Genomic DNA, 72,089 nt, shown 5'->3' on the forward strand with positions numbered 1-72,089 from the left:
AGTAAGGGGAACACTTAAGTTCATACAGTCTTAGACTTTCTAACTCTTGAATATTTTGACTCTGCAATTTTAAGTTTAATTCATGGTCATTGGTTAGGCTTTCCAAGTCCAATAGCTCAACAAAGGGGAGGCTGCTGCAGCTCTGTGCCCTCAGGTCCAACCAGTAGCGAGGCTGGGCTTGCATTCCCAATAGTCATGCACGCAAAGACCTCTATAGAACCCATGGTTGGCCACGCAGGCCAGCACGGACACGTACTCGGCACTCACAGAAGCAGAAATGGCACCAACGGCCTCATCCTGTTCCCCTCTCTGACTGTTCAGGGTGAAGGTCTGCTAGTGGGAATATATATACATACACACCATGTGGCTCTCTTCAGTGATCAGCTGGGATGAGACACTCAGTCTGCCCAGTAGCAGCTCCCTGCATCCCAGCTGTTGGCAGCTGGGCTTACGAGCCCTGAGGCCGCAGCACCACGCCAACTGCTGACATGTACCACTTACAGACACCAACGCACACGCGGGGACACGCAGTAAAGCTCCCTAGGGACTGTCCTTAGACTCTCAGTCTACCCCGTAGCTGGCCTGGATCCCTGCCTTTCACCACCCGTGGCTCCTCCCTTAAGCATCTCGTGACATGTTTTGTGCAATCCCCAAGTGGTGCCCCCCTGCATCCCCGACTGTGTCCCGTATCCCTAGGCGGTGACACCCCTCAGTCTGTGAGGGGCTCCAGGGAGCTGCTCCCCTAGTCCCATGGTGCTGGGTCTCGTGCCTGGCCCGTGGGGCTGAGGCTCCCCTGTGACAGCCAGGGACAGTCTAGGGAGGGACCTCATTTCTCAGATGGCATTATTGGTGTTCCCCCACCTACCCTTCTGCCCCGGTGCTCCTTCCTGTGTGGGGAGATGGGTCTTTTATGGGCTCATGGCTCCTGTGGTGGCCCCTGGAGTGGCCAGGGCAGAGCACTATTTAGGATCCCTCAGCTGCCGCTGTCTCTCTGCACTCCCTGCATGTATGCAGGCACATATCACGTAAACTTAGGAGTCATATCTGGCAGTCTCACTACTCAGTACTGGTTTCTCTCATATGCCAGAAAGACAGCGTTAGACACGTGCAAAGGATGCACCTGTTGGAGAAATACTGTTCACAAAGAGACTGACTCCTCTGCCCAGCTGCAGATGGTAATGTAGGGAAAAATGTTTCTGCGGCAATACAGTTGGCTTTTGCTGAAGGGAGGGGATTCAAATAGGCAATTTAAAAAAAAAGAAAAAGATAAACTTTTAGGAAATCCTCAGAGTGCACTAGTAAAGTATGTGTTATGGGCCTCACAGGTTCCACAAGGCATTCTGAAATAAACAGAAGACTCTGAGGAGCCATCATAAATTGCCCTGTAACAAATATCTTTTCTAAATCACAGTTTAGTGCCATTTTGGTAGCACTGAAAATAGAGCATTATGTGACACTAAGCAATTGCCACCCATTATTTGCTTAATGAAAGTAAATAATACAATGTTGCAGAATAAAGAGATGACTTTGATTCTTCGAGTGGAAGAACACTAGTGAAATCACTACACAGTGGGCATGGTGATGCCTAGCTTTTTGATTTCTCCATGTGATTTCATTTTGAGAAATAAATTTGTTTCAGAATTAAAAGGAGAGGGAAAATGTTGACTATGTTTTTGAGAATTTTCCGATGTGTGTTTTGACTAATTTTAGAAATAGTTAAAAGCTACAGAATTTAAAATCTGAAAAGCTCTAGTTATTTTCAAATGAGGAAATAGTCTCAATTTGCTCCTGTGTGAAGTGTGAGCTTATGATTCCTTCCATAAACCCATTATCAAAAGGTGGGGGGAAAGTCCAAAAAGTACAAGCAGTAAGCAGCAGTGACTTCAGTCACAGTTATTCATAGGACTTTTCACAGAGATTTTTCAATGTCTCACTTCTCAGAATGGGCCTGACTTGGGAAATTACTGCTCCTTGTGCTAGCCAAGATTAGAGTATCTGTTATTCCAATCTTAAGTTCATGCAACTTAAGAAAAAATATATACTGACTTACTTTAAAAAGCCCCCTAGTGAAAACAGCTTAACCACATGAGCTGAAAGCATCATGTTAAAATTAAATCTGCAAGTTCCCTTTGGTTATCAAAGGTATTTTTTTTTTTTTTGCTGGGGGGAACTGTTGCCCTCTTAAGTTGTAAGAGCAATATTCTGCTACATTTCAGGAAGAGAACTTAAAATCTAATGACTGGCAAGGCTTTGGCAAATTTTCTTTCCTTTTTTGATAGTGACATCCTGATGTTACATGTATTGCAGAAGTTATGCTGCACAAAAAAGGATTGCTGCGTCTTTGTGTTATGATGTTCCTACTTTATGGCCTTTTGCTGCTGTTTGCTCACAAGGGGTGAATATACTGAGACAACATGAAAGTGCTGAAAAAACCGTGCAGCTTAAGCTGATGGATGACAGCACAATGTCAGCAACTTGCTTGAATCAGAGATGTACGCTTTTGCTTCTGGGGAGTTCATCTGCAGCTGAATTATACTTTAAAGGTTAATTAGATTTAAATATTAGGTGTTCAGAATCCTAATGGATCATTCTGGTAATGTCTCCCAGAAAGGGATACATTGTTTTTTATGAACATTCAATGGGAGTTTAATTCTCTGTGTTCTTCTGGAAGGACCTGTGAATGTCTTCAGTGAGCTTCATTGAGTAGGTTAGTGAGTTCAGTCTTTCTTGTCTTCAGTGCCTTTAGATACTCCCTTAGTTTCAACACAGTGTACTTAGGAGTTGAGATTTGCCTTAAATGAACTCAAATATCATCCTGTCATGGACAAAAATATTCAATATCAAGAGGATCTTGGTTAGCAGGATATCAGCATAGTTTAGGCTCTGAAGTTCAAAATTATGAACCTGTCAGTTGTTCCTTAATTCCGGAGAAATCTGAGATCCATAGACACCTAGATTTTCACCTTCAAAGTTGCTGAGAAACTTCTTGCTTACGCTTAGATGAACTTCAGCCTCCACGAAAGAAGAGTGAGGATATTTTTGGTAAGGGAATGTACTTTTAGGAGATTTCTGGGCCTTGGGGAGATTTCTGGTCCTGCTGCAAATATTGTTTATATATTTTGTATTAAATGATAAACAGAATATGTTTCTTTTCAGGGGGAAAAGAAGGTCTTTCTCTATGATCTAATTATTAGATTCTAGATTTATGTGCTTGCTTTCTTCTTCTTCATCCACTGAATCTGGAATTTTCTCCTATTGATCAGACAAGTTCAAGAGGAATAGCAGAGTGCATTCCAGAGGTTTTCACACTGTAGAGGAAGGATTTGAACCCATGTCTGTCATCATCCAGAATTACTAACTGTTGTCTAAAATCAGTCACCTTCAGCTTTATTTTTGAAGACAAAACTGTCCTTTTCTAGGCAGGTGTTGGGAGAAGGATCAAGTGGAGAACAATACCTTTTGTTATCTCTGAGTCATGGAGAAGGGCAGGATGTCACACTCACCTTTGTCCTCGCCATTTCATGTCGGCTAATGTAGGGGGTCACATCTTTGGCAGGCAGAGTTTGGTGGATCTCATTCAGAAGTGCCTAAATCTGCTTGTTTGGTGCACAAGGAAACAAGAACCCTAGACTCCGTGTTTGCGATTCGAAAGCTGGACCAGCTGGTCAGCTAAGGACACAGTGGTCAATGCTGTGATAGTTTAGTTGGTGTTTTAGTTTTATGTATGTGTGAGTCTTGCCTCTAAACCAGTCTTTTTTAATTCAAGTAAGTCCTAAAGACAGTATTTTAAATTGAAACCTTAATCAAGGAGTTATGATCTCTTTTTCTTAGCATCACTGGAAAGGCTAAGAACATGTTTTCCAGAGTTTTGTGGGGAGATATTGCTTGTGTTTTTCAGATAATTATTGATTTTTAAACTCTACGATGATACTTTGCACTCAGATAGCTTCTCATATAAGAAGCCCGTGGTAATACCATATGATCTTTATATATTTGTTCGCACACACCAGCGTTTTATATTGATACCAACAGAAATATGCTTGCTGTTAATGTGAAACATTAAAAATAAACTTCCTAGAAGAAGCTTCTGCCCTTCAGAAAATCTAAAGGAATAATAGTGTTTCAGAGTGTTCCACTGGGAACTGTGTATACTGTATGAAGTTGGAGGAAGATTTCAAATGGCTAATAAAAAATGATATTAAGATAGACTGTAAATTACTATGAAGAGAAGCAGAGAAGAGTTTAATTTCTTGGCTCAGCTTATGGACCTTAAATCCTAGAAAAATATTTTCTAAGAAATGTGATGTTTCTTAACAAAGAGTGATTGTTATGTTTTAGGAATTTTTGGGGGGCTATTATTTTCATCTTTTTTCAGGCTAAGCTGAATGAAATATATTAAGTGGGGATAAAGAGAGAAAACTGTTGATATGCCCTTCAAATACCCTGCTTGCTCCCTCATGAAAGCATAAGCCAGAGCTGAGACACCACTGGAATGAGCCAAATTAAAAATTCAGCACACCTCCTCACAGCCTTTATCTCTCTGTTCTTCTACATGCAGAGGAAGCACACTTCACCACCATATCTACAGTAATTTGTGGGAGGTAATTTTAGAGGCTTATATAAACCATGAAAGCAGTGTCCTCACAACAGTTCTTGCAAAAGGCACCAGTAACAAACCCGACTGGGAGCAATTACCTACAGGCATGCCATGGGCTTTTCTTTTCAAACCTTTCCACAGTAACTGATATTGTAAGGTGAATTAATCTCTCTTCTGTCTTCCCAGTAAGTATCAATTAGTGTAAAAGAAGGCCCTCTGTTTGCCAGCTCATGACAGTAATTGTTATTTCCTGCTCAATTTGTCTGCTGTGGCAATTAATGCTCAAAATACTCCTTGAAACATTTGTGTGCACTCTTGCTGTGGGCAGTGTGCCTTGCTTCTTTCAGAACTGGTCTGGAAGGCTGCCTGTTTGCTGTAACTGAGCACTACGCTTTAAAGCTTGCAGTTAACAGATGTAGACCAGAAGGCAGAAGCAGAGCTAAAGGCTAAGCAAAGATGTAAACAACAGAAAAGAAGAGACACACTGGAAAAGCTTGAATTCCACAAAGAGTCTGATGTCATGCTCTGGCTTCTCATACACACCAGGTGCAGTCCTGAAACCCCTGCAAATAGTGAGGGAGGCTGAACCTCGTTTTGGGTCACTGGGTGGTGGGAACAATCGCCTCGAGATGCAGCACAGCTCAACTTGAGTTCATAAAGGTCAAGTCATCAGTTTAGCCACAAAGGGTCAGACCAAAAGGTTTAGATACGCGACCACCGAATCACAAGCCCTTTCCAAAATGTAAAGTTCCACACTTCTATTTGGCTGCCATTTATGACTAGATGCTAAATATTTTATACTTACAGCGTTCGCTGGAATAGGAACTGGTACTAAGGTTCACCTCAGGAAGGAAAGCTCCTTAACTGCTGAATTGGGAATTATCATTGTCCCTTTGCTCTGGCTAAGTAAAAGGTTAATTATCCACAGCAAAGTGGAGCAGTTTCCAAAAAGAAAGAGCTTTCACTTCCTCTTTTCTCCCAATCTCCCCTAAACTATCATCTGCTGTTTAAGCACTCTGCTAAAAATTGTGCTTAAGTCCTTTTGATCTCATGAGAGATGTGAGCTCAGGCCTTCCAGCTCCTGTGTGGGTGTTCTTGTCCTTGAGGTGCGGGTTAGGATGTATGAGGGATAAAGCATCACAGCAGCAGCAGTGATTTATGAAGTGACATGGAGATGAGCACCCAGCAGTGGATGAAGAAGTTGTGGCTGTGATTTCAAAGCTGAGGGAGGCATCTCCCTGAAATGTCGGGTAAAGGAACTTAAGTCCCAAGAAGAACTGCTGATTTTGGTGCTCAAAATCCCTTTAACATTTGAAAATGCCTGCTATGAGGAAACCCTTGGGTTTAAACTCAAGCCACCCAATCCTCTACAGATGACTGTTGCCAGATAATAACATTGTCTAAATAGAGTACCTTAGGCAGAATGCTAATGTAGTCTCCAGAGCTTCAGTTTAGATTTATGGCAGAAAACACAGCACTTCTCCTTCTGCACTTGCTTACTTGCATTTGTCCATGTCATACCTTTGACAAATGTTCAAGATTGCATCTTACAAGTATTGTGCCTACATAATGCACCAAAGAAAGGCACTTAGACTGCTCCACTTTTCTTGCCTGAGAAAGCAGAACTGTCTTGGGATGATCATTCTTTCACCTGTGGCTTGCCAGTTCATGGGCTGAGGAAAGAGGTGAACTGTTGTAGCCTTGCTCCCACACTAATCTGTTTTAAGTGATGAACCCGGTGAAAGGAGACACTGCAGGAGGACAAAGAGTTTTCCTGGCTAATTTTTGTTGGAGCGGTATACCTGCTCAGCTTACCTCTTTGAAGCAAGTACAAGAGAAAACTTACAAACAGGTAGTAATCTGTCTTGGTGCCACATGGCATAGGATTTCAGTGGAACATGAAGATGCATTCAGAGTGCCATAAGATAGTTGTGTTGTCAATGAGTGCAAGCACGCATAGGCTCTGCTCAGTGAATTATTAACTCTCTTTATCAAATGCATAACAGAGTCAGCAAACTACACAACTTGTCTGAGTCATAGTTTTCACATTTGTATAGGAGGGATAATAGTACTACTTATAACAGAACAAAGGTTGTAAGGATGTCCTGTATTTATTTATGTATTTTTAAGTGACATAAAAACTAAAATTTGAAGGAAACATTTGTTTCTGATTTCTCTATTTTATGTTTTGTCTTTCTTCCTTTTCTATTTTCTGTTTATTTTTAAGTAGCCTGCAGTTACTAAAAAGAGAGCATAGGAGATGACTCATTTCCAAATAACCACAATAGTAGAAAGAAATCAATTTCAAGTGAAGCTTTCACACTTATCTGTATAATAAGCACTTGTAATTTCTCATCAGTTAGTGATTGCAAAAGCTACTTCGCAGTAGGAGATAACATATAGGAAGATGGTATTTAATTTGTCACTAAGACTCTGGATGCTAGCAGCCACTGGCAATAGGAAGGTGTCCTGTTGGGGTACACTGACATTTGAAGTGAAAGAAAAAAAATAGTCTTTTTTTCCCCCCTTTGGATTGTAAAAATGATTGTTTATGGAAAGTTCCATAATTTCAACTGTTTTCAAATATCTTTTCTCTCTTTGATTTCTCCTTTCTATGAAATATCTGTAGTCTATTAAGTTGAGATCTCTTGTAACCTCTGAAGTGTGACTTTGATGTTGTCTTTGCCTGGAAGAATTAATAGAGCGAAGAAGCATGTGCATTTTTGCCTGAGGTAAATGGGAGCACATACGGGGAATGCAATGGAAAGTTGTGTGATGGATGACTAAAAACATGGATGTCATAGTTGCATAATTTTTTTGTTATTAAATGTTTTTATGTATCTGAGGTGCTTGAAATGATAGAATAGTAGTATCTGTGTTAGCCTTATTCTTGCCTGTTTTGGGTATGCTACCCTTATCATCACATTCAAATAGCAGAACTTCTCCTTTTGTGGGTGCCAGTATGTTTATGTACCATAAATAATTTAATCAGAAAGAAAACTATGAGACTAATTTGGCTTTGATATTACTGGAGTAAGTAAGGTATAATTCTGCTGAAATCGGTGAAGCTGCACAGGGCAACAGGAACTTGAGGAAAGACTTGTTGTCAGTTATCGTTACCTGGGGGAACAGATTCTGTCTGGTATATTGATTTACTTAGACTGCAAGGTCTGGTGGGGGGGAAGATCTTCCTTTTGCTATAACTAACTGTGTAGATCACCAGGGCAAAGACTTGTGGCAAACAAGGTCACTAGAGCCTTGGTCCCACGGAGTGGGGATGCCAAGGAGAAAGGAAACAGCAATAGGAGGCCCTTCACCTACCCAGTGGTGCTTGGGGCCACACCACTTCGTGGTGGAGCCATGTCAGGGCCCACAGGTTTGGGAGGTTGTACGATAGCCATAGTTGATGGTATAGCTACCACGCAGTGATAGCAAATGCTGCAGGAAGTGGAGGAGAGAAGCAATGGATGGCATTTTTTGGCAGAATTGTTCCTGCAGCAGTACTTCAGAAGGAGTTTGGGGATGCTTGTATTACTAAAGGATCAGCTGTCCTAACAGGAGAGAAAAATGAATTCCTGACTGATGTGTTCATTAATGTTTCAGTGGATCCGATGCAAAAGGAGGCTTTAGCCTTCTTGAATAAACTGCTACTGAATTCCTTTTGTTTTATTTCAAAGTAATATGCTGTCATTTCTCACTTCCCTTTTGGAGTGTTTGTATACTGTCAGATAATTTCTTGGTTCTCTCTTGGAAGCTAGTACATTTTACTGAGGAGATGAAGCATCCATTACATCTTCTATGTATCTCAGAAGGGTATTACGAAGTTCAATTAACATTTGAGAAGTGTTCTGCAATCCTCAGATGACATGTACAGTGGAAGCACACAAAATGGTTATTATCCATTGAATGCATAATTTTCATGCGTATATATCTTTCATGCAGTTACTCTTGGGTAGAAGTGTTCTTTTCTTGGTTAGAAGGCCACTTGAACTTGTGCAGTGGTACTGGCCAAATATAGCATTAGGGGGTGTGAGATTTTTTTGCTTATTGAATTCACTCACAGTTGAAGGGAGAGTGACAAATAGTTGTTCTAGACTTTATTTATATAAAAATCTTAACAATTCTCAGTCCTGCAACTTGTAAGAACCTATGAAGTCAATGTGAAAATAAGCACAAAGGAAAGGAAGTCTAGAAGGCAGGAACCATGATCCTGCCACTGTGAAGATTTCGCCTGCCATGCATGACTGTCTGTGCAGTCCCCGCACCACTTCTAGGATCAAGTAGAGTTAGCATAGTAGTTAGAACATGAATTTAGAGTTCATATCATCATTGTAAGTTTGCCCTTTGATATGGCAGATTGTGGGAGGATGGAGTGCCAAAACCTTGAAGTTTCATTGGTCCTGGAATGAATCATTTGTGGAGAAGAAAGGCTGCAGTCAGTCTGCCCTCTTTGAATGAATAAAGGTTTTTTGTATACAAGTATGGTGAAGCTGGTTTCAGAGCACCTCATGATTCATGCTTTCAAACAGCCACTTGATCAGTCAGGTGGCCCTTCTGATGGAGCTCTCGAAACGCAAGCACCCAGAGGAGCATTGTACCATCAAATGCTATTTGGGGTTAGAGCATAAGCACAAAATAAAATGTAAGCAAATGCATACGGTCTTTCAGCTGTAATACAGAGGAGTTAATTGCAGCTGAGGATCTGACTATAATAAATAACTCAGCAAGCCAGTGAGTTTATTTCTTCCTTCCCAGCTCCTGCTAGGAAAGTTTTCCTTTGTGCTTGAGTATTGTAAATGTGCAGCAACTTCCAGTATCAGTTTTCTTATGGCACCTGCTATTATTCCAGCCCAGCCATAATGAGAATTCCTTCCTGCCAGGCACTGTAGAAAGAGCCCCAGCTCTGCAGGATGCACAAGAGGGACAGAGCTAATTTATGTCCCAAACAACTCCACAAATGGAGAACACAAGCTGCCATCTCAGTCTGGCCATAATGCTTCTTTCATTTAGAATACCTTCTCCTTATGTTCAAGCAAGGTTTGGATGTAATTTACAAGTCCAGCAGCTAAAGGGCAATTCAATTTTAAATTGCCTGATAATACAAATTTCAGTAATTTACTTTTGCTTGCATCTTTTTGTCTCCTTCTAAAATTTTTTGTACCTGTGTAGATTTCTCAAGTCCATGCAGAATCTCTGAGACACACAGAGCAGAAATTCATTCTCTCAAAGAATTTTACAGTTTTTAAAATTTACTTTAATTTCAGCTATATATGAAACCTGATATTTTAAAATTTGCCAAGAAAGAATTTCCAGAAAAAATAATTTCACACAGAGCAAAGTTTTACTTTCCAAGCATTTTTGTTTTTTTGTTGTTGGTTTTTTTTTTTTGTCTATGATTTATTTTTATTAGTCTCATCTGCTTTAATTGTAATTTTAAAATGAAAAGTTGCAATCCAAATCAGTTTTCACCACAGTCATGGCACTCTGTGGAATGTTTTAGCATTCCCAGAACCTCCCGTTCAGATACCAAGCTCTCTTGTCTCTTTCTATCACTGCATCTCTATGAGGTTCACCGTGTTTCTTCTGTGTGTGGAATGGTTTTCTAACTCCGCACCATTGTGTTACTCAGGGTTGGACTTGCTGTTGTTTCTCCCATTATGTTCAAAGGGTTGGAATTACATTCATTGACCAAATGAACAAAATCTTCAAGTTTCTGACCTTCTCCAGGGCAGGTCCCAGAGCATTCCTTCTCCTCTGGCTTTTAGACCATTAGGACCTTCTCTGTGTCCCAAGGCAGCAGAATATTTAAGTGTGCATTAACAGTTATCTGCCTAAAAGCTTTGTGAAATGTGGGCTGCTGAACTTGAATTAGAGGGCTCGGCCCTGACAGGGTCTTTCTCAGTGGCCAATCCAGACAGGGTATAGTTGAGTTGCTTGAACATAGACATCTGTTCCCATTAAAGGTATCCTATAGAGTGTTCCCCAGCCTCCTGTTGTGTCTTCATGAAGTCTTGTGTCTTTGCAGCCACATGGTGTCCTTAAATAGTAGAAGAATCCAGTCCTTATGGTTTATTTAAAGTGGATCATATCAGCAGTTTCACTGAATACTGTGTAAAGCAGATGCTGAAGTTAACAGATCACCTACTGACATGTTTCTGCAGAACTCAGACCTTTGAAGGATCAAGGCTGTGTTTACTTGGGAAAGCCAGAATACCATTTATGGCTCACAAAACCACATAAAGCGTAAGAACACAAAGATGTTAGCCTGAATCCTGACTCTGATAGTGATCAATAGCTGGTGGTGTTGGGAACAGGGTAGTAGCAGGACAAGCATGTAGCAGTGTTTCCTCAGATTTTCTTCTGGTTTCCCCAGGTTATCACTTGGTGGCTTCCTGAGACAGGGAGGATATCTTTGCATTTGCTAAGACATGACTTATTTTTTTCTTGGAATTCATCCAATCCCCTTTGAGCCTATGTAACCTCTTACCATTCACAGCATTCAGTAGTACATGTTTTAACAATCCGTTATTTGAGAAATATGTCCTTTTGTTCATTTTGAACCAGGTACCTGCTAGTTTCTACTGAGATGTTTCAGAAAGAAATTGTGGGGAATCACTCTCCAGTCACTGTTGCAATGCCATTTATGAATGCTTAGTTTTCTTATTCCTCAATCATCTTTTTCCCCCCCCTTTTTTTCCCTTAGGTGGAAGAGTTTTTATTATAAATATGGTAATAATGAGCTATAATAATCCAGGAGGAACTGTCAGTGAGCCTTCTCTGGCTCCCATTTGCAATCTTGTATTTTTTTTTTCATAGACAACTAAGTATGGTATGTGGTAATGCTATTTTCTACTGTCTGAGTGCAGCCTACACCTATCTTTATCCTTACTTATTAATCAGAAATCCACTGTCAGCTGTAAATAACAACAGAATTGAATTGTAGGCATTTTGTGTAGGCATTTTGTATTTAGCCCTTTCTTGTCTGAAAGACATTAACACCTATCTGTACTTAATGTAATATTTCCAAATGTCAGTGTCTCTTTTTCTACCACTGCATCATGACTGCCAGTAGGCAATACAATTAAGGATGGAGTTCAATGATTTCCAAAGATATAATACTATAATGTTAGGTATACAGACATTTTCTACAACAATTCGTATTTCTTCTTGTATGATATTCTGTTTTTTTTGGCCGCTGTTTGCCATCCACATGCATTCTTAACAGTGACTTGCTGACCTTTAATTGGTTTTCTGATTAATCTGATGTCATGCCACTGTCAATTCTGAATTTAAATAGTTGTCATTGGAATGATGCCAGCGTTTGACTTTCCTGTTTTGGCTCTAGTTTGCACGAGACTAACAGCATCTTTTGTCAAGTCTGTAGCAGCTGGAAAAAGCTTTTTCCAGTACTGCAGGGCAGCACTACAGGGCATTCTTCTTGTAATGAATGAAACAGGGAAGAATCCTTCCCTATTCACTGATTCAGTGCCAGTTATGAATTTATGAATCTCTGTGTATAACTGGGCAGCGCTGCAGATGCAAAGATTATGTATTTGCTTGCATAGTTTTGGCCTTAAAAGTGCTCAGACTAGCCTGTAGAGGCTGGAAAAAGCTCACATTTTTCAGACTGACTCCCAGGTCTCAGACTGGACTGCTGCTGTGTGAGGTCTGCAGGATGGAGGAGTTTCCTGAGTGCTGGCATGCAAACAAGCACCCCGACCATCCGGTTTGCCTCAGCATACTTTACACATACACCTAGTGCCATCTTTGTGAATAGTTCCTGGGGTGGAAATACATTTCTCCTGTTCATAATTTATGCAGTCAGGGAAGTAGTTATGTTTGTTGCTAAAGCTGCACCTACTCTTTGCTCAGCATTGTCCTTCACTATGTCAAAGCTGAATGAATTTGCTAGGTGTGTCCTCATCTGCTGTTCCATTAAGAAAACTACTGGGACAAGGCATGCCAAGCCAGAGAGGCTTGGGGGTCATAAAAAATATTTTTGTCAAAGAAAAAGTGTAAAAATGGAAAAGCAAGCTCTTCTTTTTTTAGGGGGAAAAAAAAAAGAATGCTTCCTTTTTTTTCTTTACCTTTTTCTTTGCCCCTACCTCACAGGTTGAGGAAAACAGGCTTAGACTGTTAGTCTTACCTCAACTGGTTTCTCCTCAGGAAGACAGTGCTGTTTACTGCATAAGCAAAAACCCAGTGATGGATTAATTTTTGGTGTTATTTGAATTGTTCCCATGTTCGGAGGAAAAAATCGAATCTGTAGGCATGCTTTATGAATGTTAAGAAAGCTGTGACCTTAGCATATGAATTCCTGATTTGCAATTCAGCCAGAGAGGTATCTATGCATTCGCCTCCTATTTAAATTACGTGCTTTAGGTTAATTAAATCAGGACTGGATCTAAAAATAGACAAAGAACCAGTTTCTTCAGGTTGTTGTATTCTTTATGCATTTATACCAATTCTTCTAGCAGGCCTAACTGTAGCAGTTACTGTCAGATAATATAGGAAATAATATGTGACAGCTACTGGGGACAGAATAAGATATAAGTAGCAGTGTAGCATTTTTGAGTAACTGTTTCAAGCGGTTCATGTCAGCATAGCTTTGCTTAAGTTGAAAATTAGATGACTGGAAAACTTCACATGAAAAAAAGCAGTGAATTAGGGATTTCCACCAGCAAGAAAGTCATTAGAACTAGTTTGATCACAAAGGATGCAGTGGATGTATATTTTATCTTATTTTGCTAAAATGGTATCCAGCCACTTTATATACATTAAGATGATTTTATATTAGTGATTAAGATAATAACAAAATAGTCCTTCGCCAAGGTGTTGCTCCTCTGGCACTGAATTCATACCCATGCTGAGTTTCCCACATGGTCCAGAAACCTCCTTGAAACTTTCTTCTGATCTTAGGCAAATTTTTTTTACCTTAATGAGTTAGCTGTTAATATGACTCTGACTTCTGACTTGTAATAGTTATTTTTTCTTCTTGCATTTATTTTTGCTTTCAGTTGGTACCCACATAACCAAAAATGATATGCAATTTAAATGCTATTCAATGCATGGTCAAGTAGCTAGAAACAGCTGTAGCGAAGAGATTCCTTTGAAGACTGCAATTACATTAGCCCTTCTTTCTCCCAGATCCGATAGCTACAGAATGTGTCTATGTATTACTCAGTGCCTGAAGTTTATTCAGGTAGGCTTCCAACTTTTAGAGGAAAGGAACATTTTTGGAATTCACTTCTATCACTCAGTCATTTTAATAGCCTGAACAATCAGAATAATTGATATAAAATAATTTTTTGCATTTACTACGGTGAGATTCTTGTTTCAGCCTTCCCTGATCCGTGGGCTCGAGTCAAACACAGGGTGGAAAGGTTAAGGGAGGAGGTTTGGTTTCATTCCAAAGGTGCTATTCATATGTGATGGATTTGTTTTATGTTGTAATAGCTAAGCTCTTTTTTAAGTGCAAAACCTATGAGTAGCTTAGTAGTCAAAGTGTAAACCTGCTTTTTGAGGCACACCGTGGAGCTGAGGCAATATAATGGGCCATTGCTCTGCCTGGTGCTTTGGGGACTGTTGTGTCACAGGCAAGACAGAACTGCTCACTGCCTGGGACAATGCTCTGGCCCTGGGGTGAAGTATCTTCCTTGGGGACAGCTAACCCTTGCCTAGGGAGATCATGGGATCTTCAGCACTGGAGAGTTTTAAAAAAGCTGGAGAGTGGCCCACCTGTCATTCATGACCAACTAATCCTGATTAGGGAGGCATAGAATAGATGACCTTCCATTTTTAGGGTAATTTTTAGTTTAATCATTTTTTGCTCTATTCAGTCATTCTGAGTTGTGTTCTCCATAATTTCTAGTTTAATTTTGTTCAAAACCAGAGGTAAAAGTAGGGTGTCTTGACAGCTTTTGGCTCAAGTTCTTAATTATCACATGGGATGCCTAAAGGTTTTGTTATGTGAAGTCAGAAGTACACAGTTAACAGAAGAATGGAAAGGAAAAGAAAAAGGTGAAGACACAATAGGCAGACTTCTACTGCTGACAGTTCAATCCTTCCAAAGATTTCAGTCCAAGGTTTGTCTGAGAACAGGATGGGCCTGGTTGTGGTACCAGGGGAAGGAATTGCCCCATGGGCAAAAATTTGAGAAGAGTTAAACTGAACATTGTGACACCTGCAATCTGCTCACTGGTACATGAAAGACAAGCACTGATAGCATGCCCCATGCTTTATGAATTTTTAAATGATGAACTAACAATATATGTCATATGTCTGACAGTGTTTAAACAAACATAAGAAATGAATCAGTAAGTAGGCCCAATTTTGCATTTCTTCTGTGCAGGTTAATTCCCTCTGAGGTCAAATTGCTCTCTGCTGTCTAACTGAACTGTATGTAGGTATTGACCACTAATAGATTCTTTCAGGGCTAGTTAGGAATATAATCAGCTTTTTATGGACTTAATTTTTTGTAATGTTTTGGCAAAATTACTCTAAGGGGAGAAGGAGATGCTGACTTTTGGGTAGGTGCAGAGAAAGGTGATGTTTGTGACAAGCAGAAAGTCACAAGTTCAACATTTACAGTTTGTTAATGTAGCATTAATTAAAGAACAAAAGAAGGTAATTTTATGATTAATTTCTGTAAAACCTCTGTACGTTCAATTTTCTTTGGTGGTTGTGATATACTGAAAATGGGAAAAGGGAGAGTTCCAAACCACTATAGTTAGCTGCTGTGCATGATTGAGAGATAATATTGTATGGAGGTATATGCATTACAGAAATGCTAGATTTTGGCAAGATCTGTGAAGGGAATGTAGGCATCTGAACTAAGACTTAATGTTGGACTTTGGCACTGACTTAAAGCTCATTTCAGCTATCCCCAGTGACAGCTACCTGAGAATATTAAATAGAACAACTAGCATCCAGTTGCCACCCCTGAGCTGCTAGCAGCTTTTCTCTCAGCTGAGGCACTGTATCAGATAGTGTGACATTTCCATTTTACTGCAAAATAAAGGAAGTCTGTATGAGATGTCATTGAAGGTGCTCCTCTGCCTGTCTAGACTGAGGGGTTTGATCTTGTGGGCAATTTCAGAGCACACTGCCCAGGTTGCAGGTGACATTGCAGTGACCATTGCTTTCTTTCCAAGCAGGTGTCCCCTTGCTAAGCAAGAGTTCCCTAGTTACAACAGGTATGCAGAGTTCTGCATCTCCTGCCATCACTTTCCATTTCCCCCTGAAAAAAGGAATCCATATTTTTCTTCTCCAAGGATTGTGGGTTTTTTTTTCTGTTACAGTTGCTCATAAAAGCGTAGTTGTGAAAGAAGATGAAAAAAAAAAGTCTGATCTTTAGCTACATGTTTAGGCTGTTCACCTGGGAGATAAATAACTTGGGGCTCCTGTTTCAACAATCACTTGGGTATTTATATCGAGCAGCCCTTGGCTAGAATATGCAAATGGTCTGTAAACCAGGGGTGGGAGCCCAGGACTCCTCACTTTAATCTGAATGCTCAAACTACTAAGCTACCAAGGCACATTCTTGCTAATATTCTATCTTGGCTGCCAATTAATTGTTAATATTCTTTTCCTAGAAGTTACATTCACTAAGCAATTTAGAAACAATAGCAAATCAGATAAAAAGGCAAGAGCTGCCTTCCACAATAATAACAGAACATACAATAAAAAAGACCCAGACTTGCCAATACTATCTAGATAGGATCACTTTCAGAGTGAGAACTTAGTCCATACACTGAGTTTTTTTATTGAGGTACTATGAGAGGAACATAATTATTACCCAAGTAACTGTAGATAAGCTGATACCTGTGATACATTAAAGTGAATCAGAACTTCAGCCTCTCTGAAATAATACAGTATTATATACAGTATTGTACTATAGTCCATGAAAAAAATATTTGCTAACCTTACTCTGTATTAACTGTATGTTAACTGTAGAAAGTATGTTAATACTGTTGGAACTGATGAAATGCTTTCTTTTATCTTTTGGTCTAAAAGTCTCACAAAAGTCTATATTTAAGACATTGTACCAACACGAGGTGAGGAATAGTTGCTGACCGTTAAAACCCATAGGTAAATAGACTGATTAAGATCTGTGAAGAGTGAGAAATGAATACACGGGCGAGTAGATTTACTCCACAGAATCGTAAGGCTGGAAGGAACCTTGGGAACATACTTAGTTCATCCCCAGCCCTAAGACAGAACTAAATATGCAAATACACTTCTGACAAATGTTTGCCTATCCTTTTCTAAAATCTCTGCTGATTGGATGCCTTGCCTGAGGTCACATGGAAGGTCCACAATTGAGCAGATGGTGGATGTAGGCATTTCTAATATTCCAGTCTTCAAACAGATCCACTGTCTTATTTCTCCAAAAAAAGGGTGTTGTATTTTAGATAGCTGTACAGAATAGCAGAACGGGTGAAATTCTCCATAATCATCCATTTTGTACTAGCGGCTATAAATATTTAAAAGCAAGGAGAAGACCTAGATAGAGAGTAAGATTAATTGCAACCTTCTCTAGCTTCAGAGAAGACAAAATGAATCACTCTCATTGATATATCTTCTGGAACTACATTTCAGGTATGGGGAAATGGTGCATGAGAAGTGGAAGGCTACTGAAATGTACTGAAGATACAGAGCTGGGCCCAGCACAAAAAAAAAAAAAAAAGTAGTAGAATATCTTACAGAGGATTTTGGTTGACATTGAAGGTTCTAGTGCTAGAAATAAGGTACAATTTAATTATACAAAATACAGTGTCATGAATTTAGGGACTAATAAAATGATTTTCTATGACAAGCTTGGAATTCATCAGTCGGAAATTACAGAGGAAGAGAAAGACCCAGCTGTACTGCTTGGTCATGGGTTTACTATGAATTGAAAACATCCTGCATTAACAAAACCCAACTGCTGTTCTGTAAAGTCTCAGATTAAGTATTAGCGGGACACATGGGAAATGTTCAGTTCTTTTAAAAGGCACTGTGGAATTTCTGTGGAATACTGTATTCAAATCGGCTGCCCCCTGTTCAGGAAAGAAGACCTCACAAGTCCCTGCTGAGAGGGACTGCTAGGGTGAGGAGGAGGGGAAGAGAAGACACTTTATGAGACAACATTAAAAGAGGTTGGCTCATTTAAACTGGCAGAATGCAAGCTGTGAGAGGGTATGATTGCTGTCTGAAAATGCATGGCAGGGCAAACTGCTGAAGGGGAAATAACTAGGTTAAAGGGAATAGCTAGCAAAGCTAGTGGGCTAATTAACCATTAATTGGCTCAATGCTGGATGGAGGTTTCTGCTCTGAACAACAAGGCTCTGGAAACATTTTCTAAGAGCAGTAAAGGGATTGAAATGCTAACTAATGTCAGGATTGGAGCTCCACCAGTTTGTGAAAGGGATCTGTGGTATAACAGCTGGTGCTAATAGGAGACTGGAACTGATGGCTGGAAAAAGTCTGTATCTGCTCTATATTCTTAGGAGGACCTGAATATTCTGCCAGGAATAATATTTCAGTTGATTCTGGAGAATCAAGGCCAAAACTCTAGCTAACTGTAAATTTGTTTGCAGAGTAGGTGTAAGCAAGATGTTGTAGTGCAAAGCAGCAGGCAGCACACCTGGGCTCAGCCTTAGATGCTCCTGTCCTTAGACAGGGATATAGGGAGGAAAACACACAGAAACACGGAGAAGAGAGACAGGGAGCGGAGGGAGGCAAAGTCTGGGACAGCTGAGCTTCGAAAAAAAGCATTAGCATGATGCCAACTCCCTCCTCCTCCTTCATCTCTGTCCCTCTCCCTCACCAGCAGCCAGCCTTGCTTTCCAGAGCCCTAGCATGGACAAAGGAGGTATTCAAGATACAACCACTGGTTACATCCCCACTCAGTGGGGTGGGGGAGAGAATTGGAAAAAAACACCCAAACTTCAGATAAAGACAGTTTAATAGGACAGAAAGGAAGAAAATACTAGTAATAGTAGTAATAATAATAATAATAGTTAAAAATTTACATTAATAATAATAAAATAATTGGAATATACAAAACAAATGATGCACAATGCAATTGCTCACCACTCACTGACCGATACCCAGTTAGCTCCTGAGCTGTGATCGGTGCCCCCTGGCCAACTCCCCCCAATTTTTATACTTGGCATGACATCCCATGGTATGGAATACCCCTTTGGCCAGTCTGGGTCAGCTGTCCTGGCTGTGTCCCCTCCCAACTTCTTGTGCCCCTCCAGCCTTCTTGCTGGCTGGGCATGAGAAGCTGGAAAATCCTTGACTTAGTCTAAACATGACTTAGCAACAACTGAAAACATCAGTGTGTTATCAACATTCTTCTCATACTGAATCCAAAACATAACAGTATACCAGCTACTAGAAAGAAAATTAACTCCATCGCAGCTGAAACCAGGACAGTCTGATAGGGCTGAAATCTGTTCCTTTTAGCAGTTGTCTACTCATGGTAGATGCTGGTTCTTGTTCAACTTAAACTGCAACCCAGATTTCTTGATATGCCACATCTCCAGATTGGATATTGTCTTACATTTCTCAGGGGTGAAATAAAGATGTTTTCAAAATAAAACTGTCAAAGTAAGCTTTATTAGCGGTAACAAAAATGAAAAGCGAACTGTCTTCAGTGTATGCAAGACATAAAACTCCATGAATGTAGATAAAAGGACAGTTTTTATGCAATGACAGCCCTAGATCAAGAAACTGAAACAGATAAGTGATAAACATACAGAAGACAAATAAATGCACAACAGGCTGCTTGGTAGTAAGACAAGATTAATTTTATCTTTCATAAACCAGCATGACTAAAGAAAGTAAAATATTCAAGAAAGGCTGGTAAATGCTGAAAATAATGTAGGGTAGTAAAATATTTTGTGTAGATTTACTTTGTATTATTCAATTTTTTTACAAAGGCCTGTCTCAGTTTGCATCAAATTCTGTCACCAAGTAAAAGTACTATGAATAAGTTCAAGCTCTTTTGATTCATCCACAGGCAAAAACTCCATTTAGGTAGAGTCCAGGTTGAAAACATATCTCAACAGTTTAAGTTGAAATATGATTAAATATATTTACAGGCTGTTGCAATTAATTAGTCCCAAACCAAAAGTAACAAATTAAGAGAATGTATTATTAGATAGGTGAATCTAAACATCTTAAGGCATAAGAACATGTGTTTGAGTGAGCTGGGAACTGTAATATTCCCTTTCAGAATCTTTCCAAATTCTCACCTGGTTTAAAGACTGCAATCCTGCTCACCAAATAGTTCAGATATTACCTCCACTTTTTCATCATTCATCACTGAAATGACCTCATTTGAAAGAAAACTTGACTTTCCTCATAATGTGCAAAGCCTACAAGATTGCATTTGGGTAATTTTAATGTTTATTGATCTAAATTCATTTACACTATACTAATTTTTAAATCTCATACTGTTTTATCTCCTCACTCCTTGGTGGCCTTGCTGTAAGGGGATATTAAGGCAAGAAATATTGGTAGGGATCTGGGGGAGATGGTGGGAAAAGATTTGGTTTGTACCCCCATCTTATTTTGTGGACATGTTCTCCCAGTTTGCAAAGAGAGGTTTGAGCACTGTATTCAAGGCAGGAAGGATGAGAACTGTAAGTTGCAATGGAAAGCCAAAGTGTGTTTATACCCTGTGGTGGGGTGCCAGCTGAGACAACTCGTCACATTTGCTTTAAAATAGCTTGCTTGGGTACAGGAGCACTGCAGCCATGGGAGCAAGCACAGGGCAACTACTGTGCTATTTCCTTGTTATCTCTGGCCTGGGAGGACAGCCATGGGTTCTCCCAATGATCTTTCCAGCAGCATTCCCACACTGGGCTGTGAAGTTGGCTCAGTACCCAGTGGGGCTTTCACATCATTGGCTTGCAGCAGAGAATTACCTGTTACCCCCTGAAAATCATTTACACTGGCAGAAGGAAAAGAGAGCTGAGACATATGTGGGTGTTTCTGCTTTTGAGTTTCATGTGGAGCTGGTGCTAAGGAACTTAGCTAAAGCCTTTGCTTTATTCCTTTCAAAAACAATTATTTTTTGTCAGTGCTTCTTCCTACCTTCAGTACTTCTTGTTCCCTTGTAAAGGAAATCCTAAAGCCCACTGAAGTCCATTGCAGGTTCCCCACTGGCCTGTGTGGATTTGGGACCAGATTCTAGCATGTAGTTTATCTTCATTCTCACTATGAATGGTCAACTCTGAGCATAAGCTATGGCATGTCTTCAGCTGACCCACTTTTTATTCAAATCAAATTTTCTGAAAGTGGAAAAATGACAAAATTTTTCTAAGTAGTTTAAAGGATCTGAATGCATTTGACATTCTTAAGAATTTAGCACAGCTAACAGCAATTCTGAGAGTGCTCTGCTTTTATCTTGTATCCTCATGAGTTGTTTGGGCCAGTAAGAGTCCCCCCTTCCAGCTTTTAAGCAATCTGATTATGCCCAACATGGGCTACCTTACCATCATGTAACTTACCCCACCAACACTTGGTTCATTGGGAACTACAAAGTCTGTAGTGTTAGATCCCCAGCTGTCATAATTCAGCATCTTCAGGTGTTATTTGTTGCAAAAGACAGCCTTATGCCAACTGTTAAGGTAGTATCTATGAGAAATCAATTAATGTTGTTGCCAAGTGGCCCAGTAAGATCATTATTGCCATTGCTATTAGCAGGTCACAAGCCCTATGCTAGTTCTGCAACTTGAGCAACAATATTTTTATGGTTATAAATGCTTCAAATAGGTATATGGGTCAGAGGCTGATCTACTTTTGATTCATTGACCTCTCAGGAGGAAGCACTGAAAAACACTTTAACTTTCAATGTGGCACTGGAAAATATCTTCTGTGTAGAGGCAGATTTATCGAAGTGAGGGAAGGCAATGGTTGTCAGGAGATAAATTCATTGGTACTGAAGATCTTGACTAGACCTTGAACTATGTGGCTCTGGTGAGGCTCTGGGGTGTCTCAGCTGAGCAGGGGAGCTGACTGTGGAAAACAGGAGACCAGCCAAATAATGAAAAGCAGTAACCGACCATTAATTTTTAACAATGTAGTTCCATAAATATGCTTTTTGTCATAGGAGACTGTGCCTAAGGTGGCTGTCTAGAAAATGGAGTAATTTAAAGAAAAATGTTGTCTCATAATCAAGGAGAGCTGTCAAAACCACTTGGCAAACCAACACACAAAGTACTTAATGCCAGAAATATTTATGCGTTATTCCTAAGGGAAAAAAAATAATGCTGAGTGTATTTGAGAGTCTAGCACAAGTTGCCACACAAGGCAGAAGGGATGGGATGTAAAGAGCTCATAAACTGGGCTCTGAAATTGTGTTTTGATTAAGAAACACCGAATAAATGTGCCTCTCATTTTCGGTCGATCTGATCCATTCTAAAGCAAAGATCTTTGTAAGTATTTTATGAGTATCTTGGTCTTATTTCTAGTGTGGCTAATCATCTCCATTGCCCTCGAACTCCACCACCACAAGGACTATACTTGCTGGGCTTCACTGTCACTCGTTTCCTAGAAGGCTGTCTGATGAATGGAGGCAAAGAAGCAACTACAGATCAGGATTTCCTTGATTGCCTTACCTCCAACTTCCTATATGCTGAATCAAAATTTCTTGCTGATTCCTACCCTTTTATGTACGATTTTTCTGTCACTTTTTACCTTCTTCTTCCTTCTGGCTTTGCCCTCTAGCTTAAAAAATATCCAAAATTGAACCCAGGGTGACTAGTCTGACAGGCTCAAGATAACAACTGAGTAACTGGATGGGCTGCAAGTCTCCTGAAAGGAGCATCAGGGCAAGCCAGCCAAGAGTTTCTTAGCAATAGGGGTGTGATGTCAGGGTTTAGACCCAGCTTGTGGTGATGCCAGCTGCTTCCAGCATACTTCACACACAGAGCGGCAAGCTGAGAAAGGGCACTTCAGTTTTCTCTTTTGCCATTTATCTCCCTCCCTCCTTTTGTTTTGTTTGAAGAAAGAGCAAATGGAGCAACGGAGGTGAGAGCTATGGCCTTATCCGCGTTGTCTCCCTTGCCCAAGGAGGGAGACTTTCAGCCAACAATTCTCCTTCTGAGGTGTTTTTCCTCCTTTAAAAGACAGAGAGGAGGAGAGGGGAAGTAAACGAACTCCTTGACTTTTTCTCACCTACTACTCATTCAATGTTTGCTTACTTGAGTAGTTTGTCAGGAAAACCGGGTTACCCGTCAGCCGCATTGAAGCGTAAGTTACTCCGAACACCGTGGCAGTGGAAGCTGCCATGGTTCCTCCCCAGGGAGGCAGGACACGGCCAGGCCGTGGGGGTGAGGCCAGGGGGTATGGGGAGGGCCGGCCCACAGGCCGGGGTGGCCAGCGGGCTCGCCAGCCCATGGGCAGGCTCCGGCCGCCCGGCAGCCTGGCCCCGGCCGGGGGGCCCAGGCCCGGGCAGTGGGGCAGAGCCTCGCGGGGCCCTGGGCCTGCAGTTGCCATGTCAGACCCAAGAGATGGCAATCGCAGCCCGGCCTTCTCCTCCACGGAGCACCTGCGCGAGAGCCTTTGCCTTCCGAAATCCCGCAGACCCGGCAAAGCCGGCACTTTCGCTGAACAAGCTGCTGCCTTTCAGGTTTTGGGCCCTTTTCTGAGCCTGATATAGTGCTCTGCTCCATGTCAGGAACCTGAAATAGAAGAAAGCAGCTGGAACTCTGGCTAAAGCCACGACCTCTTCTCAGTGACGTTACCTGAAGTCGCACTGAAGTACTCAGGCTATCATAGGTTTTTTAGACTGATGGAGGATTCGCCCATCTTGTTCTGTTTTCTTTTCCATATTTGTTCCAGAGGTATGAAAAAACTAAATAGTCTCAGCAAACGGAAAGGGGGGGTGTGGGTGGGAACAGTGCTGTTAGTGAAGCTGAAGAGTTCGCTCATTGCCATGGAAACGTTCACATCCTAGCAACAGCTTATTGATAGCGAGATGACATGGAAAGACAAGAGCCGATGCCTTTGACTCATGGGAAAACAAGCTATCCTGGCTTTCTACTTCTCTACCTCCTCTTCTTTTCCAAAAGCGCATAGTGGTTTACCATAAAAATCCCTGAGCAACATTCTTTTTCTTAAGTGTTTGTGCTTTTGTGTTGAAACATTAGTTGCTAAGAAAAGTTGATACAGTTGAAGTACTATCATCATTAGCTACCTGGCCAGAAAAATTATTAAAATGCAGCAAAGGAACCCAAAGGCATTAAACTTTTTTTTTTTTTCTTTAGACATTTAGCAAGATGTTTTTGGATTAACTGAAGACATCCAGAAAGTCAATGCACCATTTTATGTCCATCTCCGCACTTCCCAGAGTGTTTGCTGCAGCTGACAACACTAAGGTGTCGCTCAGTGGGACACAGGGTAGAATCGGTTGTGGTACGGTCTGCGTTCCTCGTGATGCCCAGGGAGTGCGTGTGCTGGGAAGTACTGAAAAGCTTTCTCTATTTATGTGCCCTTGGGTTAGGGTGGGTAGAGCAGCACTCAGGTGTGTTTGCTGAGAAAGTGCATTTCCTTCATTTTCCTGACATCCAGTGGTACAAGAAGCTTCTCCTGGGTGAAGGTAGGGTAACACAGCAGTCACTGTGCATGAAAGGAGATACCTTTGAGAGCAAGGATTAGACTGTTAGTACTAATATTATTACTACTAAGTACAATAGCGTTGTGGAGTCCTAGTCATAAAGCAGGATTTAAATGTGACTTGTTCCACACAGACACAGAAGGTCTTTTTCCCTAGGAGCTAAGAGCTTATGATCAGTTTGTTTGCCAATATGATTATTCATTGGTAGGAAGAAAACCCAACAATTCCTTTGTTGATTTTTGTGTATAGTTGTTGGAAATGTTTCTGTCAAAGTAGGTATTCCAATAACCATTTTGGAAAACCAGGAAACGTATGATGTTGTTTTGTACATAGCATCACTACAGTGTAAACATTTGTTTAAGAGCTTTGCTGAACTGGATCCATATAAGGGACTCCCTGAACATTACATTTATTGTGAGAAGAACATTGAATCATATTTCCACAGCTAATAGAAACCACTTTTCAGAAATGGGACCCTTTATCTGTACATGAATTAAAAATGGAGCTAATGAAATATCCCAAGAGAAATCAGTGATGTTTACAGAGTTTATAAAACCTACTTATTTACCAACATTTTGGTAACAAAAATAATTTACATTTTCTGAATTTTTTGTTCCATTAGCAGTATTTTTCCCTTTGGAGACAAGGATTGCTTGGCTGATCAGCAAGCCAGGTTGATGTTCTGATACTACCATTGCGTTAGGTTTACAATAAATGAGGTAACTAGTGCTGCGGGGCTGCTGGAGGAACAGTTAGAAATATCTGAAGAAGAAGAATATAATAAGAACACCACCAAAATAACTGGAGATTTTCAGGCCTGCTGCTCAGGTGCAAGATTTCTATAGGGAGAGAGAAGCATCATCTAGAAAACGTTTATGAAAATTGAGGCAGGACTTAGATGGACTTTAGGATCCCATACTGTGATCACTATTTTCACTCTAATGCCAACAGCACTTTAGCTAACTTGGTACCTTCTGTTCTGACCTGGGGATCACTTCAGTGCCAGCACTGCTGTGTTGATGCATTTCCAGAGCAGGATCTATGTGAGTTACAAGGCGGAGTATTCTGGCCAACATCTTACTTGCTTCTCAATAGTAAGCAATAAATCAGAAGTAAGCCTGAGAGCAGGAACAGGACTTGCCAGGCTTTTTCCAATTGGCACAGAGTTTGTATGGTCCTTCTGGGGCCTGAGCTATGATTTCAGCTCCAGGTTTGAGAAGAGTGGAAGGCATAGATGTGGGGATTGTCCTAAAGGACTATAGTGGAGCCTCCTCCATTTCTTTGGTGCTTGCAAGGCAAAGCAACATGCACTGTGAATATTGGACCAGGGTATGCCATGACTTTCACTTACTCATCTGTGTATTTGAAATTCTTTTTCCCATTCCCCATTCCTGGATGAATTCCTCTTAGACTTAGGGGTAAGGGAGGCAATGGTAAAACAAACTCTTCTGTCAAGGTTGGGGCGGGGGGGTGTCAATCTGGGTGACAAGTATGTCATCAGGTAGTTTTCCCTCCACTGTACCTTTTGGAGTCTTTACAAATTCGAAAAGATATGTGTTTTGGAAAGGAGCAGGCAGGCAGGAAGCAGCTGCAAATTTTGCTGCTCTCTCTTTCTCAAAGAATCAGGAAACAGTTCTGCATGTCGAAGCTCATAATTTCTCCCTACTTACTGAAGAAAAATATACAAAAGTTACAATTCAGGCTTTTCAAGAAATCTGATCAACAGTATTACCTTTCTTCCAGGAGCTGGGGGAATATTAACTTTTCATACAGAAATATTTTTTTATTTCTAGTAATTCACATTAATTCAGGGCCTGTGGTACACGTCTAATGCTTCTGCTATCCTGATTTCTCTTGATCGACTTCTTGACTGATGCACTGACTGATTTGGGGAAATGCCCTTTTCCTTTCTTTCAGTTGAAGGTATGTTACCTGTTAATAGCAATTTGATTAGTCAACATTAGCACCTGGGGATGCCTTTTTTTTATCATATCAAGCAAATATGTCTACAGGTGGAGACATAATTACAAGCATTACTGAAACACATTTTTACTATTCTTTAATTATATTTTGACAGAAAAGAAATGTCAAGGGAGTAGCACTTGCTTTTTAGCTCTGAAACATTTATATCTGTTGTAAGTATTTGTCTCTGCTTTGTCACACTATCCTTTCAAATCTTACTTTTGCTGCCTTGTAGTTAGTGTCTTGCCATTGTTTCATGATTTAATGTTAAGATTTTATACAAAGATTTCATGAAGAGCAGCTGCAGATTGTCTTCTCTGAAGCTATAGACTATCTTCACTCAGTTGCAAAAGTATGAAATCCAGTGGAGCTTTGATGATTTATACCAACTGCAAATCTGGTCAGTCTCTCTAAGATTTCACTCCTGGCACATGCTCCTCTCTATCAAAAGCCAGTGGAGTCTCTATCCTGTGTGACAGAAGTCAGAGGCATTAGTAAGTGTTACACATGACTTCAGGATTAGTGTAAGTATTTTGATTCTGTTTTTCTGCTGTTTCCTGTGATATGCATCAAACAACTGGAAGAAAAGATAAAAACTGGGAATGCTAAAAATTATTTCTGTCTTTCTGCTATATAAGAGGTAACATTTCTGTCTATTATTTGGGTTATTTCCTTATGCAAGAGCCAAGGACCAATCTCATCTGCAAGCATTTGTACACATCTGAAATACAACGTAAAATTTAGTCTGGATTTGTACCAATTTGTTAATAAAGTTGGAGTTTGTCCCACCATCAGTAATCATTTCCATGTTCAAAAACATATTTCTAAGAGGTAAGCTCACTCTTAAAAAACATCTAAAGCCAATTAAAAGAACACAGCTGTAAGGGGTTATGTGGCAAACTGTCACTGGACTTATGACAATAAACAACAGCTAAGTAGCTGTCACTGTATCCCAATTGCAAGGATTTACTAACAGGTCTCTTAAGTAACGTATGGCATTTTTTATCTAAGCTGTATTGTGAAGCTGATGAGAAGGACACCATGTACCATACTGTTTTCTTGAGGTGTTACATTACTTGTAATTGAGAAATACCCTAAGGGAATGATATACCATCCGTAAGTGATGCTGATGATTTGGGTGTCACATTTCCCATAAAGTTATTACTGAGCCAGAGTTCTGATATGATGTTAGGAGGCACTGTACTGCTTTGAAGAATTGTCATACAAGGCATAGATGAGGCACAAACTTCAGGATCCGGCTGTTCATTGTTGTCCTGGTTTCAGCTGGGATAGAGTTAATTGTCTTCCTAGTAGCTGGTAGGGTGCTATGTTTTGAGTTCAGTATGTGAAGAATGTTGATAACACTGATGTTTTCAGTTGTTGCTAAGTAGTGTTTAGTCTAAAGTCAAGGATTTTTCAGCTTCTCATGCCCAGCCAGCGTGAAAGCTGGAGAGGCACAAGAAGTTGGGAGGGGACACAGCCAGGGCAGCTGACCCAAACTGGCCAACGGGGTATTCCATACCATGGGACGTCCCATCTAGTATAGGAACTGGAGGGAGTGCGGGCAGGGGATTGCCACTTGGGGACTTGCTGGGTGTCAGCTGGCGTGGTGAGCAATTGCCCTGCGCATCATTTGTACATTCCAATCCTTTTATTATTGCTGTTGTCATTTTATTAGTGTTATCATTATCATTATTAGTTTCTTCTTTTCTGTTCTATTAAACCGTTCTTATCTCAACCCAGGAGTGTTACTTCTTTTCCCGATTCTCTCCCCCATCCCACTGGGTGGGGGCGGGGAGTGAGTGAGCGGCTGCGTGGTGCTTAGTTGCTGGCTGGGGTTAAACCACGACAATTGTCCTTGAAGGTGCTGCTGTACCTTTTAGGAGCAAACAGGCATTCTGCTGAGATTTCTGCATACATAACCATGCCTTTTTTACCTAACATAGGCCTGCAATTCAGGTTGACTACTGAATTGCTGCTAATTCTTTTCTAGCTTCTCGTCTTTCTAGCATACAATTTGGAACCACATTTTAGAAAGGTCTTGCAGCTACCATCCCCAGCCCTACAGGGACTTAAGATCATGAAATCTGCAATATAGAAAAGATGTACAAAACCCCAGTTGAATGAAGACGTCACACACTCTGTCAACACTTTCTGCCCTCCCTCAAGTTGAGCTCTTTTGCACTTGTTTTCTTAGGCTCTTTTTCCTTTAGCCTTTTCCTTGAGAGAATAACAGTTAATAAAAGGTTACTTTAATAATGTTCCCTTTTTCTTTGCAGCATGCCTTCAAAAAAAAAATGGCCATTTTCTTAACTGTGCTAACTGGAAAATATTTAGTAATGTTTTGCATGATTGTGTTTAGTCTAGGGCCCGCCACTGAAATCAGCACTAGTTTGATTAGAACAGCCAAGATTGCATACTACTTCATGGCGCATTGGACCATTTCTCTGAACATGAACTTTTGAACATTGCATCTCATGCATGAAAATTTCAGACCAGGTTCTTGGCAATGGCAGAGAGAATCTTACTGAATTGAGAGGAAAGTAGGAGTAAAAAGGAGGATGGAGAGAAAGTGAAGAGAATTTTATCTGCTGCTGTTTTTTTCTTACTGTTTGTTTTATTCAAGGAGCCAAACTGACAATTAGTGACATCCTTGAAGCAGTCCAAGGCTTTCTTCAGCCCCATAGTTCTTGCTTTCGCTCTTTCCCCTGGTATTACCACCTCAGCCAAGCAGGGTTCAATGCTGTCCAAAAGTTGTTTACCCCAACTGCACTCTTCCCCACCAACTCCCAGGGAAGGTGCACTAGATCTGTAAGCAACTTCAGAGGAGTTGTGAGAGGGAAGGAAGAGGCAACAGGAAGGTTCAATTGCATGGGGAAACCTTTTGCCTAGAAAGAAGATACAAAAAAAAGTGGGGCATGTGAGGGAATGGTTACACAGGAGTCCTTGTGTGAGAAAAAAGGACAGCGTTAAAGAGGAATGGGGAGATCTTGCATATGGCAATGTGGAAAATGGAAACATGGGACCATAGAGATGAAGATGAGCTGATATGGAGGAGGGTTAAGAGAGGAACCCCTTAGATGAGTTAGAAGCAGAGGGAGGGGGGTGGATGGCATGCAGGGAGCTGGGGGGAATAGAATGGAGGAAGGCAATGAGCCCCTGCTCATGTAACACTTGCTCAACTTTCAGAAGCTGTGAAGAATGTGATCTAGGGCTGGGGCACAAGTGACATCTGACTATTGTGGTTCCAGGATGGCATGAAAGCTAGCTGATTATAATCAAGTTTCCAAGTAAGTATTTTTGAACACAGTTTTAAATCCACTTACCTCAAGTATTCAAGGATGCGTGTCTAAATTTGCTTTTTACAACCACATTATGCTGTTGAAAGTCAGTTGCTTTTTACCTTAATGGGAAGAGCACATGCAAGGAATGGGAAAACACAAGAAGTCAATTAGCATAAAAATCTGAGCAAATGCTTGGTGAATATACATTTTTATGCTTGGTGAATAGACATTTTTTCTGCTTGTGGTTCTTGAGTAAAGCCTTTTCCATTGTTGTCAGGGACTACTAAAAAAATAGAAAGAAAACTCAGATTTATTTTTCATGTCTTTGGGACATCTGAGAAAATGCAGTCGATTGGTTCATTGGTGTTTCATACCTAGGTGCTTAGCATGCCAATGATATATTTAAATTTAAATAGATAAGATATAGATTTTCTGATGTAGCATTGTCTATGATTTAGATTATCATAATACTTTTATTCTAAATTGCCGTTTAGGCCTTTGTAGATTTGAAGTCTGAAATTTCTCTTATGAGTCAACCCTCTTTTTGATAAACCATTTAAACCAAAGAGGTGATTATCGGTTTGTAGTGGGAAGAAAAACATTCAAATGCTGTAGAATGTGAGACCACAGAATGAAGATGGAAAGGACAACTTGTGTTAAGTTTGCTTCAGTGTGAATTTCTGAGTAATTTTGGGTCAGGCACCAGAATTTAATGTGCAACTGAAATATACTCTTGCACTTTACACAGACTTGTAAGTGGGAGGTCACTGTCCCTGTCCTATGTGCATGCAAATGCAGCTGAAGATCTTTTCCTGTCATTTGAGACCATGGGAAGAAAAACAGATGTGAATAAAACCACTTAGAGAGATTAAGGCTTGATCTAACCCACACAGCCTCAAAATTGTACTTTTTTCATATATGTATATATGTAAATATGTTTATGAGTGGGGGAAGAGTGTACGCCTGTTACAGCTTATGTAACTCAGGTGAATAATTTTTCAACTCCAGTCATTCCATATTTCCTGTATATTGTTCAACCTCCAACACCGAAAGACGACTCATGCAACCAAATAAATTAAACTTGATTTTTCCCAAGATTCGAAAGCAAAAGTGATGTGCAAATTAGATTTCACATATTACCTTTATCCTTCAAGTATATTTACACTTTAGTTTATGAAGGAAAGATGCTTGCTTCAATATAGTGTAAGAAGGTTGGGGAGGGCATTTTTCTTGGTTGAGATGCATAAGATCAAATTAAATATTTTCCTCTGTAATAATGAGTCTTTGGATCTGTGGTTTAGGTTTGGTTCATTATGGTAAGGAATCAAGCAGGAAATATGGGTTCAAATCCCAATAGGGATTTCTTCCTCACAGCTTCTTCATGCCTAGTCATCATTCTGCAGCTATTAAATACTGAGATTAATCTAAAGGCAGAAAACATTACCATCCTGCAAAAGGAAGTACAGAGTTTTAATGCTTTTTAGATAAAGGAGAAACAAACCCACAAATTGAAAAGCATAATGCATAATACAGAAATTTGTAGAAATTTTATAGAATTTTATAGAAAGATCTAAATCCGATTTCACATGTTCTTCACTTCTGGGGGCCCCTTATGTTCCAGATGAGCAAGGGTCTTTTTGTCTAAAAACTCTCCATGACAACTTAATCTCTCCTGAGTCTTGTGAAGTTCATACTGGGGATTTCTGTTCATTTGAATTTGAGCTTGTACTTTATGCAGCTGGCCAGAGATGGTGCTGAGTGCTCAGGTACTGCAGAGTGAGATGCAGTGGGAATTTGAACAGAAGAGATTTGGGGCATTAACCATAGCTACACTCAGCTGCCACGAGCTATGACTTCGGGTGAATTTAAAATTAGAGAAAAGCACCCTACTTGTAATACTTAGCCAAATAGCAACAAATAAAATGATTTTATAAAATGAGAAAAGGGTTGGGACACTGTAACACTAGCAAGAAGATTTACTTGTTTGGTATATTTGCTGATATTTTATTGTTCAGTGAAATAAAGGTAATCTTCTGGACATGAATTCATCTAGCCTTCATCAGATAGGTAGTGGAAATGGAAATAAGCTCAATTTACTAGTAGTGCCTGTGGGTTGCAGCTCATTTCTTACTGTCTTTTCTTAATTGCTCTCTCATTTCATATCTTTTTTTTTTATTCCAGTATGAAAGTGTGCAATAGTGTGGCACTTAAAGCATATGAGAAGTTGCACCATAGGTGGAGGTCAAGCTGTGCAAGCCTTTCCTTTGTTACAAATTCTTATCCAAAACCAAGCCTATTGTAGTCAGTGCCAGGGTTCACTGGGGTAAGGACCTCTGAAGCTTTCTAAGATGAAGCTGGAGAGTTAGCCTGCTGCATGATGTATACTGGTCTTTTCCAGCTCCAGCTTACCTGTGGTTTTTATGCTCTGATAATCTCTTTTCTGATTCATGTAAGTATCACCAGAACATCAATACAACAAACAAACAAAACCAGTTGAAAATTCCCTTTCACAACCTTATTTTTTCCCAGTTTTCATTCTGTGTTTGCTGCTGCTAGCAGCTGGATGAAGCCCTTATGATGCTGGGCCTACGATATTGATCTTATTCATTAGTAACATGGGCATGCTCCCTGGATGCAGCTGGAGGGTGTTCCAATAGATGAGAAGGGCTTGTCCCCACTGAGCTCTTCATCAGTGCCTCTGGGTGGATCCAGGATGTCTTTCCTGCAGGGGCAGGTATATAAATGTGGAGCAACCTTAGGTCCAGATCCCCAGCCTGTCCAGACAAGGAATTTGTCTGAGTGGGCCAAGTTGTCTTCTAGCCTGTGTCAAAGCCAGCTTGCCACGGAAACTAATGCTCAGGGAGAATGATGTGTATTTGAGTTTAGTCCTGACAGAGCCTTGGCTTGCTGCTCAGTCCCATGGTGTAGACATTACCTAAGCACAATTTATGAGGCTGTTGCAACCCCCTTCCTTTCCACATCCTCATGGGTTTTTTGTGCCTGTCATGCCCTTACTAAAGTATAAATTCCTTTTGACCTTGTTTACCAGACCACCAGAGTAACATTTTTTTTTTTTGCATTAAAAATGTTAATTATGCTCCTAGATTTATATCTAGAAGATTAGAACCATGCTTTCTTCCTCAGTTTACCTCCTTTTCCTGTAGAGAGAAGGGTCTCCCTAAGGGCAGAGCTTTCCAGGTTTGTGGTGTTTCCTTCTCATTCAGTAAAACATCAAACTTCATCTCTTCCCCTCTCCTGCCATCCTGTGGCTTGGGCTGCTGGCCTTCTGCAAGGATGCTCCTGGATCAAGTGTTCAGGAGCATCCAATACTTTGACTCTTGGACCATGAGGGCAGTTTTTGCTAACCAAAAGATCTGGACTGCCACTGAGTCACAGAGTCAACCAGGACTGTCAGAAGACTGTGGGAATTGTTGCAGTCAGAAATCAACACAATTTTTGCTCTCTGTCACCTCCAGGATATTTTCAGTTGAGGAATTTGGGCAGTTTTTGGTATTTATGGAAGCCATTACACAATGGGATGGGTATCTGTAAGTAGGATTTCTTAGGAGGTCACTGGCTGTATAGGTAGTGGCCATATCGGTGGCAACTGTGTTGACCTCAGCTATCACAGCTGATACAGTAATGAACAGGGGCTTCCCTCCCATGCTAACAAAGCTTTTGGGGGATTGTTACAAGAGAGACGCTCATTGAGTTTTCCTACTGGACACTATTCTCTACACTGTGGGAGTTGGTGCAGGGGATATTCCAAACCTGATAAGTTTGTAGTGTTTGGGAATAGGAGAGACAGAAGCATTGATTCCAGAAATCTTAAGTGGTACAATATGCTTTTTATGAACTCAATGAGGAGATAGTACTGTCATTAATACATGATCCTGAGTTTACTGCAGGAGCAAGCGAAAAGAAAAGATGGAAATTGGGGAAAAAACCACTCAGATTACCTATTTGTTCTTAACTGCTGCTGAAGAATTGCCCAGTATTCAAAACCAGGTTAGTAAGAATAAACAATATAAAAGTGGAAAGCAAAAAAGTTAATAACTTTTTAGTCTTTCAACAGCAGTATTTGCTTTACTTAAAGCAGGCTTTGTCAGTGAGAATCTTTGAAAATAATTTTCCTAATCAAAAGGGCAGGCTTCATGTGATGGAACTGTAAGTAGTTTCTACATTTTCTACCCATGAATATTTTGAATGGGGGAAAACCTATTCCACCATCATCTTGCTTTTGGAAAAATGTCAATTTTCAAGCTTTGTGGACCAATAAAAAGGAGCATTCCTTCCACCAACCCCTTGCCCATGCACATTACTTGTTGAAAATGCAGAAGTTGAAGAAAAATAAGGCCTATCCTAACTCAAAAACTCCCATGAGGGGGACCTTAAATTCTGAAATACTGGATCTACTCACACAGGGAACACAGATCTTTATGTATTTCAGTCCTGAATCATTTACTTCCCCTTGCAAAATGAATCATAATTGGGCAGATGAGTGGAGCAACATGATAGTAAAGTGCCTGATCTGATCACACTCTTTGTTGTGTGTTTTGTCCTGCACACCATGTACACACAAATAAAAAGTTTGTAGGGGCTAATTATGACCTAAAGGGTCATGTTTTGTGGGCACAACATGGAAGGCTCTTTGATGCTAATGAATAATCCAAATAATTTCCTACTTTGCTAAATATATCTCAAGACCTTTTAAATTCAAGTTTCCATTCATTGACAGGCATAGTTCTGGGCACCAGATAAATAATGCATGAATCAGTCATGTTATTTAGACATGTGTGAGATAGATTAGGATATAGAGGGAAAATAACTACAAATTAATATATTCATTGCTCCACTTCATTCAAATAATAGCTAGAAAGACCTTCCAGCTGTCTTAGAGTATGAATTACAAGCCTGCTCTGAGGGCTTCTGGAGTAGGTGTCCCTATAATTCACTGTTTTCGATGTCTTAGAGATGTTGGAATACACTACAGACGGTGTAATAGTGGCCTGTCTCACCTGTCTCTCTGACGCTTTGTAAAAATTTCATTACTGTACTGATATTTTTGTGCTGAGGTGGTGAGTGGACCTGCTGTTTGTTGATAACAATGTCAATGTTGATTGTGTCTCTGGCCTTCTGTCAGCACAGACCATTTTCCTCTATGATCTCTGACACTTGGGACACTTTCCTGTATAGCTGTCATCAGCCTTATTAACTTGCCTGCTTTTTTTTTCATCTGAAAATATAACCTTTTCCCTTGACTAAATTTGAGAATAGGAAGGAAAGCATGTGGATTAGATTCCTAGTTTGAATCTTGGGCTCAGCTCCTGCCACTGCCCTCCTCCATGCCCAAGGTGTATTTTAGGTGTGCATTTTCTTATACCCACCTCTAGCCTTCTGCAGTGCAAAGTAAATTAAATCAGTTTATCAAAAGGCACCAGCTCGGGCTCTTGGTTGGCCATAGCCTTTCTTTCTCACAACATGGTCCGAGGAGTGCTGGCAGAACCGTGACATGCTCATACCTGTGAAAGCCCATGGAATATCTACAGGAGTCCTCCTGTTCACAAGGATTTTTTCCGAAAGGCAGTGAAAAACGTGGGAAAATAAAATCATATTGTCACACTGACTGCAGATGGGACACAGATGTGCAAGATAGATACTCAGTTTTGTATTACTGGGAAAAGTGTTCAGGACTGAGGTGCACAGGGAAAATTGTTTAGGAGGGGGTTTTGTGGCTTTTTCTTTATTTAACAGTCAAAGCCAGTACAGTTTTAACTCACGCTACCAGAGGTGATTAAGGCCTATGCGCCATAAGGGAACAGCAAATTTCTGGGAAGAAGTTTAAAGAAGCAAGCTGGGGTGCCAATGCATAACGTTATTGATTGCGATGAGTAACCGCCCTTGTTCATGCTTGTAGCTTCTGCTAACCAGCTGCTTCCAAGAGGAGAGCTAACTCGTGTTTACCACCATGCCAGAGTACGCACATGAGCAGTTAAGTTGTAGTAGTCATGCTGTAATTTCAGACCTTTGTTTACCGCAGGACAATATGTCTGTGTGCGCCTGAAGGCACCTGTAATAGATCTGAATTCAATCATTTCCAGAAAAAACAGATGCATTCAGTTTTACATGCATAGAAATGAAGTAGTATAGTTATTTTTTAAACAAAAAGTGGTTTAGACATTATTTAAACTGAGGCTTCTGCTTTAAATTTTATTTGGTTAAACCTCTTTTTCCTGCATTTAGGTAGCTGTCTGTAATAAAAATATTATTGAACTCCTTCATTATTATGCAATCTCAGGACCTGAAGTTAAAGCAACATTGGCCTCTACAAGTTTTGCTATTGTGCCTCCAAAACAAAAGAGTAATAATTCCTCATGTGGCTTGAAGGATATTTGTCTCAATGAGATTTGTTTTCACAGGTTTTACATATGCAGTCGTTTTGAACAAAACCATTTGGAAAACAGTTTTTCAATCTGGAGGAGAAATAATAACATTTCATGGAAAAGAGCATGATGTTTTAAAAACTGTATTAGCCACACAGAAGCTGGAAGAAAAAAACATGTTTTGCATTTACATTTAAAAAAAAATTGTTCATGAGTAGAATTATAAATACAATTAGTTATAAAGTAAGAAAGGAATTAGAAAAAACATTTTATCTTCTGCCAGTTCCCAGGAAACTCACTGAAATCTCTCTTATGTTATGTTGTGAAGTCAAAAGTTTAAAACAAGAAACACAAGGAAAAGCTGAGTCATTACTGATGAATTAGGTAATAACAGTGTGTTTCTCTATTTTCCATTAGAACTAGTGACTTTATCACTCTGCCTTCGCAGCACCCTCTTGTACTCCAAAAATGCAAGCCACATTTTGTGCGAGATTGTCCAATTGATTAAAATTATCATGCTAAATGTGGAATGTTTGTTTTTAACTAGCATTTATATTTGAAGGTTTCTGCTTCTGGTTCAGTTCTGAAATAGCTCTGGTGTTTTCAGCTTCTCTTTTTTTTTTCAAAAATAACAGCTAGTCTAAGACAGTATGTTATCACTTTTCAGAAACTTTGTCACACTTTAGATATTTAATTTTGGGGGGAAAATTAGATTTTTCTTTCTTTGATACTCTGTATAATAGGCCAAATTCTTTCCTGCTTGAATGTTTAAAACCAATCTAAACCCTTTGCTTTTCAGTCTTGGAGAAATACATTCATTTATTAGCATACCAGTGTATGCTACTCTTAATGCCCAGCTTTTTGAGACAAGAATCTTGAGAAAGAAAGCCTGGATTTGTGATGTGTCCAATACGATTTTTGGAATAAGGAGGGCAAGATGAGTGAGGATACACATTGTCTATGCTCTGCGGTAAACTTTAAGCCTCATATGTTAGCTCTGCAGTTATAACCAGTTGACTTTTATTTCTCAAGAGCTATTTCTTATCTAGATTATGGTGTTTCTTTTCTTAGCTGGCTGGAGGTCCCCTAACCTCACCTGAGCTTGACACCACTGGCACCCCATGCAAGTGATGGTGGCATCCCTGGAGGATGCAATGTCTTGCCATATAAAACCTCCTGGGAGGAAGGAACTTCTCTCACTGCAGCCCTGCCAATGAGTGCATGTGAATATGTGGGGCACAAATACACCCCATGGACCCCATCGCTTGGGGCTTATCCACACATCACACTTACTGTGTGAATCAAGCTGCATGGGTTGCTGTCTATCTGGGTGAAGACGTAGCTGGGGAAGGTGCATGATCACTAGCTGTAGTTACTATGGAAACACACTCATATTTCACTTATTTGTCCAACCCTCAGTCCCATTTTCAAAAATACAGCTAGTTACATGTTAAGGGAGTAAATGAAAGTAAAAGTTTGGCTAACAGGGATTATTTCCATATGGTATAGGAGGACAGCAAGTAGCAGCATGCCAAACACCTCACAGGTTCAAGTCCAGAGGCTCTGTCTGAGCTGGGAGTAGGCTGTGATGAAATTCAAGAAATTTTTTTCAGAAGAAAGAATAATATACTAAAATCCAGCAAAACACACTTTTTCAGTTTCACAGAAATCTCTTACCCATCACAGAATATTCAGTGCTGGTTTTTGTTGTTGCTAAATTCTACAAAATCTGTGTCCTCTTTCTTAAAAAAAAAATAATTCTTGCTATTCTGATAATATTTCATTATAAATTATATATTGTCTCATAACTTTTTGGTACATTTTTTGCTGCATGAACAATAACTTCAGGCATATTTCTTCTTTATCACTTTTGCAGTCTCCTTTATTTCTCTAAAATTTCACTTTTTTTCACTCTACTGAAACTAACCTAATTGTGTGTGCACTAAGAATCTCTGCTATGTTCTCAGTAAAGCAATTTCAGCAATGTAACTTGCCTAAAGACTATTTTTCTGACATATATATTGTGGGAGGTTTTAATGTATTGCTCTACCTTCATTTAAAAAAGAAAAAGTGAAACAAATGAAAAAAGAGATGGTAATTCTAAGGTCTGATCATGCACTGTGTACTGAAATGATTGGTAATTTAGGTGAACAAAGAAGGCAAAATCCAAGGGCAACATCCTCAATTATATTTAAGTTAAACTTCTTAATTTTACCTTTTGAGAGCTGCTTTAAGGAGCACTCTCATAACCAGACCTATCAGTTGTGAAGACCAAAGCAGGAGGACCTGGAAGAGACAGAGCAAGCAGCACCTAGATATGGAGGTGCCCAAATACCCCGTGGAGGCAGTGAATTAGTCAAAACTTGTTGTAAGGCATTTTGGTGCCAAGGGAAGGGTGCTGCCAGAAGAGGCAGTGGGGACTGCTCACAGCCAGTCCGGAGCCTGATCCTTTACAGCAATGTTCAGCGTAGCCACCAAAACCTAATTCTGAAACCTATGGAAGAACAAATGTTTTATATTCGCTGTATCAGGTAATTTTGGGTGTTTTTCACTACTATGAGAGATAGATGAACTTTCTTTTTCCATTATGGCTACTTGCAAATATTATGCCTGTGTAAGTCTGACATGGATTCAGATGGTGTCCTCCTGGGCCTAAAAAGGCCTGAGAAATGGAGAGACTATAGAGAGAGGAATGAGGTCTTGTCAAGCTGATATAAGAAAGAGTTCCTGGTAACATTGCAAACAGGTGAACAAAAATCAGAGAGAACTGGAGAGAGAAAATAAAGAAAGTGAGAGGATACGGGAGAACAATAGCAGCTGGCTGTAGTTGATTCACTGTATGGATGCTACAGTATCACAGTGTAGGCTGACCTTTCAGGGATCAGCTGTATCTGTGTCTACTTCACGGCTTCTCCAAGTGGTGGATGTTAAGGTGTCCCTTATGGTGGAGTTTGTTCAGGAGGCAGGGAGCTCTGGCAAAAGTTAAAAAACTAGTGCTGAAGGCTGAACAGGGTAGACAGTGATTTAGTGAAACACTGATCACTGTAGGGCCATGGTCTGGAAGATGGGAAAGGAGGAAGCTCAGAGCTCTCTTAAAGCTCTTGGATAAATGTTATGAAACCTCTTATGTCCTGGAAGGGGGGAAGAATGTGAGGTTCTTAAACTACCATGGATTTTTTGTTAGACTTTTGACTTGTCCACGTAGGCGGTGTGGATTTCTTCGGCACGATAAAAGGAGAAATCCTAATGATGCAATGGACTAACCTGTCCAAGTGAGTCTGTGCTTAAGGCTGATGGAGGAGAAGTGGAATTGCCAGGCATCAGGTGTAAAGAGCACCCTGATGCAGTTTGCATGTATAAGCCCAGTTTCTAGGAGTCTTTCTGCAGCTACAGGGGTCTCTGCAGGCAGAAGGAAATTGCATATACAAGTTAGTCACAGTTTACGTTACTGGGAAGATGAATGCACTCTCATATTTTGTGAAATGTTTTCTCTTCGAGTCTTCAGCCTCAGTAGAATCAGGAATGTTTGTTATATGAATTTAATTAATATGAAAATCTGAATATATCACTTGGGTTAGGAAATAATTATTAGGAGTAATTCTACATCATCACTTATGCATGAGTGCCCCAAAAGGAGCAGAGGGGCTCTGAATCATAAGTGGCTATAATTGCTCTATCTACTGTCACGCGAACTTCCAACAAGCACTCAGGTTTTGGCACTATAAGTTCTCTTGTCTCAAACCCTTAAAAATGAACATACCTAGGAGAAGCTCTGCTCATAATAATAAAATTTAGCAAAAATTCCTAGTGGTGATGAAATATCCTATTGGGGAAGAACACACTAAGATTCAGACTAACACTATTTTTGAGTTTTTCTGCAGTTCTGTCCCTGAAATGACTACAGATAAGTCCTTGACTCTCAGCAAATCAATGGTTTTCTTTAAAGAAAATAAGCAAGGCTCGAACATATGTCAAGAGAGCCTATTGTATGAGTGAAATGTTCTTTCCAAAGCATGGCAATCCTGGTTTTATTAAGCTTTCAAGTTTTATGATTTCAAACTTTTCCTCTGTGGTGTTATGTGACTCTGAGGTAGAAAGCCTGCTCCAAATTATAAGCTGATTTTGCAGAATATAATAAATGTATGTTGCACATCTGCTGGTGGAAGGTTTCTGCAAACACCAATGGAACATTGCAGCATGTATTGCTCAGCAGAAGGGAGTGGTGAGCTTCCATCTCTGCTGCCCAGTTACTGGGGTAGAACAGCAAGGTTGTTCAAAAGTATGCAACAGCACTGTGTGAATCTCTATTCATGCCAAGTGGATTTGCTTGTTAGAGAGGAGATTTGTGCTCTCACTATGGCTATTAAAAGGAAGGCCATAACCACTTGTGGTTACAGAAGCCCTGGGAATTTTTTACAGGAAAGAAGGGAGTGCTGCTTCCAGTGTTCACTCCAAATTTCAGAGTTCTCATTTGCATGGCTAAAGTCTTGTGCTTTCACTTGCACAATATAGCCATTGGATACTATCAGTAAGTTGTATGGGTGGATGGGTTGTGCTCGAGGTATTTCTCTGATTAATGAAGAGAGCTTGGCACACTTTGGAGTCTGATTAATTGGCTGTTTAGTTTATGAACTTCACTGGAAGCTGTGCTCACAGGACAGCCATAGAACATAGTGTGTAAATCACTTATGGATCTGTTGGGCCAAGAGGCAGTATGTAAATGTAGGATCATCACAGCTGTTCTCTATATGTAAAGCTTGATTAAACCACTAACGCACACAAAGATAAAACCACAGAACTAAAATAATGCCTCTCAAGCTAAGCTTCTTAACTAAGTTAACACTTATTGTGATAGACCTGAAAGGCCAAAACATTTTCAGAAGTCTAGTTAGGTAAGTTATTCCCCCAATACAATACCTTCTCTGCAGTCTATTGAAAAAAATGATTCAGTCAAAATTATTTTCTAAACTTTTGTCAGTAGGTCACTCCCAAAGAATCTCTTATGATTGCTTGACATTCATCATCTAAGCTGTGCTGATTAAGTAAGTTATTATGTTGTTAATTAGGGTTATAAAGTATATTTTCATTACTTGGCTTGTTCAAAGACAAACCTAACATGTTAACAACTCAGAGCTTGCTTTCATTTAATACTCTGTAATATTTCCTTCATAGTCACTAATTGGGAAGTTGGTGATTTTACTAACAGATGTTTATCTGGAAGGTTAACGGAGAATCAGTTTAAGCCATATAGACACAGGCAAACTCAACAACAGTTCATTTGTCTGGTTTACAGACACAGGCAAACACTAGCCCCCGTATTCCATTCTTTATTATATGTCTTTATCTGCAATATCGCTCTGTAATGTAGCATACTGAAATCACTTTTAAAACTTCCCTTTTAGTAATTTTTAAACATGAAAACAGATGAAAGACCTTTCAGAGCAAAAAAGAATGAAAGGAATATGACTAATCAGAGTGATTGAAATGACCCCTGATTAAACAGCAGTACAGAACAGGCATTTTAATTGTTAATTGTAAACGGAAATGATGACTGTCGAATTATATATATTACACATGTAGGGACAAAAGGGATGCAGAAAGATTTAAGGAGAACTGACAAAAAGTGTTGCTACGAACTTTTCTAGATTAAGTTATGTTGTAAGAGATACAATATTGCATCCCAGTGTAATCATAATTCGAGGCCCTCTCTAACCCCTCAGAAACTCCCTATCTTAGCCTCCCACCTTCATCTAGAGGGTTCCCTTAATAAAAACATGTCATAATCTGCTTTTAGAGACTCAGACATAGCAGATCCTGCCTCTGAAAAATACTTAAGCCTTGGAAGTACTAGCATCTTAATATGAGCAATCAGTGCAGTCTGTAATAAAAATGTTAATGTGATCCTAGGATGTCTAAATAGGTGAGCAGTGAGGTGATTTTTATGTCAACATAGAGCAATGCTGAGACTGGAATACTGACTACAACCCTACTGTTGTCACTATAAAAAGACTTGGAAAATTTGGAGTGAAGGCAAAAAAAAAAGCAGTGTAGTTAAGAGCCAGCGAAAATGCCTCTCACAGCAGAGAGGTCTCAGTCTGCTAAGGACAGTGATTTGTGATTCCTTCCTTAGGGTGCATAAATATTTTCACTAAAAGAAAATATGAGGACCTAAAAGGCTACTTACTATGGCCTACAAAGGCACATGATGAACTCATGGCTGGAGCCTGCAACCTGAGCAACTCAGGAGTAGAAATGAGAAATCCATTTTTGACAGTGACAATGTTCAGCAGCTAAAGCAAATGACCAAAGGGAACGCTAAAGGCATGTTGGTACAGTGTGGTTTCTCAGAAAGCTACTAGATAGCTGGAGAACAACTTTGAGCACAGTAATTAAGATAAGGAAAAGGAAAATGACTGTAGAGAAATTTAGGATGCATGCTTCCTAGACCATATTGACTTTGAAATATAGTCTTCTCCGACTCTAAGCTGCTTATAGAAATGTCATCCTTTGATGCAAACCAATTAATTGGTCATTATAATTTGGTCACTCTAGTTTCTTAATCAACCAAATATTAGTGACTATCATGTATTTTATTACGAGCTATGTGGAACCCATACAGCGGTTTCTCATTGTGGAGCAGTAATCTGAACTTTACTGAACTCATGAGAAAAAAAATGTTATGATTTAAGTAGTAACTTTTGCCATGCTTCCTTCATATGGGAGTGAATTTATTAATAACAGAAGCTTATCTGACAATGATAAAAGAACATTAACTAGCTGGAAAACTGCTGGAGGTCAGAGCTTTAGTTAGATCCATATGGCAGTTAACAGTAAATCACTTATTACTTTCCCCTCTGGTAGTTTTACACAAAGCAATAACTTGGACCAAATTAAAAGTCGTTCAGGTGTCCACAAGTGGAGAAGATGCAGCCACTCCTGTTCATCATTGTTGTACTAAGAAGCTGTAGTTTGGCTGCTGTGCAGTGCTGCAAGCAAGTAAACCCTGCAAGCAGCCCAAGTGTCTCCCATAAGGGCTGCATAAAGTGAAGAAACTACCCTGCAAGCTCCTGGGGCTAGGGTGGTTGTACAGGGAAAGTGCTCACACATTCCCATGGACACAGGTAGGAGAAAGCGCCTCCCAACACCACTGGCTGTCCTCTGCATTGCCACTGATTTCACTGAGAGCAGGTTTTATTCCAAGCACACTCTGAAATTTTAGTCAGTGCTGAAGATCAAGTGTGGTCCATCATGGGTTCAGTTTCCTAAGAAGTGTAATTAACTGTCCAGCAGGAAGGCTGTAAAATGCCTCACAGAGCACACAGTCCTAAGAACATAGGGTTAGGTGTCACGCCAAGCCATTTCAATCCATTGTTTCCCTGTTTCTGAGAGTTTTGCCCAGACCTGTGGCAATAATGCTAGAAGCTGGAGCAATTGATGAGGATATTTTTTAGTGTTTCATGCACTCACTAGATTCTGAACCGGAGAACTGGTTTGGTTTGGTTGGTTTTTTTTTTTGCTCTAGAAGAGGAAAAAAAAGAACCAGAAATACTGATTACTAGACAGATTAGAGACCCCTAGATAACATTCATTAACAAATGATGGCTTTATACAAAACCAACCTGTTTGGGGAAAGCAAATCTTACAAAGTAGAATAGCAACTGGTCTTCTCTCAGCAAGATGACAAGGAATAAAACTCTGCCAGTGCTTTTCTTAGTTTGCAGTAAAGAGTTTGGTTCCTTGATGTCAACAACTTATGAAATGGAAGGAAGCCACTTAATCACTAGCAATGCGTCTATTTATTATGCAGCGTGTAGAAAACATCTGTGAATATTCTCATCATTGGTTTTGAAAATACCCGTTATAAAGCAAGTTGCGCAATTACCTCTTGAGGTGATAAAGTGCTCAAGAAATCATATTATTCCTAAAGACTGCATCTGAAGAGTCTTCATTTTTCCAGAAGGTTTTCTCCCATCTCACAAAATTACTTTATTGGAAGATCAGTTAGCATTTATGAACTGTGTCCCATCATGATACTTTCAAGACTCATCTATTTGAAGTCTAATGGCCACCATTATGCAACCTTAATGAAAGTACATGGGTCACTGCAGTAGTGGACACTGAGTGCAATACAATGCAGGTATCATCATACAATATTATTATGTAAATAAGTACTGTATAGTGCCTTTCAAATGCACTTCAAAGGAAGTTGGAGGAAATCTTAAAAGCTGAAAGACTTGAGAAGAAAGTACAATAATATCAGGCAGGAGTTTGAAATGTGATACTCTCAAACATATGCATATGTTGGCATCTCGCAAAGGCACTATTGGGTTGTCTAGGTGATGTTCTAAAGAAAAAGACCAGGGAGGTAAGAGTTCCATATCTCAAATAAGTGTCATTATTTTTAAGAGACTACTGACTGATTCTAAGAGGATGTTCAGACAAAACTTACTGAAGAATTTCAGTGTGAAAGCTCTCCACAAAATAATTCTGTACAAACTGCAAAGGACAGAATGCCTCTAAGCGCTATTTTATAGGGCATTTTGTCCCCCAAGTGGAATTTAGCTGAAGGTAGTGTCACATTTCAAATTGTATCCACAAGAATCTAATTAATACCAGATAGTGTTTTGACAGCATATATTTAATCTTGAATATTCAGCAACTATTTTTACCCAGACCCACTGAAGAGCTGAAGTGAAAAACTGCAATTATGTTTCAGTAACATATAACTGCTCTCACCCAGCTACTTTCTTCAGTCAGTGCATGACAGCTAAACTAATCATGTTCTGGCTGCTTGCTGTTGACATTTTGCAGTGTTTGAGGGGAAAGTGTTGAAATTCTAAAGCTCAGAAGGGTCAAGGTGAACCTCAGCACGTGTTCATGTCATTATAAGTTCCAAGAAATCACTTCCAGAAGGAAAACAGAATTGGATATGTGTTTTACTGGTTTTCTGTAAGGTAGTAGATAACCCCTTGTACTATTTCTGCTTCAGCGACTGCCTGTTAGGGAATCATAGAATCACAGAATGGTTTGAGTCAGAAGGGACCTTTAAAGATCATCTAGTTCCAACTCCTTGCCATGGGCAGGAACATCTTTCACCAGATCAGGTTGCTCAAAGCCCCATCCAACCTGACCTTGAACACTCCAGGGATGGGGCATCCACAACTTCTCTAGGCAACCTGTTCCAGTGTCTCACCACCCTCATTATAAAAAATATCTTCCTTGTATCTAATCTAAATCCACCCTCCTTTAGTTTAAAACTATTACCCCTTGTCCTATCACTAAAGGCCCTGGTAAAAAGTTTCTCTCCATCTTTCTTATAAGCTCCTTTTATGTATTGAAAGACCGCAATAAGGTCTTTCCTCATTTCAGTTTTCTTAGGGCCCTTTAAGGATGCTTGCTGGGGCCATCTCTATGGTGATACTTACTGTAAGGTGGAGAACACTGCCTCTGCTACACTGTCTTAAGGCAGATCAGAGTGCCCCAAGTGCTCAGCACGCTGGACTGCAGGTACCCAGAAGCCTTTACTAGTCTGCAGGTGGTCACTGAGCACCTCCTTATGATTCCCAGCACATCCTAGGATGGCTCCTGCACCCTGCTCTGTGCCCCAGCCGGTATTTGGTTGAATGGGGCATGCTACGCAGTACGATGGTAGAACTACAAGAATCAGGCAACTGCTTATTTCCAGTGACCAGCACAAACCTCCTACTTCTCAAGACACATTATTTATAGGCGTCAGCAGTTTGAACTGACACCATGAGCTGCAGATTTTAAGTACTGAACAGTCTTTGCCTCTCTCTTTGCGATATTTAAGTCTGTACTGGCAGCTGCAATAGAGTGCAAGAAGTAGCTGCCCTGTGATCCAGCTGTCCTGATGCGTGAAGCTCGCTTCACTGTTCCAAAGTTGAAGGACCAAGTAACATTGCTGTGTATTTTCTGTCCATCTTCCAACTTAGGAGTTACCTGGGGCATGGATTCATTTTTTGAAAGGCAACCAAGAGGGTAGCAACCCTTCAGGCAACTAGTGTCCAATGTAACAAAACACCCCCCTCCACCCTTCCACCTCCACCAAAAACCTCCAGAACTTTAAGATTGTTCTCACAGCTGCCAAAGCAGCAATGCCTTGTCTGAGAATTTATGACCATATGAAAAAGACCATCTAGAGAAAGAGGTTCTTCACTTTTCTGCCTCTTAGGCTAGCTTCTGGGTACAACATGACACACTTTCTTTGACTTTAAGCACTTCCAAATTTATTTTAACAAGCTGTTTTACCAGTGACAATGTTGCCTTCTGCTCAGATTTGCTATGAGCAATAAAATGCACAGCAACATCTGAAAACAGAGCAAGATTTGTAACTTCTGCCAGTAAAGCAATTCCACAGGCTTCACTACAGCTCATAAGTCTTTTTTGTTGACATTTTTTCTGTCACTGGATGTGTGCATCAGATGCAATTCAATGACTGTAGCATCTCCAACATGGCTGAGAGCTGGAAGCATTCACCTTTATATCCATTATTTTTTCTTTCTCTGAAATGATTTCAACATCATTAGTTGATCATGGCATAAACCCATTCCTATTGCATGAGGCTTTACCAAGACAGAATTTCAGTTTTTCAAGTTTCAAAATCTGAGAGATGAAATTAATGTTTAGAAAGCATTTTTTAACTCATTTAAACTGTTCTGGGGGAAAAGAAAGAGTGCAAAGACAATCTGTGTATTTCTAGATACATCCTAGAAATGTCTCGTGTCCGTCTGTTTTCATGCTCCCTTTTCCAAATACATGCTTTAAACTTTCTAAAACACAGTGACTTGGAGTCACTTGGCCAGTGAATGCTTAGCAAGTTCTCTTATATCTTTAATCATGCTTCTGGTCAGTAAACTCTCCCATATAGGAAGGAGGACTCTAAACTCTTGGCATCTGTTTCTGCCTTGTGGCCTGGAGTTGGTGGGCTTGCAAATAGCTGCAAAGATTTGTGTGGTTGAGAATATGATGGACTGTTTTCTCTCTCTACCTCCAACCCATAGGAAAACACAAATTAGTTGAAACCCCAGCCTTTTCAGAGCAGAAATTCTGTTTCAGTGCATTTCTTATTTTAGAAATGCATGGAAAGCTTTTAAATGATGGAAATGTTTCTGCTGAGATGGTAACAAATTCAGAATCTCAATTTCAATCTTTCTGAAATAACATATTTTCTCTTTTCACAGTTAAAATATTCATGTTTAAAGTGAAACACTGAAATTAAAAAAATGATCTGAATGCACCCATTTTGTTCTTTCTGATCTTTGATTAAAACAAGACATTTTTTCCTCAATCGTATCTTTTATCTCTGTAGTGGAAATGGTATGATTTCTGCAGCTATTTTGAATGGCATTGGGCATTGTGAAAATCCAATTTCTTTGTATGGGATAATCACAGATACCACAGAAGTTGCACTTTAAAGTGCCAGAGAATTAAAATATGGAGAAAGATAAAGCATTTTGCTGTGTTTGTTTGCTATATTCTGAAGTGTAGTGAATATGTTCATGAGTTGAAAGTCCCATGAAAAGATAATGGACATCGTTTCTAATCCAGTGTTGTGGAAACCCTACTCTGAATACCTATTATTTTAGGCTACATGTCCCTTGAAAAGGTGCTGAAAGATGCTGGGAATTACACGTTTTCTTCCTTCATGTAGAATACTCCTGATCCTAATTTTTGCTGGCCTCTTTTCATGCTCAGAAAAGGAGGTAATAACAAAAGCAGTGTTTTTTCCCCCCTTTCAGTGTAATGTCTGCTTTAGGCCTCGTTTCTACAAGCATTTCTTTGTGCAGGCTCCTTATCTCATCAGGAATCCTGCAGAAATAGTGCAATTCCTGGTAACTCAGTTGGATTCTCAGGAATAGCAGTTTGGTGTAGCTCCTGTATCCCACACTGGATTTATGGCCATCCAGAGTAGCAATGTGCAGCTTTAAAGCAGTAAATTAAATGAACCTGGGACTGTTCTCAGTGTGAAGGCAAATGGCACTGAATGGCCTGTGTCCATGTCTCTAAACTCCGTTATCTCCCAAACTGGGTCATCACATCAAAATTTCCTTTGGGAAGTTGGCCTCGGCCAGTGTTTATACTCCCAGCAGGTCTAAGAAAGCTCTGGGTAAGTATTATTTAGCTAAAGCTGAAAATTAGCTATAGCTAGAGACATGTTAGGGACTAACAATTTAACAGCAGAGATGGCGGAGATCCATTGCCCTGGAGTGTTCTCTGGCACTAGCTAAGGTGCTGCTGTAGGTGTGGGCACGAGGATCTTCCCCAAAGCACACGTGGCCAAGTGCCTTCCTCTCCTTAGATGTATTTGTGATTACATTGCTGCATGTGGTGCTAGCTGGCAATAGCTTTGCTTTTGGATGGAAACTAATTAAAAATGCTTTTCAAATCTTCTCTACACATTTCTCCACAGCTCCGCTTGAAACTTTCATGCATACAGAGTGCTGATTTATCTGGAGGGAGAAGGGAGAGGTGATTAGTGTGTACTTTGATAAGTGTGGAGCCAGATGCCTTCTGGACACAGCCTGATTTGTGTGTGTATGTTGTGCCTCATTCATGAGGTAGCCTGACGTGATGCTTCCTCTTTATGCCTCTAGTTTAGGCCAGTGTCCACCTTTGCCTATACTTCTTTTACTGTCTTAGCTGAGATTTTGTGGCAGTTCTCTCATGATACCTACTTTTATTTAAGACTGATTGTTCTTGTTTTATGGGCATTTCTTTCACTGGCCCCAGATGAATAACTTGGCTGGGTTTTACTCTTTCTGTCATTCTGTTATTCATGGCACAGTTATTCTTGCTGCAGGCTGCAGTTATGTGATTAAAGGCTAATCATGGTGAACTGAAAGACCCAGCAAGGACTGGAGGAACAATGATGGGCAGAGGAACCCTAATAACCTAACCAGTGGAAATGGACAACTCAGCTGCTCCCTAAGACCGTCCAAGGTATGGGGGAAGGATTGTTCCCAGAGTGAAACCCATCAAGATGAGTCCATGGGGGAGGACCAAAGCTGGGGAAAGGGATGGATGAAGGTGGATTGGGGAGGAACAAAAGTGGAAAAAAAGAAGGAAAAGGGGAAGAAGGGGCCAACTGAGTGTAAAGGTCAGCAGCTTGTCTGACAGAGCCCTGTGCTTGATCAGCACAGTCTGTCCTCTGTTCTACTTAAATCTGATTTCTGACTGCCTTCTGTGTGGTTGTGCTCTCTACTTAGAGTGTGTTTGTGTGAACGCTAGCAAGCCTTAACCCTCACTAGCTGGTAAAGATGAAAGGTCTGTGCGCCAGCAGCTGGAGTGAGCCACGAACCTCAGGGGCTCGTGGGTGCTGGTGCCAGCAACTGGAACAGGGCAGGGGCACTGGGGGCTGCTCCTGGAGAGACTGAGAGGGCCAACAGCAGCAGTGACCCAAATATCACGTGTGCCGTATTGCACTGGCAGAGTCCAATCCAGCAAGAGAGGAGGAACAGGACTGGGCGACCTGTGCCGTTCATGTTTGTCTGAGGGCTGTGTGCATGCAGGTGGGTGCTGGGAGAGGCAGCACTTTGTGTCAACCTGTGTGGCTGGCTGGCTGTGTAGCGTGAGCACACACATGCAGCCATCAGGAATGGGTGCTCAGCCTCTCTTCTGCCTGCACCCGGGGATAGGGAACTGCAGCGGCCTCACATCCATGGGGCTGGGACAGGAGGAGACTCCCTGGCTCCCACTGCCTATCAGGTTCAGCTACCACTAACACAGACAACGTCTTCCTCTCGCCAAAACCCATGAGCACCATTGACTTTGATGGATTCCTTGCCACCCTAGTAAATTACCTTCTGTCTGTCTTCACTCCTAACTCATTTTTACCTGCTGCTCTCTGTTTGGGGCACTCAGTGATCTGTGACCTTCTTACTGCCCTGCTGAGGTCTCTAATCCTGTCTTTCAAATGATTATCTAAACTGCTTAATTTTCTGTCTGCTTTCTCTTCTTTACCTTTCCTCTTCTCTTTTTGAAGAAAACTGCTGATGTTAATCATAGAAATAAATAAATACATTTATTAAGGAAAAGAAAGAAGAAGCAAGCCTGCTGAGGCTCCTGGGCTATACCCTGTATCTAAAACATTTTCCTGGAACAATCTTATTATAATTATCTGTGATTTTTTTTTTATTTGTTACAAATTCTCATTCAAATTCTTTAGTATCTCCTAGGTACTGTTGTACTTTTGAACTGAACACTGCAATGTGCAGAAAAAATGCACTAAGTCTTATTTGTAGACTATTACTTAACTTTTGAACAGCTGGGCTCCTTCCCAGCTGTTCAAAAGCCAAATTCTGGCTCCCCAGGAGCAGAAATGTGTACACGTCATTGTAAATCAATTTAAATAGATTGCCTTTGATAGAATAGCAATGCCTGAAATGGAACGTTAACATCTAACAAGAATATCTATTGCCTTTAAGAAAAAGGTGAATCCTGGGTACACCACAGCCTTGGTGAATGGGTTTATTCACAGAAATAGCATGGTGTAAAAATGAAAAATACAGGACTCATGACTAAGTAAAAAAAAAAAAGAAGGTCTGGATATGTTCAGGAGAAACGTGCCTGTGATAAGAACTTTTTTCACGCTTGACCATTTAACCCAGACTCCATATATTCACAGGAAAATGTAAGATTTTTGTTCAGTGAATTCACTGAAGGATGTGGGGGTCACATGAATTAAGTAAAGCATGTCAGACTTCTGTGTAAAGTTCTCAATCAGATATCAAAAAACTTTATTTTCTGCCTGGGAGCTAAATTGCAGCATTTTGCTCCAGTGATTAGTTCCAGTGACTAGACACAAAGTTAGTTTCACCAAGCTTGGACTATAAGGTCCTGAAGAGAAGTGACAGAAGGGCTTGAAACCCTGCTGGATTTGTGGGAGAATAAATAATTGTAAGACTCTGGGGTTGCACACCAGGAATTTAATTGAATGCATCAATTTATCTCAGAAAGGATAATGGGAGTCCGTAAGAAGATAATGCCTTTCAGATACACCTGTCATAATTTCTAGAACAGTAAGATTGCCCCTGGCCATGATTTGCTTTTTATGGAAAAAGGCATATGTATGCTTTCTGCTGACTCTTTAAAGTGGTTTCAACATATCTGCCTTTATATCTTAGAAAATTCTAAGTGAGTGAAGCTATCAAAGTCAGAATCAAAAGCAATTAGCTGAGATACTGCATTTCAGCGTGCTTATAAATCATTTCCATATGCTTTGCAGGATGTTGATATTGTGACCCTTTTTTTTTTTTTTACCTCTTCTGCTTAGACTAACACATAAATTTTGTTTATTATTTGGGAGTTGTTATTAACTTATTTTTATGTTCCCCGAAAGACTTGTTCCTTATATGATCATATTAAATAATTTGATTGGAAAAATAAACAGGACAAAAAAGAGACAGAAGAGGAAGGTTAAACATGGGAAGGAAAAGTAAAGGAGGGATTGGAAGGGGCACAAACTTAGAAGGGGAGAAGGAAAACAGAGACTGAAGAAAAGAAAGAGGTGAAGGAAAAGAAGATTAGATTCCTCAGTAAGGGAGAAAGAAAAAGTGGTCCAAGCAGAGTCAGTGGAATGAAATCAGAGAGTTCAGGAAAAGCACATGGGAAAAGTCTGAAAAGAAATGTAAAGGGACAGAAAATTACCAAACATCTTATTTAAAACAACTTTCATATGAAAGCTGTAAATGTGAGGTTTTGCACAAATTCAGCTGAGTGACTTCTAAAGTCAAAAAGGCTAGTCCGATAATCTTGGTAATCTCTTTAGTATAAATGATTGTTTTTCCTGAATGAGTTCCTGGTTTAGAAATATCTTAACTTAAAATGTTTATAGTAGAATCTCCAACAAAAGTCTCGGCAAATTTTTTTCAGAGGTTTATTACACTTACTTTTGCATCTCTTTCAGTCTAAACTGATCTAACTTCAACTTTAGCTCAAAGCCCTATTAAGCAGATTGAAGAGCCCTCTGTCAGATTTCTATCCTTATGAGGTATTTAGGCTTAGATGAAATAATTTTGATGATAAGAAAAATGGTTGAAGTTTTCTGAGTCTTGTTATGAGGCATGTTTTAAAACCTATTTCATGACTCCCTTCTTCCCCTGGGTTTCATTCCTCCTTTTTGTTAATACCCTTCTTCAAAGGTACGCAGTAGTCTGGTAGCACACAGAGATGACAGTCTCTTGGGGTTTCTACTCAGCATCTCCTGGCTTACGCACCTAAAGACAGCACTAACATTTTGGCCAAGGATTTAGGTGCAGCCCAAATGCTGCTGGAGGCAGCACTGTGTCTAGGTTTGGGTTACATCGCTGTGGCAATGGCTGCAAGCATAGCTATTGCCTGAGCAAGTCAAGGGAGAGGCAGTTCATGCTCATTTACGTGTGCACCTGTATATCATGCTGTCTTCCCAAATCCTTCACCTGGACATCCATTCTGAGGTAGCAATGCTTGTCCTAGAAGTATGGCATCTTGACTTTATCCGTGAATAGATGTCTTTTCACTTGGGTGTTCCTTTTTGTTGGTGTCAGGCTGACAAGTAATCTACAGCACTGTATGGTATTGACACTATTCTCTTTGTCAACAAACTTTTGATCTCAGAATCAATTAGTCAAAGTAGTTTGACCATAACGTGGTTTTTTTTTCATAATCTGTTGCAAATCTTTAACTGTTACTTTCCTTTGATGTATTTAGCTGGTCCGGTTTCAGCCATTCCATTTATTTTGGTCAGAATTGACTGGTATCAGTCTGAAAGACATACAATTACCCAGTCAGCCTAGCTAGCCTCTAAAATGGATGCCTGAAATGTTGCATATCTCCAGCACTCTGGATTCTCCAGAAGTTTCAGAGACCTACTGAAGGTCCCTGTTCCTGGCTCAGAAAGCTCACTGGCTGTCATGTCAAAGCTCCTCACGTGGGCTGTCATGCCCAGTCTTAGTCATCATTGCTTTTGTATCCTACTGAGTTACTATTAAATTCCTGTCTTTGTCTTCTAGTATTTTTGTCAAAGGCAGAACAGAAATATGGAATATTTCTGTCATTCTTTCATTTAACTGGCAGTTCTATAATTTCTATTTGCCGTGGCCATTAACATTGACAGAATTTATTTTCTTTCTCTTAAACATAAATGTCTTTTATTCTCTTTAGCCCCGTTTGCCTTAGATTTTGTCTTTTCTACTTTTTTTTGTGTGAATTCACTACAGCTACGAGTCTTGCATATTTCTAATTTTAATTCCCAGTTAAGTAGGTTAAGCAAACTGTTATCCTGTAAAGTCTGCATATGTTCACATCCTGATAGCCACCACTATCCGCTTTCTTCATTCTGATGTATATCCTTCACTTAAGTATGTTTTTGCTGCAAAGAAGTGGGGTTTTTGTAGCAAGATTATTTATGTAACTGCCTTGTCATTCATTCCCTTTATTGAAGAACCTGAGCCAATCTTTCAGCTGCATTTCATAGGAGAGTAAGAAGGGAAATTACTCAGGTTTGTGAGCTGAACAGCAAAAACCCCAATATCCATGAAAACAAAACTGTGGATTAAGCATCCTTTTGCACACTAAAAGCATGGGGCAACTTTCAGGACAGAAGAAGGAATAAGGAACTTTTGCATGGAAACTTCTCTGACAGAGGTCCCCATGTCCTGGGAGGTGCACAAGGGTATGTCATTATTTCTTGGGCTCACATGACAGCGGTCTTAGGCTTGTGTAGCCCCCAGGTGAATATAGGAGCTATCCTTGTCCACCCTCCCTTGAAAACACTGCGGTGTCAGACTCGGTGAAATGGGTGTTTTGAGGCTCACATGGGAAGGGGGGGGGCAAGTGGGTAAGCTGCACTCTGCTCGTTGCTACCAACTTGCTCCACACCTGCAGGAGGGAAAAGTTGCTGTGTGGGTTGGTTTTGGCTACAAGAGTTGAAGGCAAGTCATTTGGAGCACAAAGTGTCTGCTCATTCCCAGTCAACAGAATAGGAAAACTGGTCTTAATGGCATAAGCAAGGCAAACCCAAGACTATTCTTAACTTCTGCTGTGAGGTACACAGGATGAAATGCTTGAGAAGCTTAGAGTTTTTCTTCTTTTTCTTTCCAACATCAGCATCAGTGTCTGTTAATGTTCTAATCTATCATTTTACAGGGAAAATTTATTGATGCTTCTATTAATTTTCTATTTATTTTATTAGTGGTTTTGACCAAAACTCCCACAAAACTAACCCACAAATAGAGGTAGATTGTAAATGTAAGGCTCCTGCTACCTGATATTGCTTATCTACAGAGTAATATTCCCACTAGTGAATCTCACTGGCAATTACGGAATGTAATTGTATGTGGAGATGAAGGAATCAAGTACCTAATACATAGTGAGGGAATGAAAAGTGCTATGCCTTGCAATCAAGCACTACCAGAGCTTAAGCTGTGTAAACCATTCTTATATAACATTATCATAAAAAAGCAATTAGCATAATTTCTCATTCTTTTTAAAATGGAAAGACCTGTATGACATTTACAGTGTGCCCAGTCAAACAGCTCTACTATAATGACTCAGGAAGTGAAATAGGGGTCTTTTTATTACTTTATGTTAAACATGTGAATTTCAATTTGGAATGGAAATTTGCTGTAATCCACATATGATATGCATACATTTAGTGTTGTAGCAAATAAGTAGGTAGATTTGGCACACCTTTCAGGATGCTACAGAAAGTGATTTCCAGCAGATTTAATATAAAAACAAATTAATTTGATCTCATTCATTCTTGTTGCCAGAGTGCAGAAAAATCTTATTTTTCCCTCTGAAACATGAAATAAGAGTGGATGAGATAACAATTGCGCTGACAGTGAGAAAGAAAGTGCTTTTCGGATGAGTAGAGCATTACTGTTAGCAATAGAGCATCATATCTCAAAGCAATGGGTAGTTTCCAAAATACAATGTACTATTTGTGAGGGTCAGGAGTAGCATAACCCATCTGGGAGAGGGGACAGAAGGAAAAGTAATTTGGAAAACAGTGGCATACAGCAAATGATCCCTGTTATAACTCTCTGGATTTCACTGGGTTAATTTTAACAATGACTAGTCCTAAAATCCTAAGACCACTGAAGGTCCGCTCTGCAGGAAACATGAGATAGGCTTCATCTCTTTACTCAAATTCCAGAAGGTCTATTCAGTGACAGACTGAGATGGACTGACCAGGCCTTCATGTCTGTGTAGCAGTTTTCACCTGCATAAAGCAGAATCTAACTTCTCCCAGAACCAAAACCACTGCTCCTGGTTAACTATTGTTTTTTGACACATTTGTCTGCAAAGTGAGATCAATAGGGTGTAATAAGCAAGCTTCATCCCTGAATGGATGTGCAGCAAGCAACTTCCAAATGTATACCTCACCAAGTACTCACGGACATTAAAAGGCTGACAGAATAGATAGGATGCCACTCTAGGTCATCCAGCTTTGATAAATAAGCAGAACACCCTTAAACAATGATAGCTGTTGGCTAGGGCAAAACAGTTAGTCAAGGTCTGACTGCCAGAAACACAGCAATCTATCACTTGATGAGAAGGCCTTTATCACCTGATGAAGCTGATTAAGCAATCATCTGACAAGGTTATAAAAGGGCCTCCTCCTCCTTTAGTAAACACATGGTCTGGAGCAGCAGGAGAACAGCAGAGCTGATGGAGAGGCTGCAGGTAGCCTTCATCTGGTGAAGTGTCTCCAGTGTGAGTGGAAGAGAGACAGGCAGAATGGTCAGAGGTGTGTTTAGCTTCTGTTTCACTGTTTACTCTTTACTGTCTCTCCTAAGGAAAGAATAGCTTTTGGGAGATTCTATGCAAAATCTATTTGTGTGATGTGCTTTACCTCCTGTGTATCTCTGAGGAGATGACCTGTGAATCCACAGTCCCTAGAGACTCATGCCATGGATTCCCAAGTATCGATGCTGGAGCTTAGACACCCCATGGGGCTTTTGAGATCAGGCAGGAAGAGCACCCCACCAGTGCAAGCTCAAACACTTCCATGTGGTTATAAGGTCTGACTCCAAAAAAAAAAAAAAAAAAGGCAAGCTCTATTCTGTGAGAAGGTCCCTAGCCTTTGAAAACTTTGCACTTTTTCATATGCAATTCTGGCTCCTCCTTGCCTACAGTCTAGCTCCCACCAAGGTCTTCTGTCTCATTAGATAAGGAGGATCCAAAAGGATCTCTGGCTTGGGATTTAGACTCATTTGACTTTATTGGGAGGATGCATTTGCTTTTTAATTGGAAAGAGTGCTTGGTTTTGGCTTCCCTTCTGATGGTCAGCTGACTATAAATATAGGGCCTCTTTCAGCTGGAAACCAGGAAGGGTTTCCCTGAAATGAAGGCAGTTGCAGCAGCTTAAATCCCTTTGTGGAAACTGAATTGTTTCAGCCCAGATTCCACTTCATATTAATAGCACTGAGAGCAAAATTAAAGTTTAGTTTAGATCACTAAGAGAGAAGCGCTCGTAACTATCCCTGAATAACACACTGTGCTAAAACCATACCAGTAGCTCGGCAGCCTTGAGAGAGCAAAGCCAAAAATACTGCAGCAGCTGTCCTGTTGATCAGCTTGTGCTTATTGAAAACTGTGCAGATCTGACATTTAATAGAAAAATAACCATTTCCCAGTTCATTCACAATTACATGGGGGAGTGGGGTAAACTTTGCAATGTGTGCTTGTAAATAAACATCCTTACCCCTGGAGTGAAGCATTCCTAATAAGTAATTAATTGAAGATAAGGTTCTACATCTTGAAAATATTATGTTTTTGCGGGAGCTGACCATTATCCATATCCTGGGTTGCTTCTATGTTTGCCTCATTTGCTTAAGCAGTCACTGTTTTGAATCCAGATCGCATTATGTGTTCTGGGATCAGTACCTTTTCTAACCTTATTATGTAATGGAAATTACCTTCTTGACTGCCACACAAGGAAAAATAAGTTGTGCTTTTGAGTAGAGGCACTGAGCAAAAGTTGCAGGATCTCAGGACTGAAATATAGCCTTGTTATTACAAATAGACTTTTCATTAACTTTGCTTTCCTTTGCACATGGGTATTTGTCAGTCACCAGGCATCTTGTGCTTTCTGCTTACTGTTCACAACTTTGCTTCTTGTATGTGACTGCTTGTTTGCAAATCTATTTCAAAACCATCCTTTATCTCCCAAACACAACTGTTTTCTGTTACCTATTATGCTGTAGTGTGTATTGCTCTGTCTGTATTTCTCTTGAAGAACCATGTTGTCCATGGTTGAAATGGGAGGGCAGGATTGCCAAGTACAGTGTTCCTTTTCACTTATCTGAACAGAATTCCCTCTTAAACATTTCTCTCTGCCCTATAAGTATCAGTTTGTACAAGAAAAGTACAGGCTGTGTGGTGATAAAGACATGAACGTATGCCCAGTGACCTCCAAGATCTGACCAGGATTATAATTTCCCACAGGTGCTAAAGGAACAGCCCTTTCCCTATTAGTAATGACTGTGTGCTCAGACTTGTGTGCTTCTCCCAATTTTCTTCTTTTTTTTCAAAGTCCATGTTAAAATCAGGGAAGTGGATGATCTAAGATCTTGAGAATCCTGCTGCTTTTTTTCAGGCAACTATCCCTTAACCCAAAATATGTTTGTGCATGAGGCTGTAAATCTGTATCTGACAGCAGAACCCACAGCTCATTAGTACAAGTGAGGGGCAGATCTCATTGAAGTCAGTAGGGCTGTGGTATTTGGCATCTCAGTTTTTATGCACAAATGACTGTAAGCAACCTAGTGTTATATCCAAGTATTCTGACCTTTCTTAATCTTTTTTATTTCAAAAGATTAAGTCTGTTCCCAGCTCAGCTGAAGTTCAAAACCATTGAGCTATTCCTTTTATAACTGTCAAGGACCTGAAGGATAACTTTAACGTTTAGTTCTGGTAACTCAGGGACAATGATCAGCTGTTTCAAAGACTGTGTGTGCACGCATTTGTGCGTGTGTGCGCGCGCGTGTGCAGAAAATCTTTCTATTCTGTCAATTGCAACACCATCTGCTTATCTGGAAAATAAAAAAAAACCAGCCCTCAAATGTGTTAAGAAATGATGAAAATACTTTGGGTAAAAAAGGATAAATGATGGATTCAGAGTACAGTCACATCAGAGTTTACTCTGAAGGGGTATCCTAGTGTCTGAAGTCTTAGTCAAAGCTGATATTACAATTTATGTCCAATGCCAGTTCAATATATGCACTGCAATGATATATGAAATAAAAATATATGTGCAACATTATATGACAGATATTCCCCTTTGCTCTTAAGAAGGTAAGCTATAGACATAGAGAACCCATTCATAATAGGTTCTGGGATGTATACATATTTCTTAGCTTTTAACCTGGAAGACTGTCTTTGTTTTCTTGTAAAGGGTTTTGAAGACTGAAGCGCATATGTATTGCAATGGAAGACAGAATGAGCCAATAAGATTAAGTGATAGCAAAGGTTGCTGTGTAATCAGAAGGCCTGTTCTCCTTATTTATATGAAATATTTATTTTGTGGAAAGCCAATTTGTTGGCCTACCTCTTTCAGTCCTTCCAGACTAAATTGTGTTACCAGGTATTTACCTCTGCTCATCAAAGGCATCATTCAAAACTAACTTTATTTTCTCTCTGCAAAACTCCTTCTGTCTTACCCTGAGTTACCCCCTCACCCTGTTGTTGACTTGGAGATATTTCTTGCTTTGCATTTTTCATTTATCCCTAAAATCCATTTCCTATTGTTTGTTGTTATGGCTGGCTCTCTTTTGTGCTGTTTCTTCAGCATTTCTGCCTTACTTCCACTTGCTTCACATTTTTTATTCTTACCTGATTATTTCAGTGGCCAGTTCTCAGATCAAACAATCAAAACCTCTTTTACTATCTACCTAGATATTTCTTTTTTCTATTTGTTTGTAATTTCTTGAATATCTTTACTCTAAATGAATGCACTTGTGACTCCCTGCTTCCTGGTTTACCCCAAATGTATTTCTTTGTTGTATCCTTCAGTCTTAGTTCAGCTAAGGCTTTCCACAACAGTGTATGTAGAGCCCATATGGTGAAATATGGTATGTGAAGTGTGGCAGTCCAGAGGAACCAGGAGACATTAAACTTAGGGTTTGTCTGAAACTGTTTGTTTCAGCTGCATGTGATGGATTCAGGGCTAGAGAAAGGTAGCGCTCGTACTTTACAGCCCATGTCCTGAGTCCTTTCTCTGCCTTTGCACAGCAAGTGTGTGCACTGGCATATTCTTCAGGCTTGTTGCAGAGGTACAGAACAGCTGTGTGTTCATGGACAGTATGTCTGCTTGCTTTGAGTGTGCATGGAAGGGTTCCCTTGCATGTGTGTTTGATGATTGTGGCCTCTTCATATGTTTCCATCTGCATGGGATCCAGAGTCTGTGTAAGCCCCCAAGGGCAGCCTTCCTTTAAAGAAAGAAATGGTGATGCCTATACCCATTTCCTGCAGAGTGCCGTAAAAGTTGACACATCTCCCAGGAGGCAGAAGACCAAGATTAAATATCTTTCTCTGAAAAAGTCAGACCAAGATAAAATATCTTTCTCTGAAAAAGTCAAAACCCATTTCTCTTGCAGAGCAGCCTATCTGCTGGCATGGATGAGGACAGAATCTGTTTTTCCTTTGAAACCTCTTCTGGAAACACAACATTGTCGGGAACAGAGGAAACAAGGTAAAGGAAGACTGCATCACACACCTCTCTGGGAGAAGGTATTTCTGGGTGTTAGTCCCTGCTCTTAATAAAATTTCTATCTTTCTATCCATTGACTGAGAAGAGAACTTCCCTTTCCCTGTCTTTTGAGGATTAAAAGCCTTGGCTTTTGTTTATGCTTTGCTTTTTACTGTTATGACTAACTACATAGGAGTTTGCAATCAGTCTCCATTGTATTAGCTACAGCACTCAAAGTGAGAAATTGCAATTACTTGAATCCAGTCAATGAGTGCTTTTGGCACAGGGGTTGCCGTAGCCTAGCAAGCAGACTAAGCAGGAGACCTGCAGGATTCAGCTCTTCCACAGCAAAGGCAGAAGACAGTTTTGAGCAATGATGGTTAGCCTGAGGCTTGCATGTACTTCATGGGATATGCTTGGTTACAGTCCCCTGTGTGCAGACTGCAGATCTGTGAGACCATGGTGCAGTTTTCTCCTGGCCCGCTTTCTGTGGAAATGTGGGTACAGAAGGGAGAATTATTATGTAGTGGGATTTGGCCCAAGCACAGGATGAGAGTGCACCCAGGGCGTGCATCCAGGCCCTGAAGCTGGGAGGCACCCAATGGTCACAGCTAGGAATGGAGGAGAGCAAAGGGCTACAGCTGTGACATGCTGCATTCAGTTTAAAAATGTCAATTTTTAATAGTATGTAAATCCCAACACATTTTGGTAGTCAGCTTATCTAATGATAGTTGTTTGAAGAGATGACTTGTTCTGGTCTGCTCTGACTAACAGGTCCTGTCTCTATTCTCACGTAGGAGTTCAAAGCTGTTTGTGCCTGTGATGTTATGCTCCCTGCCTGCTCTGCATTTCCCTTTTATAGACCGTGCTGTAAATAAGCATGCAGTTGGGCAGTCAGTGGAAGCCCTCTTTTCTGGGGCTTTCAATATGCTTGTGTTGCAGGCAGTCGAGCAGCTGAGGTTTGATAGTGTTGGCAGAGATTTTTCTCTCCCATTGCAGCAGGACAGTGGCAAGTTCAAAAGCTGAGCCTGAGGCTCTGTTGAATAAAAGGCCTCGTTAGTCCCACAGCTGATCACTTTTCTTTTCTATATGACTGTCTGGTGAATTGTCACTTTCTGTCAGCTTTGAGTGTGGATGTTGGAAACACAAAGCCTTACAAATATTTCCAGATCCAAGTCAGCAGCAGTAAACCTTCCATAAACCTGTTTACCCAGTTAAAAGGAGCTGTGCATGCTTCCAAGCTACTGGGAAGCCATGTGCCCTTTTTCACTGTGGATGTGCAAAATGCTGCTCTGATCCTTAGATACAGTTTTAGCCTCTCTTCCCATGAATTACTAGTACATGCCTAAGCTTGTCTGCTCACTGTAAAGCTTGTGCTTGGTGTGACTTACTGTCATCCCTCTCTTTTCCTGTGAGAAGTGGAAACTTAAACAACGGTAGCTTAGTCCTTGTTCTCTGTTACCGTCAGCAGCCCAGAGTATTTGCTGTCATTCACACCACCTCACTTTGCACTTTATTTGTCAGGATACACACACAAAGTGCACACTGAACACAATTTTGGGAGAAGGAAAGATGGTAAACAAAAGAAATCGAACTGAGTTGCAAAGGCTGTTTTTATTATGTCACTAGCAAAAGTTTATGTGAACAAGGTGAAAGGAAGCACATAACAGTTCTGTTTCCAAGATCCGTTCATACTGACAATTTTTTTTGAGCCTTAGAGAAAGAGCAATCTAGTCTGTGCTTGAGTTGCAGCTGAAATCACAACTATAAATAACTGTTTAAAAATCAATTCCAGAAAAATCTCACATATTTGGGAAGGAAGGAAAATGCTCTTTTGCACTTCTACCTTGCATGGGAGCAAAACTGAAATACAAACAAGCAAGCAATATATGACAGTTCATCATGTTGATCTGAAAATGTCCAAGTTCATGGGAATGCTGTCACCCAAAAGAAAATATGCTTCCACAAACAAGATAAATCAAAGAAATACAGAACTGATGATAAATAAACAGAGCATTCTCACCAAGGTCTCCAAGTGTCCGAGGGAGATGGATGCTCGTAATGTGCAATTCTGCACTAAGAATGAAAATATCAAGGGCATAAAGCAAGCAGGTGGTGTGCAGTACCAAAGAGAAGGAATGAAATGTATTTATAATTTGGCTTCTGAGCCAAGTCAGAAAAGAGCTTTTGGCAATGGTGCATACCAATACTGATGAGAGAACTTCAGAGGATATCTTAAAGATCATAGCTCTTCTCAGAGAGGAAGAAGGGGTGGCATTTTGAGGCATGTAATCTAGATTCACTGAGAAACCCACCCCTTTAATGTTTCTTCCTCTTAATAGTATTTATTAAAAAATAACATTGGCACTGTGAACTTCTGGTGCCTCTTAACTATTTATAAAGGAGAAAAACCATAAGACAAGGTGTGCGTGATATTGATTCTGTAAATAAGACACTTTGACAGGTGTAAGGACTGACATAAACTTACACTTCTATCTGGAGTGTTGTCTTTTAAGTGAAATGATGAAGTGGGACCCTCATGCAGTTGTAAATAAGATGAGGTTCCTATCTGACAGGCACTACAATGTGTATGGATTAATTTCCTATAAATACTTCTCATAGCTGTTTCATCTTGGTTGTTTATAAATTAATCAGATTGTGAATAAAGGCTCTAGGCTTCAGGTACTGTATGTTCCCTTCTAAAGAGATTTCAGTAAGAGGTCTGGATCTCAAAAAAAAGGAAATTGAATACCAGCTGAACTTTCCTCTCATAGTTGCAATCCAAGGGGAACTGCTTTTCTCCTGTATTTACTGGCCAACTTAACCTTCAGTTCAAGTTGGCACTATACACAGGGCCTATGGAAGATGTCTTCTCTTTTTCAGTATTAGATATCTATCTTCTTGGTTGCCAGCAATGAAGACAAAGCCAGACTCTTGCAGGTTTAGTGTTCGAAGGACAAGAGGCAGTGGATACAACCTGGGATGTAGGATTTTTTTTCCTTTCTTTTCCATGGGAGTGGGAGGCTATCCTTGGGTCTATTCAAAATGTGACTGTAGAAGATCTTGCGTGACTTGCTTTTACTAGACCAACTATGAGCTATGATTGGATTAAATAAGTAAAAGAGGTTTCCTTATAACCTGCATAGCCCTGTAATTCCTAATAAATAGTTAAAATATAAGAAAGTTACAATCACTTACCTGAATCAAGTGGTGGAACTGCTTGTTTGGATATTCTTTAACATCTGAAAATGTCCTCTTTATTAATGTATTAGAGCTTTCTTTTGGAAATAGCAAGTCATTAATTGCATTATAGTGTAACTTTCCAGTGTAATAGAAGAGTCAGTGACAGTTCCCTGTGACAAGGAACAGTAATTAAAACATTTGTTTTTCTAGTTAAAGGATCTGAGAGTCACTGTAATGACTCTGACAAAATGTCTAGCTCTGCATTTGTCATGCTGAAAGTGGTAAATAACAAGAATGAGAACAGGACAAGTGCTTGCTGGAGGTTGGGAGGATATCATCGATTGATTCAGAAGCATTGTCTTAGAAGTTTTTTTCTTACAAGTGTTCAGTCACATTCTGAACTCATGTAAAACTTTAGCATTCACAGTTTCCTAGGGTGAGAAGCTCACAGCTTATTGCGTGTTATGTGAAAAATTGGCTCCTTTTGCCTGGTTTGGACAGGCTTTCTGAAATTTCACTTAATGGCATCTACTTTTGATGCTGGAAGAGACAGGGCACTATTTACCTTTCCCATAGCATGTGTGATTTTGCGGATGTCTGTTTTAGCTTCCTTACCAGTAGCCTTTGTTCCAGGCTAAGGTGTTCTAAGCTATTCTTTATATAAATATATATATATGTGTGTGTGTGATGTCTTGGGAAAGATGGTGAGCACAGCTGTGGGGTGGTATTGATGTCTACTCAGCAAAGGAAAGGCTGATGTGACTAGACTTAATTCCTAGAAGTCAGCAATTGCCAATACTTGTACATTTGTATTTATTTTCTGAAGCCTGGCAGGAGGTATTCCTGAGCCCGTGAGCCTCCTAAACTTACCTCGTTGAGAGAGTTCCTCTGTATTAGCACAATCTACCATCTCTGAGGAACCATTGAATCCTGTGTGTGCTGGTTTCACAGTGGTGGTCTTTGCTTTACAGCACCAGAACAGGCTTTCCTGTAAACAAAACAAATGCCTGTTTATCATGAATTTAAGGCATCAGAGTGAGAATTTAATCTATAGACTTTAAAAAAAAAAAGTGAACATAAAATGAAGCTTTACTCTATACTTACAAATAAGATACCTTTCTAGCATTTCTATGTCTCTGTCAAAATCTTTTTCTTCTTTCCTTCTTCTTTGATCTGCTTTTCCTCCTCTTTTTCTCCTCCTTTGGTACCCGTTTTCCCCTCTCTCCTCTTCCTGTGATGTGCCTTAACTTGCATATCCCTCAACTCATGCAATGAGTAGTGATCACATCTGGGCTAGATCTTAAATCTCTTACCCCCACCAGTACTGTCTCTTGTTACAAAAGAGGCATTTTTTTCTAAACATGGTTCTTTTGTAGCAGCCATACTTAGGAACTGGCACTCGAGTTTAGATTTTTCTCTTTCTATCCCTGCATGAGAAATGTGAGCAGATAAAACATAACGAGTTTTGCAAACAAAGGGCATGCCAAATTTATTGATCCATTACAGCTTATACTGCAGTAAGCTAAAATGTGAAGCACTGTGACTCTTGAAATGAACAGGAGCTTTCTGAAAGTTTTCCTACTTATCACAAAATGTAATTAATTCAGTAACAGTAGAGTACATAGAAAATGTGTGCCTTTCTTTGTAGATTATTTTTTTTCTTTAGGATTGGATGCATGATTAACAAGCATGTCCTTTGGCAGATAATGGTGAAATCTGGACTTTTTTTTTTGTAATTGTCCAAAAAACTGTGATGGCCTTTAGGAGCAAAGGAAATAAAATTTCTTTTGGTCACTCAAGCTCAACCAGGAAGTGCCATGGGACAGGATGGATGAGGGGAGCAGTAATGAGATACATAGCTGTTTATTTCTAGGTCACTTATTTGAATCAGATCCAGGTCAATACTGCCTGAAATTTCTTGCAAATTGATAGCTGTTTAGTTAAACATGAAATGAGTTGGCATTGCTCCTACTGCATTATAATTTCTTTATCTTCCTTAATTTTTGAAGCTGAAATGACAGACATTGGACAAATAAAAGCGACTGCTGGTATAAGTTTTGTTGCAACTGGATGGGTGCCAATGTTTTATCACAGAAGTCATTCTCTCAGCAAGCACTATCTGCAAGATTGGCCCTGCAGCCAGGTCCTAACATCCCTGCAGAGATGGGAATTGTTTAATTGCCTGGGTAAACAACTCCTAACCACAGGGTGAGACACCAGTTGACAGGAAATTCCTTCTTGGATAGTGGGTAGATAAGATCCCTAGCAGCTGCAAGTGTGTTCTCAGGGTAGGTGCCATCTGGACCACCATTTCATATGAATCTTCTTAGGGGCACAAACCCTGTGAGTTCAAACTCTGCACCCTGTTTTCAAAGCACAAACCCTAGTTATTCTCAGAGCCCATACTCCAACCAGTGTTTTCAAGACTTCAAGGTATCCAGCTGTTCTGTCTGCTAGGAGTCTGGGCAGGGTATCCTTCAAACCCTGTATGCATTCATCAAAGGTTACCAAGCTGGCGATGTTTTGAATGAAATTTTTTCACTGGAAAATTTCTGACCAGCTGTTCTCCCAGCAACCTCTGTTTCTAATGCTGCTTGTATGAAGCTCTAATCTCTCTGAAACTGAAGATCCCAGACGATGGATGAATACAAAATAGTGGAACTAATATGGTGCATGCTAATCTTCTTGGCTCAAACACTTTAGTTTTTGATGTATCGCATCCTCTAGCCATCGTCTGATAACTGTATATTTTTGCTAGCTATTTCAATTGTGAGCTCTTTCAGGCATAGATGTCTGCCTCATTTTTCATGCTCAGAATTTTTTTAAAACTCTATAAAATAATAATTGCCCTTGTTACTCCCTGCCATGGAAGTCTTGAGACTAAAAGGAGAGAAGGTCTTGATCTAGCTTTGTGCTCCAACTCTGGCAGCACTCTGTGCCTTTTATCCAGGCACATCTCATTTACTCAGCCCTTATGCAGATTAGATTACAATAGAGGTAAGAGAATATTTATAGCAAATAATTAATGTCCAATGTGGAATTTACTTGTTCCTGATCTGATATAGGAGAACGTTTTCTTTAAGGCCTTATTCAGGTGCAATTTAGATTTGTTGAGGTCCCCAGAGTTACAGTTTACTTTCCGCTGGGATAAGAGTCAGGTCAATTTGCTGATGTCTTTGTGATGGAGTTCTTTCAGTGTACCAAAAATAAATAAATGACAGAAGGGATTATCAATTTTGGAATGTTCTGCTCAGGTAGTGTAAACAAAATAGTGGTGGTCTCCTCTAAAGTATATCTAAAATAAAGATCCAGAATTGGACATCTTTTACAGCAGTCCAACCATGTTGATTTTATTATGTTTGCACATAATTTGCCAAATGTTTGTCCTTTTACAGGGCAGGCTATGCAAGCAAGCTCAGGCACTAGCTTTTGCTCTTGTTTCTCAGTTCACAGGTAATATGTAGTACTGAATTGCAACTGATTCCCCAGAGGCAATTTAGGATGACTTAAATGTTGTTAGTACAGGGTTAACAGGGAGAGTGACTATTAAAGGTGATTTTGCGTGTGCGCTGAGAAAAATAAGTTTTGTTCAACACTTTGTTTTACTTTCTCCAAGATCAGAAAAACTCTGAACTATTTTTTTTTAGTACAAACACAGCAGAAGTCTGTAGCCTGTAGAAGACGATTGTAATACATTACAAATCTCGGCATTAAAAAAAGCGGTTTATAATTTGAAGAATGTATAGGAACTTCGGAAGCTGTGTACACCAAGTCCTGTGGGTCAGGGTCCCAACTGCTAGAGGAATGTGCCTATACCAGGGACCATCACTAGGCACATAGGCTGGTGTAATACAGTTTATTTTCCCCAAGATAGAGTTCCAGGTCCCTGGAGCCAAACATAGTTGAACTTTTAAGAAAGTGATGGCCAGTGCTAGATGCTCATGATGTGACAGAGGGTATTACAACGTTACTGCAATATAGCATGCAGAGCAATTTACAATACCCTTCAAGTCCCTTCATTTCATAAAGAAATGCATCAGGCCATAAAGTGTGGGGGATGTTGGAGGAGTATATGTATCATCATGTGGGCTCAACACAGCTGTTAAAGGTCTGATCCAAAATTGTTTTTTCCTCACTCAGAACTTCCTGAATAGGAATTTTCATGCTTCAAAATCAGTAACCTGGCACTGACTGAGAGCAGAAACACTGCAGTGTCCTGTCTTGTGTGTCGGGTTTGCTATTGAGGAGAAACCACTATTCTGGGCAGAGGCAGCCTAGTTTGTCTTCATTGGCAGAGAGAAGATGTACTTTCTTGGTGCTGCCAGTCTATTTGATCAACTTTGTACAAATGAAGGGAGAAAGGAAGGTGCTGATCTAGTTCTGGTGAAAAGCTCCTGACATTTTTCAAGGTCTTGGTGTCTTTTTCAGGACAAAAGCTAACTTAGAAACACGTGTGCTGGCCAGTGACCTGTTTCGGCACAGCTCGGTCTCAATCATGGTCTGGCCTGTACTCACACAGTGAGGACCCTGTGGGCTAAGCTATATATAAAGATGTTGAAGCTGATCAAAGACCAAAAACTCAGATGTCACTTCTGCTCTGGAGTGACTTCCATCATTTTGTTAAAAGGCAGATCATTAAGAATCAAATTGCTGGAAAAAAAAAAAAGTGAAAAGTCAGAAGAGAGCAAAACAAGTGTTGTTCACCTTTTATTTTTCTTGAAGTTATAAACTGTGCAAATTTTTCTGAATTTATGTGTGTCAAGCCAATATCAGAATACTGTCCTGTGGAGTGCCAGACTAATTCAAACGTAGGACAGAGACTTAACTTGTTCTCTTCCACCCTCTGTAGGTAATGCAGTATAGTGATTTGAATTTGATGTAAAACCTGCATGTATGTTCAAATGTTTATTGGAAACTCTAAATTGTGACCTTATTGATAAACACTCTGGTTTACAGTCCTATTGAAGTGGAGGACTTCACAGTGTAGCTGTGACCAGAGTGCTACTGAGTAATTCCAGTAAAATACAAGTCAAGTCAGAAAAATAGATGCATTAAACAAAAAACATCCTATCTTCATCCTCATTTTCTCATTAGCAACTGCCCATAATTTACTGTAATATCTTCTGTTATCTTCCAGAAGAAAATGTTCATATTTTCTAAAGAATAAAGAAGGGGAATTAATGTTTTGCAGAAGTATGTTGTTGAAGTCAAAGATAAATGCTTCAAATTATTAGGCCTCAACTCTTAACTTAATGAATAAACCATAAAAACAAGATGAGAAAGAATGACTCAATCTGCTGAAAATTGGGTCCTTGAGAACAAAAGATGCCATAGTGCAATAGGCACTGCTCTTCTTCGAATGAGTCGTTGCATTTATCAAACTAGCAATAACATTCCAGAGCATAAGGAAGATGTAGTTCTCATCATATTAGTAATGGGTGTAGTGTAAGTCATGAATACTTTCCTGCAACAGAAATGCAGTAATTTTTTTGAGTCCTTGAAAATTTATTAACTGCATGCAGCTACTGTGTGTCTTTTCTGTTGCTGCTGCTCTGCTATCCTGAGGCATTCGCATTCACAAGAAAGACAGTGGGGAAACTTCAAACAGCCAATCCATTATCATTTTCAGGAGAAGCTATTCCCCATTTCACAGCCAAGTCCTGGAGGAAATAGCAGGGAGCTGATGAATATAGAGGCCTGCTGGTGGGATACACAGATGCTCAGGATGGTGAGTGAACACCAAGGAGGAGGAAGGGGGTGAGAGGGGGAAAAAAGTCTTGTTACTGGGAATAAAAGAGAAAAGGGAGTTACTGTGAGGGAAGCAGAGCAAATTTGATTGCATCTTTTTAATACAGTGAAACTTCATATCTTTTCCTTATGAAAAGAAAGAACAAAACCTCATTCTAGTAATGATTCACAGTGCATTAAAAAGAATATCTGATTATGCATCTCCAAGACAGTGAGCAGCTGTGCTCTTGGAATTACTTAAAAAGCTGAAAGGTATATCCAAATGGTCCTCTGTAGGCGAGTAATGGTGCTATTTGTATTAAACACAATGTTCTGTTGATATATGCTATTTAATTTTATGTTGAAAGTTTTGTACAGTCATGATGAAGAGCCTAGGCATTTGTCTAGAGAAGGAAGAAAGGACGCTGTAGCAGATGAAAAGGCAATTGTAACAATGTGCACATTACAGTTCTAAGAATAATTGATTATTCTGTTGCTGACAAAGTGGAAGTAGAAATCTTAAAATACTTCCCATTGCAGTAAAAAAAAAAAAATTAATAAAATCTTCTTGCCAGAATAGCAATCCCAAAAGATTTTGTTCTGATTGAATTTTTCATCTTCTTGGTTTAGATGAAAATATTCAGTCCATTACTAGCAACAGTGGAGGATGTCCCAGTGGAGACGGTACACCTTGGAGAAGACAGTAAGGCTGAGAGATCACATCGAAAGACAGGTGGGGTAGTCAGTGGTGATTTAAGAAAGTGAGGGAGCTTTGAAGAATCAGTGGGGAGACGGGGGCTAAGGGTATGAGAAGAGTCACTAAGCTGTTTTCAGGGGAATTTCAAGGAGCTGGGTGCAGGTTTTCTTCTCATTGCTGCTTTTGCTTGACAGACTATTACCCTTCCTTGGTACCTGTCTGACCTTATCCCCTATGAGAAGCCCACCAAACCTTTTTTCAGCATCTGCTGCCCAGGGAGCAAAGTGGGGAAAGAGCCAAGGCTGCAGTGGGGCCAAGGGGTGCCCCGGGGCCCAGACACCCTTTCTGGGGAAGAACAGCCTGTGGGAAGGTTCCTGCAGACCTCCAGCCCTTCCTGGGGCAGCGGACCCTGCAAGGACTGCTCCTGCGGAGTGTATGGCTCTGTCCGGGGCTCCACCGGCCCTGCCAGCCTGCTGCCTGCCCGGGGGCCGCCCAGTGCTTTCTGTGGAGCTGCCCCAGTGCCCAGCCAGCAGCTGGCTCCAGCTCTGTTGAATTTTCACTTTTTTTCCTTAAATCTGGGAAATCACTGTCCAAACACTACATTGACCAAAATGCCCATTTGCAATTTGGCTGTTGAACTTGCTGTTTTGCACTGGTTATTCTGCCTCTGCTGTGTTCTCAGTGTAAGGACAGATCAGCTTGGTTTCTAGAGATAACATGCTGACTACTATTTCAGCTAGTGAAACATTCTGTATGTATTTCAACCCGTTTAATGCATCATCTGCATTCATTTAAAGAGCATCAACATTTCTTTATTTAGTCTTGTAAAGCTAGAAAGTATTTTAAACTTTCTGGTTTGCTATTTTCCCCCTCTCAAAGAGGAGCAGGAAAGAAACTCCTAAAGAATTTTACCTTTATATTGACTTTTGTTCCTCTTTCCCATTTGCTGCTTACCATTAGTTTAAGAAAATTAATATAATTTTGCTTTTATGGAATTTTTTGCTCTGGTTCTCCAGTATTTACAGAACTGAGTAAGTAACTTTCCAGTTACTTTTCTTTTGAACAGGAGGGATTATCCATCTTTTATAATCATAGAAAATGAGAGCCTGTGAGATTAAATATCCCTGGAGAAGTATATGGCAGGTGAAAAGAACACTTAAGTTTCCTGTTTTTCACTGTTGTGTTTTATGTACCAGCACTCCAGCTTGCTTAAATCGTTTTTGTGTTTGTTTGTTTTTTTCCTCCTTATTTCCTGACGTGTTAATGCTTTACATTGTCTATGCTATTGAAAATGCAAACACTGTCTTAGGGGTCAAAGTGAAGAGGAAGGGCATAGCTCCACTGACTTTTGAGCTGGGATTTCACTCCCAGAGATTGTTAGACTTAAGAGTCTTACTGTCTTCTGTGCCAGATGCAATGCTTGCTGCAGTTACTTTTGAGCAACAGGTAAGCTAAAAAAGCTCTCTGCTGTGGAGCTGGGAAGACAGGGATGTAAATAAACTTGGGGAGCATTGGTTAAGGTCTGTGATAATGGACATAATATATTACGTGACTAGGAGGTTGGTAATGTTATTTGTTTATATGTTGTAACAAACTCAGTGTTACAGTTTCAAAACAAACAGTACCTGCCCCAAAGAATGGCCAGCATAAGGGCAGAGGGAGGTTCCTCTAGTTAAATACAACTCATCCTTGAAGGAAATAAAGACAACCAGGTGGATTTTGAGGAGAAACTTGAATTACCATTTAGGAAATGAGTTTACCAAATACAGTTTGGCAGATACTAGTGAATAAAGTAGCTGTGCAGAAAGTGTGAATTCTGCCCTGAAGAGTGAGATTTTCATTGGATCATAGAGAATCCAAAAAGTGCTTCTATAACCTGTAAATGAGATTGCAGAACTGAATCCAAATTAAAAACTTTTCATTGCATAAGCCAATTGGTGTATTGGATAATCCTTGGTTTTCATGTGTACCACAAAATGCATGGTAAGCACGGTCATGATACTATCTTAAAAAGGGTTTGCACAAAAGTTAATGTTACTAGCATCAGTAGTTTGCTGTTCTTACTTACCCACCTGTCCTGGTTTCCGCTAGGATAGAGTGAACTTTCTTTCTAGTAGCTGGTATAGTGCTGCGTTTTGGATTCAGTATGAGAAGAATGTTGATAACACACTGATGTTTTCAGTTGTTGCTAAGTCATGTTTAGACCAAGTCAAGGATTTTTCAGCTTCTCATGCCCAGCCAGCAAGAAGGCTGGAGGGGCACAAGAAGTTGCGAGGGGACACAGCCAGGACAGCTGACACAAAGTGGCCAAAGGGGTATTCCATACCATGTGGTGTCATGTCCAGTATATAAACTGGGGGGAATTGGCCTGGGGGGGATTGCTACTCAGGAACTAACTGGGCATTGGTTGGCAAGTGGTGAACAATGGCATTGTGCATCACTTGTGTTGTCTATTCCAATCCTTTTATTATTATTGTTGTCATTATTATTGTTATTATAATTATTTTTTCTTCCTTTTTGTCCTATTAAGCTGTTCTTATCTCAACATACAAGTTTTACTTTTTTTTTGCCTGATTCTCTCCCCCATCCCACTGGGTGTGGGGGGAAGTGAGTGAGCAGCTGTGTGGTGCTTAGTTGCTGGCTGGGGTTAAACCATGACACCAGCTGAATACGAGAGTAAAAGCAAAGTTCCTTAAATCCATACAACTCCATTTTTAAGATTTTATATAAAAAAATCAAATTAACTGGTTATTGAATTAAATGGAATGCTTTGTATTCCTTATATTCTTCCTCTGTAAAAGTCTGTGAACTTTAATTAGCTTATGAATTTTTTTCTTTGATTAAAAGTTATCAGGGTGAGAATTTAATTTTGTGAGTGTCATTTCCATTACTCATGAATAATTACTATAGGAATACTTAAGGTCAGAATAATTATGTTTTTAAGAGATG

This window comes from Haliaeetus leucocephalus, unplaced genomic scaffold (assembly GCF_000737465.1).
Source record: "Haliaeetus leucocephalus isolate CR32 unplaced genomic scaffold, Haliaeetus_leucocephalus-4.0 Scaffold819, whole genome shotgun sequence".
NCBI lineage: Eukaryota > Metazoa > Chordata > Aves > Accipitriformes > Accipitridae > Haliaeetus > Haliaeetus leucocephalus.